The sequence below is a fragment of the Bos grunniens genome, chromosome 4, assembly GCF_055505025.1.
Source record: "Bos grunniens cultivar Pamir isolate PY7600 chromosome 4, Bosgru_T2T1.0, whole genome shotgun sequence".
Taxonomy (NCBI): domain Eukaryota; kingdom Metazoa; phylum Chordata; class Mammalia; order Artiodactyla; family Bovidae; genus Bos; species Bos grunniens.
In genome coordinates, this window is record NC_141168.1 from 85,444,530 (window position 1) to 85,516,618 (window position 72,089).

A 72,089-nucleotide genomic window follows, 5' to 3' on the forward strand; every position below is an offset into this window, starting at 1 on the left:
AAAAGATAAATGAAATTTAAGAAAAGAAATACAAAAAGATAATTCAAGACTTTAGTTTTCTGCTTTGCTAAAGTTCTGATGTTGCAAAGCCAAATTCTTGAAAAACATAGCCACTATATTTTTTTGTTTGAAGCTATTCTAATAATGGTATACTTCACAAAAGAGTGACTGACAAATAAAGGTACATTAGAAATAACTTCAACTTCAAATTGCACACGTAATATACTATAGTGAATTTCTTATTTTAAATGGGTAGGAATATGCTAAAAAACAATGAAAACAATATTTGTGAAGTATTCACTCAATATATCCAGGTACTTTATCAAAAACTATCACACTTCGGTTGAACATGCTGTGGATCTTTGGCTCAATTACTTTTACAAGTTTTGGGATGCAAATTTGAAAACTATAGGAAATGTGGGGAAAATGTATATAACTTATTTGTTAAAGTTTTCATCTGTCATCTTTGTAGCAGTAATGAAATAGCAAGTTCCTGGCCTACTGAAGGCATTTAAATATGTTAAATAATGCATTGTAATTACGCTAAGAAAAACTGGTCTAGTTAACTTTTACAGATAGAATTCAAAGAGTATTTTTTCACAATACAAAATTTTTATAAGGAAAAATTCCTCTTACTTTGTCTAAGTTGTGTGGTCTTTCAGTAAAAACAAAACTCTAACAAAAAAGAAGCAGCTGGAATTTCTCTAAAAGGTGAAATAGAAGTATTTTGACAAGATTGCAATGGATTAAGGTTAAGTATGCAGGGAAGGCCAGAAGTAGCTAACACAAAGAGATTAATATTTTGATAAAAAGAGAAAATGTCTTAAAGAAAGGAAAGGTTAAAGGTTAAATGGCCTAGTATTTGACTGTTGGCCAAACAATACTCTGTGGTTTACATCTTGGTTCAAGATTTGAGAGGTAAACCTTTGCTTTTGTACAAAAACATAATAACAAATAGGTTGTGCTAATATATATTTAAAGTGAGGAATCTGGAGGGGGATAGATTTGAATTTTTCAAAGGCAGAGAAACACTGGGACTTGGAATAGCTTTGGCTCTGATTTTAGCAAAGGTGACAACTTTAGGGAAATGTATATGAAAGTGTCTCTCTCAGAAAGCATTACTTTTTGAGTTTAATACTTGCCAAGCCATTAACATTTGAATTATTAGTCAGTATATCTTAAGAGATCATATTTATAAAATAAAATTATGGTAAGAATAAGAAGTTTGTAAGCAGTTTTTAAATTTTAGGAGAATAAATGTCTTATCAAAAACTTGAGTATAGTCCTAATTTAATTTAATCTTTCTTATATCTGATGTGAAAATGCACATTTGCAAAGCTGTGCCATTCAAATAATTTGATTGGAATATATCTGTAGGTATATTTTTTGTGATTTTTTTCCCCCAGAAAGCTGCGTGAGTTACATACAATTTTTGTATTTGCATTATGCCAAGTCAGAGGACCATCTCAGTATCCCTAGACTAGTTTTGATGCCCTACAAACAGTGCTTCCTTAGTGACAGTATTTTAAACATCTTAATACCTTTGAATAAACTCAGCAATAATTAAGTAATGAAATGATAGTTTTTAAATATGAAATTATGAATTAAATTGTGTTTGAACGTGTAGTGGTTCCTTCATTCCCATTTTTTTGAGGGGGTATGGTATCTGGTCTGACATCAGTAGTTCTCTGTAAGTCTTTCAAGGAAAGAGAACACTGTTGTTATACTAGCCACATCATTGAGGCTTATGGGCTTTCAATCAAACCCAGAAAATTGTTTTATGTAGAAGAAAGGATAGAATGAGATGTTTTTCCTGACAATGTTCTAGGCATAGGCATCATATCATGACCAAATAAGAAGGCAGAAAAAAGAGCCATGGTGAATTTTATATTTTCTCTCACTTCCATTGCTTTAAAAACATTCATGGACTTCAGTTAAGCTTCAAAAGAGGCATTTGCTGTTCACTGTTTAGTTGCTAAGTCGTGACCTACTACTCTTTGCGACCTCATAGACTGTAACACGCCAGTCTCCTGTGTCCATGGGATCTCCCTGGCAAGAATACTGAAGTGGGTTCCATTTCCTTCTCCAGAAAGAGACATTGCAGATATAAAATAATACTCTAGTATTGGACTACTTTGTCCTCAATTTATGCAAAGTAATTAAGAATCTTGAAATTTCCTCCTGTTTTTAAGAGAAATTTAATCTTTGACTAACTTGGGAATGCATTTTGTAAATGTGTTTTATCTTCTGATGACATGAAAAGTCTTTTTCCTGAAACAGATCTTCAGTGTTAACCTGTCCATATTTTCACATTTGAAGAGACTCAGACATAGAAATGGTAAGGCTACCTGACCTGGATCAGTGGTTATAAACCTGGCTGTGGAACCAGACTGCTGGGTTGGCATTCTGGATCTGCACTAAGGAACCATGTGGCACAAAGCCACACAGTGGAACTCCAGTTCTTGTTTTTCTTTTTTATAAAATGAGGTTATTAGGGAAGCCTAATCATAGCAGCTTTATATTAAATAAGTGAATGTGGGTCACTTAGAGCAATGCCTGACACAACGCGAGCACTCATTAAGAACAAAATATCTATTCTGGAAATTCCAAGTCCCACTGAAGACACTGTTCACATCCATTTTCTTAATTCACTGTAGCATACACTGTTTCAATGTTTAATGAAAACAGTGACGGTATTTTCAAAATAGTCACTTTGTGAGGAACCAAATTGTCTTTTATGACATGTTGCAGTAAACATTATACAGTGAAATGTATTTGAGAAAAATGGGGTAGACAATATGGTGAAAATACATAGATTAAAATTAATTTATATCATTGATCTAAATTATAAATTGTAAATAATACATTTTTAGTATCTTTGGTTTTTCATATTTAACTAGCTTTTATTACTTAGTCATTAGTATAAGAAAGAGTATTGAATCAGATACTGGTTTCCTTAGGGTAACAATTCTGATGAAAATTAAATGCTTAATTAGTTAATGAGATTAGGAAATAGTTGTTATTTCTTTCGAACTAATTTTTTTTCCAGTAATGCATAACTCAAATTAGGCACCCCTTTTTACTTATTATTAATGACATTTTGGAAGGTTTTGTCTGTTTAATATTTAAGAAATACTGTGCTTCTCTCATTATCTAAGAATGAGAAGAAAAGTGGACTTGCATATGATTAGATCCAGTGCTCTTGTTATCTGGCTAAAAGTCCTCTCATTACCTCAGATTACATTAATCTGTTTTATCTTGGGGAGGAGGTTAATTATATTTTAATAAGTAACTAGGATGAATTCAATTTTGTTAATCCATAAATCTATCATATATAAAAGGTGAAGTATGTGGTCAAAAATAACATAAATTGGAGTTATATCAAACCAAGTCACAATCATTTTTTAACCTAAAACCATGGCTATATAGGATTTTGATAAATAATGGGGCTTAGAGTTCATGTAATTTAATTATTTTGATAAATAATATTGAAGCTTAATATAATGTGATTGGTTCAGGAGCATGCAGTCAGTTAATAGACAAATGGTCTAGAAACAAGAATCTTGGCACCCAATCTAAACACCTTTGCTCAATAGAACGCTCAAGTCAAGCATTTCAGCTTAACTCATACAACCAAATAACCAGATAAACACAGACAAAACTAAACAAAATAAGCAGGATAAATGTCAATATGTAATTGAGGATTACATATAAACCTAATTTCTAGCTGGCAAGAATTTATGTGTCCACTTCTATTGCTTCCTTTTTTCTATGACAGGTCTCTGAATACTTTGGAAGAGCAGAGTCACATTAAAAGTCCCTCTAGATTGTGTTACCTTCACCAATATTCTGGAATACTGTGGGGCACTAGAAAACCTTGGAGCAAAGCAGAAAATAAAATCCTGTTTGGCACCTCAAAGATGGCAGATAAAGACATAAATTGAAAAGGTAAGCTTTGTAACATATTTGTTAACCTTGAACACTAATGTATTTGGGGTAAGGCTTAAGAACAAATTATTAAGGAGAAATTTATCAAAAATATAAAAAATTAAGGTATTGAGAAGAAATTAAAAAAAAAATAAAGTATGAAGAAGAAAATATTAAGAAGAAATGTGATGTAAGTCTTAAGAAGAAAGCCGAAGGAGAGGAATGCTGAAAGGATGAGAACCTGCCCAGGGAGGATAGACAGCACATTGCTTACTTGCAACGGTGAAGTCACTGAAATAGACCTGGCCTGAGTAGCACTCTCCATTCACAAGCCTAGACATCAGTGCACTCATCTGACTTTCATGTGCTGCCTGGTACGGCTAATCCAAAGTAAAACGCCCCACAAAGTGTTCACTAAAGTGGCTTATGATGTTTGTTAGTCTTATCTTTACCCTGTGCCCTATGCTCCACCCACCCGTCCCTGCTCGCACCCAGGGACATCACACCCCCCGCCCCCCCGCCACACACACACACACACGCACACAGGCTCCAGGCCATGCGACAGGCCATACTTGGGGTGGCCATGTGTATCTCCTCCAAGGCCTTTTGAGATTGTCATTCTGCAAGATCAGTAAGTCCTTCTGATTGACACACTCCTCAGTGTGTAGCAGGTGAGAGTGCAGACATCATTGAAACAGATCACTTTCTAGGGATCCAGTGATTATTGCCTAGTGATTACAGGAAAAGACATGGATGGAAGATGTGATGTTTGACATGTCAATAATTTTTAAAGATAAATTTAACCAGAAAATGAGTTATTTTTTAGATGCTTATTTTTATTATAGCTCTCACATTTACTATCATTGTTAACAAAATACAGTGATATTAACAACCGTTCAAAGAGTCCTTGGAAACGAACATTCATGGGGAACACTACAGAAAATGCAGGACCATGAGTGGTGATACAATCAATGTGAAATAAATGATATTCAGAAACTATAGAGGCAAGACTTCCCATATCGTTTCATGAGTAATAATAATGTTGCTACTGTTTTTTAGACTTTTAAAAATTAATAAATATTTTAATTGAGGTATAATTGACATTCAATCTTATGTTAGTCTTAAATGACAACATAATGATTTGATATTTGTATATATTGCAAAATAATCACTGCAGTAAGTCTAGTTAACATCTTCCACCATACATCATTATAGAATATTTTTATTGCATTGAGAACTTTTAAAATCTACTCTCCTAGCAACCTTCAAATACATGATACAGTATTACTACATCCCTACACAAGCTGGAATCAAGATGGCCGGGAGAAATATCAATAACCTCAGATATGCAGATGACACCACCCTTATGGCACAAAGTGAAGAGGAACTCAAAAGCCTCTTGATGAAAGTGAAAGTGGAGAGTGAAAAAGTTGGCTTAAAGCTCAACATTCAGAAAACGAAGATCATGGCATCCGGTCCCACCACTTCATGGGAAATAGATGGGGAAACAGTGGAAATAGTGTCAGACTTTATTTTTCTGGGCTCCAAAATCACTATAGATGGTGACTGCAGCCATGAAATTAAAAGACACTTACTCCTTGGAAGGAAAGTTATGACCAACCTAGATAGCATATTCAAAAGCAGAGACATTACTTTGCCAACAAAGGTCCGTCTAGTTAAGGCTATGGTTTTTCCAGTGGTCATGTATGGATGTGAGAGTTGGACTGTGAAGAAGGCTGAGCGCCGAAGAATTGATGCTTTTGAACTGTGGTGTTGGAGAAGACTCTTGAGAGTCCCTTGGACTGCAAGGAGATCCAACCAGTCCATTCTGAAGGAGATCAGCCCTGGGATTTCTTTGGAAGGAATGATGCTAAAGCTGAAACTCCAGTACTTTGGCCACCTCATGCGAAGAGTTGACTCATTGGAAAAGACTCTGATGCTGGGAGGGATTGGGGGCAGGAGGAGAAGGGGATGACAGAGGATGAGATGTCTGGATGGCATCACTGACTCGATGGATGTGAGTCCGGGTGAACTCCGGGAGATGGTGATAGACAGGGAGGCCCGGCATGCTGCGATTCATGGGGTCGCAGAGAGTTGGACACGACTGAGCGACTGATCTGATGGCTTATTAGTTTTAAAACTAGACGTTTTGTACCTTTTGCCCACCTTTACCCATTTTGCCCACTTTCTACCCTCTACCTTAGTCTTGGCGACCATCAATCTGCTCCCTATATCTATGACATTGGCTTGTTTGTTTTTTAGGTTCCACATATAAGTGAGGTCGTATTATGTCCTCTTCTCTTACTGGAAGATGTGTAATTAGCCAGGGTGGTGCTTTAACAATAACCATAAAGAGATAGTTCTAGAACATTAATATGAAGAAATAAAACCTGGACACTGAAAAAAGTGTGAAAATGAAAGTCACTCAGTCATGTCCGACTCTTTGCTACCCAACGGACTATACAGTCCATGGAATTCTCAGGCCAGAATACAGGAGTGGGTAGCCTTTCCCTTCTCCAGGGGATCTTCCCAACCCAGGGATTGAACCCAGGTCTCCCACAGTGAAGGCAAATTCTTTACCAGCTAAGCCACCAGGAAAGCCCAAAGAAACCAACAAAAAAACCTCATTGCACACTGATTGGACAATAAACTGAAATATAGAAAGTTCCCATATAGAAATATTTCTCCACCCATTATCTTGAATGTTCATTGGTACTTCTCTGTACTCAACATGGATTGTTAATTTTGTAACAAACTGTTCCTATAGACAAGTGTTGTGTCACTTACTCACGTCTGACTCTTTGTGACCCCATGGACTATAACCTACCAGACTCGTTGGTCCATGGGATTCTCCAGGCAAGAATACTGGAGTGGATTGCCATTTCCTTCTCCAGGTTATCTTCCCAACCCAGGGGTTGAACCCAGGTCTCCCACGTGGAAGGCAGATTCTTTATCTTCTGAGCCACCAGGGAAGCCCATATGGACATATTTTGTCCTATAGACAAAAGCCCTATCAAATATATTTCCCTGGAATCCAGCACAAACAGTAATATTAAGTTAAAGAGTAGAATCCCAGAATGAGTTCTCAGAAAGACAAGCTTCATCACTCCAGTGCCTTGATACCATTGCCACATCTCACATCTCAGTGCAATAAAGGCTGATTGGACTCAGCTGCTGGCTATTCCCAATCGCCTCGCTTACCCAGGGTTCTGTGCATAGGGCAGGAGGCCGGAAGGTTAATATGCTGAAACGATTTGGCAGTGAAACAAAAGCTTTAAAACAGTTTGGTAGTGGAATAACAGATTTCAAAACCTAATTCTATTTGAGACATAGCTATATGACAATGAGATCAACAGACTACAATCATACCACTCAAACTATGCACCAGTGTATTCTCTCAGGAGCTACAGCAAACACAGAGAGGAGCTGCATGACTTAAAACTTCAAGAAAAACATGGCAATACTCAGCAGCCTAAGACATAAAGTGAAAAATATTAACAATGTCAACATTGCATAGGACTACATTCCTTTTGATGACATCATGACTTGCTGAATGGTGTTTCCTGCAGTTGCATGATAAAAAAGTAAGTACCATATGAAAATCACTGTGAAACAGGAAATGAGTGTGTGAGTGTTTGATTTGATTTAAAAAGCTTACACAGCTAAACAGGTGCACACACCCAATTTGTAAGTAATTGTGGTTATTTAAGAATGAACTAAATTTTATTTTGTTCTCTTGATTTATGTGTATTTTTTTCTAAAAGCCTACTAAGTTGTTAGAACATAAATACTTGTTAGGCTGTTTGGAATTAGCTACTAAGTAATGGGAACTGTTAGGCATTTCTTTTGTCCTAGGATATGCAAAGAAAAAAATTACTAAGATACTGAGAGTATTATGAATTCAAATGTTTGTCAACCTCCCAAGCTTTGGTGGAAGAGGAACTGTTTTGGATAATATTTTAATATGATGACTTATATTTTCTTGAGCCATTACTTCCTGGGAGATCTGAATGTACAAGTGAAAATTTTAAGGTTAGTCTGTCCCATCTAAATCATATTGACATTTAAAAATGTAAATGTGTACTTAGACATCTATATAGTGATTACCATATGGCTAAGTTTTTATTACTTTAACCAAAATAGTTATTTGAGCAATCTGAAATAAATTTATATATAAATTTGATTCATTTTACATTGATATGTGTCCTAGATTTGAAATTGATATTATGAAATTTGTATCTTGGTAGTCCCTAAGAACTAAATGTCAATATGAAAAAAAAAAAAAGAAAGAAAGAAATGTGATGCAATTAAACTGCCTTTCTTAAGAAGGATAGTTTTGCTTCCATGTCCTGGCTATTATAAACAGTGCTGCGATGAACATTGGGGTACACGTGTCTCTTTCCCTTCTGGTTTCCTCAGTGTGTATGCCCAGCAGTGGGATTGCTGGATCATAAGGCAGTTCTATTTCCAGTTTTTTAAGGAATCTCCACACTGTTCTCCATAGTGGCTGTACTAGTTTGCATTCCCACCAACAGTGTAAGAGGGTTCCCTTTTCTCCACACCCTCTCCAGCATTTATTATTTGTAGACTTTTGGATCGCAGCCATTCTGACTGGTGTGAAATGGTACCTCATAGTGGTTTTGATTTGCATTTCTCTGATAATGAGTGATGTTGAGCATCTTTTCATGTGTTTGTTAGCCATCTGTATGTCTTCTTTGGAGAAATGTCTATTTAGATCTTTGGCCCATTTTTTGATTGGGTCATTTATTTTTCTGGAGTTGAGCTGTAGGAGTTGCTTGTATATTTTTGAGATTAGTTGTTTGTCGGTTGCTTCATTTGCTATTATTTTCTCCCATTCTGAAGGCTGTCTTTTCACCTTGCTAATAGTTTCCTTTGATGTGCAGAAGCTTTTAAGTTTAATTAGGTCCCATTTGTTTATTTTTGCTTTTATTTCCAATATTCTGGGAGGTGGGTCATAGAGGATCCTGCTGTGATGTATGTCAGAGAGTGTTTTGCCTATGTTCTCCTCTAGGATTTTTATAGTTTCTGGTCTTACGTTGAGATCTTTAATCCATTTTGAGTTTATTTTTGTATATGGTGTTAGAAAGTGTTCTAGTTTCATTCTTTTACAAGTGGTTGACCAGATTTCCCAGCACCAGATTTCCCAGCACCAGTCCATCAGCAAATGAATGGATAAGAAAGCTGTGGTACATATACACAATGGAGTATTACTCAGCCATTAAAAAGAATACATTTGAATCAGGTCTAATGAGGTGGATGAAACTGGAGCCTATTATACAGAGTGAAGTAAGCCAGAAGGAAAAACACCAATACAGTATACTAACGCATATATATGGAATTTAGAAAGATGGTAACGATAACCCTGTATACGAGACAGCAAAAGAAAAAAATAAAAATAAAAATGTTTTATGGATGCTTGAAAAGAAGAAGGCATATTCCCTGTTAGTGGGAGACATACTCACATGAATCCATATATTCAATATTTGTTTCAATCAGTACAGACTACCTTGAGAAATCAGGTATGTTATATGAATGTGCTGATCACCCAGATGTAACTCATTAGGTGCTGATGAGGTGGCAGGGAGAGCACTTACCAAGACATAAACTCAAATATTGAAAAGAAATTGTACTGTTACACTTCCTCAGCCTCAGCTTTGTTTACAGAATAAATTTAGCTTATGGCCTTTTCATTTGCATACTCTGGTATACCTTATTATATTGGATGAGGGGGTTTATTTAAAACAAAACAAAACAGTTATAATTACCTTTGCTTTCTGAGAGGAGACAAAAATGATGTGTATCTTTTTTTTGAAAAATAGTTTGGAGTGGGATGAAAAAGAAAAGACTGAACTTGCAAAGCTTCTGCTAATTTTTCAATGTTTAACTGAAATGGTTGCGTCATTTGCTTATCAGAGTGTATTGTCTAATCTCTGGGCTTTTGGAAAGCTAAATTACTGTGAAAATAAACAGTAGTGAGTCTTGGGGTTGGCAACTTGGGTGAGGGGAAGGAGAAGTTAGAGCAAGACCTTGTCTTTGTTGAGAAATAAAATGATGAGAAGTAATGTTTGTGACAATATGCATTTAAGTTTAAATAAAGTTTTAAAAATAAAAAAAAAATAAAATAAATAAAAAAAAAAAGAAGAAGAATAGTTTTAACCGAGTATGTAACAACCCTTAAAATATTACAACCTGTTTCTGCCAAATTCCCCATTCCCAAGTGGATCATCTTACTTTGACAAACCTGACTGGTAGTTTTCGTTTTGGCAACTTGCGGGTTTTGTTTTCATGTATTATATGTCACTCTGCTTATTAACTGGGGTGAATAAATTATTCTTTCAAAGAGGCATATGAACAGTACAACCAAAATGAACTATCAATGGATAAAAATAGAAAAGAAGCCCAGGAGGAAAATTTCTCTCTTGGCTGTGTTTGTCCCCTCAAGGATTGTGAGATAAATTAAACTGGCCACTCATATTTCTGAATATACTGAAGAACAATTTTGTTAATTAAACCATATTTCCTTGACTCTGATTACAAAATAACGTTTCACATATTGGTAACTAAACTTCACTTCTTTATTCTTTAAAGTTTTTGGTAACTATCCATAAAAGTGACATAAAAAGAATATAAAACCAATCTGCATTTCTTTTAAAATTGTTTTATTTTCTATTGGAGCATAGTTGATTTACAATGTGTTGGTTACAGGTATACTGGAAAAATGATTTATTTACACACACACACACACATATATAGTTATATATATATATATATATACATATATATATAATACATACATACTATATATATATTATATATATATAATTTTTCAGACTCTTTTCCTTTATATAGGTTATTACAGAGTACTGAGAAGAATTCTCTGTGCCATACAGTAGATCTATTTTTTTATATAGTAATGTATATATGTTAATCCCAGCTTACTGGCTGTACCAATTTACATTTCTACCAATAGTGTAGGAGGCTTCTCTTTTCTCCACACCCTCTCCAGCATTTATTGTTTATAGACATTTTAATAACAGCCATTGTAGCTGGTATGAACTTATACATCATTGCTTTCATTTGTATTTCTCTAAAAATTAGTGATGTTGAACATCTTCTAGTGCTTTTTGGACATCTGTATGTCTTCTGTGGAGAAATGTCTGTTTAGATCTTCTGTCCATTTTTCAGTTGAGTTGCTTTTTGTGTATTGAGGTTCATGAGCTGTTTGTATATTTTGGAGATTAACCCCTTGTCCATCCCATTGTTTGCAAATGCTTTCTCATTCTGTGGGTCGTCTTTCCTTTTTATTGATGGTTTCCTTTGCTATGCAAAATCTTTTACATTTAATTTGGTCTCATTTGTTTAGTTTTATTTTTATTCTTATTACTCTAGATGGTAAATCCAAAAGAAACATATTGTTGCAATTGATGTCAAAGTATGTTCTGCCTGTGTCTTCCTATAAAAGTTTTATAGTATCTGGTCTTATATTTAGGTCTTTAATCTATTGTCTGATTCGCAATGGAGGGTTCTATCATTACTGTAACACATTGATGAAAGATTAGAGAGAAGGATTAGATGGAAACATGACAAATAGTCACAAAGTTTCAATGAGGTCATGACTACAGTGTTGTTAACATTGTTAATATACATGATGCTTGGTGTAAAGTACATCTAAAAATATTTTAATCCTTCCTGACAGAGTGCAGTGGACCCTCTATGGTTTGAAAACTCTGATCAAAAATATTTGAAAAAAAGAAAAACTCCAGAAATTTTCCAAAAGGCAAAATTTGAATCTGCCAGTTCCACCAACTATTTACATGTACAGAGTATTAATATTTACATTGATTAGGTATTTTAAGTAACATGAAGATGATTTCAAGTACATTGAGAGATGAATGTTACATACAAATACTATGCCATCTTATCTATGGGATTTGACCATACACAGATTTTCATATCTTTGGAGGTCCTGGTACTAATCTTCTGTGGATACTGAGAGATGATTGTAGCTTTTTCTTCTTCTCCTCCTAACCCTCTTACTCCTTCTTCTGATAAATATACCTAATGAAAGAGATGGTGGTCTTTGGAGTCAGACCTGAGTGTAAATCAGAATCCCATGGTATGTTGTCTTGGGGAAGATATTTAACCTGATGATGATTTAAACATAACAATATGTGTATAAAATCATTCTCTGAGGATTTGCATGTAGATTAATTCAGTTACTATATATAGATTTCTAGTATGATGATTCTCTTTTACCTCCCATGCATTTATTTCCTAGCTCTATAATTCTGCCCAAGGTCTTGGTATTCTAATTTTGTCCAAGCCTCAGTGTCTTCAACTATTATACTGAGGCTAAAAACAATGCCTACTTATAAGGTTGTTTTAACAGTTAAATATAGCCCAGCTAAAATGCAAAGTGCAGTGCCTCTTCAGGGAAAGTAATATGTATTGATTACTGTTATTTTTATACTACTTGCTATTTTTAGTAGTAGTGGAACTCTACTTCTTCTACGTGACTCATATTTAGTGTAGAGTATACATGATCCTTCTTTTTGTGCTTGGCAAAATTAATTCATTATAAAATCAATTGCTTAGTGAATAGAAGAAAGGATCACCCATGGGACCATTAACATGTCTAAAAATTTCAAAAGAATGTTCATGAGATAAATTTCATTTTACTGCAAAGCCTGTGATTGGAATGTGTTTTCTCCAATGAATTGAATGTGTCACTGCAGCTGGTCTCCTACGTGAAAGTGGACGATCCCAGTGAGAACAAAGTAAGGGCAGGGCACTCTGTATGTCTACAAAGGCGGCCAGAGTAATTTAGGAATGGTTCTCTACCCACTGGGAGATTTCATACACTCATCACTTTCTTTTAGTCTGATATACAGGCAGTTCCTTCTACTACTCTTATTCTTGGCTCCTTTGAATGATTGCTTTGCCAGAAATAAGGCCATGACTCAGGCTTGCCAGATGGGCCATGCTTTGCAGGCACTCAGAAGAGGCCTGAAGCGTGTTTATGATACACGTCATGTCTGAGGTGAGTTAGAGATTTCCCTGGAATTTCACAGAAGAAACAAAGTCCTTAGTGGTATTTTGCAGTAGTTTGAAGTGAAAAATAAAGCTATGGCTTGCTTTTCATAATGTCAGAGATAGGACACAGTGCAATGCATGAAAATGTAGGACATTGAATGAAAGAATAAAAATGAATAATTTACTATGAAAACCATTATCTAATTCAAGAAAGCATATATTCAAAACTCTGAAGTTTAGCATTTAGAAAGGAGTTAGCTCTAAACTTTCGACCCTTCTGCTTTATTTATTTTATAATTAAAAACTTATTAACACAGTGAATCTTACAGTGATCAATGAATAATAGCTGATGCTTTGTCTGGGTTTTGTCTAGGCTTCTCTGGAACAGTAAGAATTAGAAAATGCAGTATAAAACTTCTGATGGTATTTTGACAGTTCTGTGTCAGACACATCATTGGTATAGCTTTCTGCATTTCAAAATCAATTCATTCAACAGAAGTTATGAGGTTTCCTATTAACATTTTCCCTGAAATTTTAAGACTGAAGAATACTTCCATAACCTACTTCTCTAAACCAGAATTTGAAATAAAGCAATTGTGATGCCTCTGGGCACTGGGAAAGTATTCCTGAGCTCAGCCTCTCAAACTTAATCAGTTGAAGGATAAGATGAACAGTTAGAAGGTAAATACATAAAACAGAATTTTTATATCTGAAATATAAAAAAGCATTTCAAAATACATTGTTGACACACTTGCTTCAGAAATATAGAAATGTAGCTGAGATCATGAAAGGTTTGTTTTGAAATTACTTCTCAGTGATGTATTTCATATGAGGATGGAAATTATTGCAGTTGTTTTGTTTGCGGGGTCTAGAGATTTCAACTTGATAATATGTGATAGTAAACTAGTATATTAAATGTGAGTTCCTTGAAGATAGAAACCATCTATTCCTCATATATGTACACATAGCACATAGCAAAATTGATAACAGACTCAAGATAAGTTTATTGAATTTGAGTCACACCACTTCAACACAAAGTAAAAAGAAAAGTAGGTTCGAAATCTAGGGCAATGACTCTTAAACTAGCGTCTGCTATGATTGTTAAACTAGTGTCTAAGAGAATCTTAAGAACTTGTCAAAATATAGTTCCCTCTCTCAATCTCTTTCTCTCCAAACTAAACACATATATACAGTTCTCATTAGAACCACAATAATAATGCAAAAGCAAAATTCAGAGAATTTTTCAGCAATAAAGATAAAAGAAGGGGGGAAAAAGAAATGGTAAATAAAACTGTAGGCACTGAGAAGAAAGTCGGTCATGTATTAAGGACAATAAAGTATTTTCATATCCAATTTATTTAGACTTGAATATAAGAAGTTGCTACTTTTTGTGCTGGATGTTTCACCCTCATTCAAAATATTGTTATAAAATAATTCCATTTTTCTGTTGCTGGAGAAATCAGTTCACATTTCAATTCCTTCTTAGAAGTCTTCTTTCTCAGTCATCAGATAGAGACAACCTTAGTGAATATTTTGAGCATGCAAAAGGTGAGGAGTTAACAGTGAAAGCTAGAGAGGCTCACAATACAACACCCACCTTCCTGGTACCTTCCAGGACCCACACATGGCACATGCATTTTTAAAATAAATTTCTATTCTGTATAGTTGATTTACAATGTGTTTTGTTAGTTTCAGGTGTTCAGCAAAGTGAATCAGTTATACACGTACATATATCCACTGTTTTTTAGATTCTTTCCCCATATAGTTCATATAGAATATTGAGTAGAGTTCCTTGTGCTATACAGTAGGTCCTTATTAGTTACTATATATTTTATATAGAGTAGTATGTATATGTCAATTCCAGTCTCTTAATATATCCCTTCTCCCTATCCCCTTTGGTAACCATAAATTTGTTTTCTATATCTGTGACTCTATTTCTACTTTATAAATAAGTTTACTTTTACCATTTTTTTAGATTCCATATATGTTATATCATATGATATTTATTTTTCTCATATGCATTTTTACACCTAAGAATATGACTTGGTCATGAGCTAATATTATTTTGCAGAAACTAAACTTTCCATGCTTTGTTTGGTTTGCCATTTATGTGATTGGCTACTTAGAACACATAATGTTTATTTTTCAGATTTTGTAACACTGTGTACCCTGTAGGGATTTGCACTTCATTCTGATGGCTGTGTGTTTTTAGAAATCCTTGTAAATCCTGTGCTTACCAAGTAAAACATCCCAGACCAGTCTGCTGTCGGCTGCTCCAAACTAGTCCTGAGGTGTAGTTACTGTTTAAAGAAACTCCTAATAGAACGTGAGTAAAAGTTGACTTTTGGTTATATGTTTCCTGTGATTTAACTATTAGTTCCAAACTCATCAAGTTAATAACTCATCTATATGCATGTGTATATTTATAATTGGCTGCATGATGGCACCCCACTCCAGTACTCTTGCTTGGAAAATCCCATGGATAGAGGAGCCTGGTAGGCTGCAATCCATGGGGTCGCTGAGAGTCAGACACGACTGAGCAACTTCACTTTCACTTTTCACTTTCATGCATTGAAGGAAATGGCAACCCACTCCACTGTTCTTGCCCGGAGAATCCCAGGGATGGGGGAGCCTGGTGGGCTTCCGTCTATGGGGTCGCACAGAGTTGGACATGACTGAAGCGACTTAGCAGTAGCAGCAGCAGCGTTTAATTAGCTACAATGTTTAATGGCACATTTCATTATCAAGAAATTCATTTTTTATTAAAAATTCTGTTAAACAAACAGGCATTCTCTACATCAGTATATACCAGTTATCTGTACCATAGTAGTTCATTTCAGCTGCTGTCCCTTCTTTCATAGCTGATGCTACTTCAGTATCAACCTCACCTGATAAAACCAATATGATTACACAGAGGATAGATATTAGACTAACAGGGAAGTGAAGTTAATGGAAAAAAATGCCATTGCAAAGAGAGGCATTTTGGGATGAACTTCTTCCTCAGTTAAGTTCAGTTCAGTCACTCAGTTGAGTTTGACTGTGACCCCATGGACGGTAGCACGCCAGGCATCCCTGTCCATCATGAACTCCCAGAGCTTGCTCAAACTCATGTCCATCGAGTCGGTGATGCCTTCCAACCATCTCATCCTCTGTCATCCCCTTCTCTTCCTGCCTTCAATCTTTGCCAGCATCGGGGTCTTTTCCAATGAGTCAGTTATTCACATCAGGTGAGCAAAGTATTGGAGTTTCAGTTCTTCCAATGAACATTCAGGACTGATTTGTTTAGGATTGAATGGTTTCATCTCCCTGTGGTCCAAGGGACTCTCAAGAGTCTTCTCCAACACCACAGTTCAGAAGCATCAATTCTTCATTGCTCAGCTTTCTTTATAATCCAACTCTCATATCCATACATGACTACTGGAAAAAACATAGCTTTGATTAGATGGACCTTTGTCAGTGAATAATGTCTCTGCTTTTTAATATACTGTCTAGGTTGGTCATAGCTTTTCTTCCAAGGAGTAAGCGTCTTTTAATTTCATGGCTGCAGTCACTGTCTGCAGTGATTTTGAGCCCAGAAATATAAACTCTCACTGTTTTCATTGTTTCCCTATCTCTTTGCCATGGAGTGATGGGACCGGATGCCATGATCTATCTTAGTTTTTTGAATGTTGAGTTTTAAGCCAGCTTTCTCACTCTCCTCTTTCACTTTCAAAAAGAGGCTCTTCAGTTCTTCTTTGCTTTCTGCGATAAGGGTGGTGTCATCTGCATATCTGAGGTTATTGATATTTCTCCCAGCAGTCTTGATTCCAGCCGTGCTTCATCCAGCCTGGCCCGTCATATGATGTACTCTGCGTATAAGTTAAATAAGCAGGGTGACAATATACAGCCTTGAGTAGTCCTTTCCCAGTTTGGAACCACTTCATTGTTCCATGTCTGACTTTTACTTCCTGACCTGCATACAGATTTCTCAGGAGGCTGGTAAGGTGGTCTAGTATTCCCATCTCTTGAAGAATTTTCCACAGTTTATTGTGATCCACACAGTCAAAAGCTTTGGTGTAGTCAATAAAGCAGAAGTAGATGTTTTTCTGGAACTCTTTTGATTTTTTGATGATCAAACAGATATTGGCCATTTGATCCTCTGCCTTTTCTAAATCCAACTTGAACATCTGGAAGTTTACAGTTCAAATACTGTTGATACCTAGCTTGGAGAATTTTGAACATTACTTTGCCAGCATGTGAGATAAGTGCAGTTGTGTGGTAGTTTGAGCATTCTTTGGCATTGTCTTTCTTTGGGATTGGAATGAAAACTGACCTTTTCCAGGCCTGTGGCCACTGCTGAGTTTCTAATTTTGCTGTCATATTGAGTGTAGCACTTTAATAGCATCATCTTTTAGGATCTGAAATAGCTGAACTGGAATTCTATTACCTTCACTAGCTTTGTTTGTAGTGATGCTTCCTAAGGTCCATTTGACTTTGCATTTCAGAATGTCTGGCTCTAAGGTGAGTGATCACACCATCGTGGTTATCTGGGTCATGAAGGTCTTTTTTTGTACAGTTTTCTGTGTATTCTTACAACCTCTTCTTAATATCTTCTGCTTCTGTTGCCGCTGCTGCTACTAAGTCGCTTCAATCATGTCCGACTCTGTGCGACCCTATAGACGGCAGCCCGCCAGGCTCAGCCATCCCTGGAATTCTCCAGGCAAGAACACTGGAGTGGATTGCCATTTCCTTCTCCAATGCATGAAAGTGAAAAGTGAAAGGGAAGTCGCTCAGTCGTGTCCGACTCCCAGCAACCCCATGGACTGCAGCCCACCAGGCTCCTCCGTCCATGGGATTTTCCAGGCAAGAGTACTGGAGTGGGTTGCCATTGCCTTCTCCGTATTAGGTCCATACAATTTCTGTCCTTCATTGTGCCCATCTTTGCATGAAATATTCCCTTGATATCTCTGATTTTCTTTAAGATATCTCTAGTTTTTCCCATTCTATTGTTTCCATTCAATTCTCTTCCTCAGTAGAGAAAAAATAATGACTTTAAATTAATTTGATATTTAACTAATCTCTGAGTGGAAGTTGTATTTAAAATCTAAACATAAACCATTAAAAATTTGAGCATCTATTTATATTCAATTTTAATAAAAGAAGTAGTATGTGGAAAGGATCATTCCAAAGTAGTTCAGAAATGCTGTGAGCTATTTGAGATGTGAGAGAAGAGGAGTCAGAGAGGATAAGGCAGATTATAGCTGCTTACTGCTGTGTAAAGAGTTCCCTAGTTCTGGATGAGGAAAAGATGAGTGAAATTTAACCACATAAACATAGCATATAGTATTTATTATGGTATACACCATTACTTTAATAACTTTAACTGTATAATATCTTACATAATTTTCTTGGTTTTTAATTTTATTTTTTATACCAAATTCTGGTAACTATGTACAGCAATTCAGATATTTTTGTAGCTTGATGTCTGGACCAATTGGACCACAACTCAATGTGGAAATTCAAGATTTTACTATGGAAATTAGGAAGATGAGACAAGCAGCATCCTTCACGGTGGGTTTGGCTCAGCTGATGTGTGCTCTGTGTTGAATAAGCGTTGAGAAAGTACTAGTCTGGGAGTCAGGCTGTCTGTCTTCACCTCTTAGTGCTGCTTGCAAGCATATCTGGATGATGTACACTGGGGTACAGAGACTAGGTGGATACATTTTCTTCTATTATTAAAGTCACTGACATTTTCCTCTGCTTTAACAGGTGGATTTAGGCAAATTATATACTTCAGGTTACCAGTTTCCTCATTTATAAAGTAAGTATAATAGTGGTACCTAATAGTGAGGAAAGATTAATTGAATTAGTACATGTAAAGAGTTGTGAATGGTTCTTGGCACATAATATACACATAAGAACCAGAGTAGGACAGAAAAACAGGGTCAGCAAGAGTATAAGTCTACTGGAATTTAACTGTGTGGGTTCAAATTCAAGATCTCCCACCTGCTAGTGGTGTGACCTGGCTTCTCAGAGCTTCAGTTTTATTACATGAAAAAGGAGACAGAAATAATATTCTCTTCAAGACATTTTGGGAGATTTATTGAGAATGTATACATGAAACAGTAGGACAGTTTTCAAAAATGTAGCTATTTTGTTTAATTATCATGAAATAATTATATTTCATGTTAACTAAGGAGGAAAATCATTAAAAAGGAGAATTGGGGTTCTTTACTTATTCAGAAGAGGGAAACTAAAGTCTTCAGAAAGTTTAAAGTATAAACAAAAGCAACTGCATAGCGTATTATTATGACTATGTCATGGTATTATGATGTTACACATTGTCTAAGAGTAAAACCTCCTTTAGGCTTCCCTGGTGGTTCAGATGGCAAAGCATCTGCCTGCAATGCAGGAGACCTGGGTTGGATCCCTGAGTTGGGAAGATCCCCTGGAGAAGGGAATGAATGGCAACCCACTCCAGTATTCTTGCCTGGAGAATTCCATGGAAAGAGGAGCCTGGTGGGCTACAGTGCATGGGGTCGCAAAGAGTTGGACACAATTGAGTGACTAACACACAAAACCTCCTTCTAGAAACAACATACAATGATATGCTTTAGGAAACATATCCTGATTTATGAAGGAAAGAGAATTCTGCTTTCCATGTAAGCATACAAAATATGTAAAAATTAAGGTGATTGCTCATTCTGAGAAATTTTCTTTCATATTGTTTACAACTCTGACATTACATATATTGTGAAATTGAAATACATAACTTCTCTAAAGGAAGGTGGTTACAAGCATGATTTCTGTGCTTCTAGACACTGAACAAAAACTAACCATTTGTTACTCATTATCCAGAGTGAAACATGAGGCTTCCCAGGTGATGCTAATGGAAAGAACCACCTGCCAATTCAGGAGACAAGAGATGTGGGTTTGATCCCTGAGCTGGGAGGATCCCCTGGAGGAGGGCATGACAACCCACTCCAGCATTCTTGCTGGAGAATCCCATGGACAGAGGAGCCTAACAAGCTACAGTCCATAGGGTTGCACAGAGTGGTACACAACTGAAGGGATTTAGCATGCATACACTGAGTGAAATATATTTTAAGAGTGTCCACATGATACAAAGTTGAAGAAAGAATCATGTAAATTCTGTCATGTTTCCCCACTTTTTCAACCTCCTTCTGTGATCTTAAGCCTGTGAATTAATTTTGGGCTTCTGGGCATTCTCCCCTAACTTCTCAGTATATTTTCCTCTTTCCAGTTCCTGCTGTCCCCAGTCCATTCTCAGCAACAGCCACTTACCATAAGAGTCCTTAATCCCATTTAGTTCCTAATGGCTATTTGGTAGCTTTATGCATATTTTATATATTTAGTTGGGCCTTTCCAATGCACTTTATATCTTAAAGAGGAAATATGTTCCATTGCTAAACTATAATAATGGTGTCAAATAACATTTTCCAATGGAGGAAGGGTGTATTCATGGAAACTTTTTTGGAAGGTTTTTATTTTCTGAAATTTGAAAATGTAAATCTCCTAACAATATATGCATGATAAATATCTAGCATGACTGTAAATAATAACAAATAATACTGTGTCCTATTCCCTGTAGTTTTCCTCACAATGCCCTATGTCTCTTGCCCATCTGTTCTCCATTTTATGACGCTGATCCAGATGGTTCTCAAATACATGGGAGTGCAGAAATTTATAGATGGAGGAGACTGTAAGGTAGCCCTGTTACATTAATCAGATTTTATGTTGGTTTCAAAATGAGAAGAGTATTTTGAAAAGCCAAGAAGAATCTCTCCCTATAAAAAGACCAAATGGCTATTGAAAACCTCTTAACCAGCTTTAAGCCCATTTTTCTGTGAGTAATTTCAGTTTGGGGAAAGTTTTTCCTAATGCAGTGTGTCTGTGATAAAGCAGTGGGTTTATGACAGAAGAAAATTGGGATGCAGGGTCTTGACAACTGATCCTCACTATGATATATAGTATTCAGCCTATAGTTAATTGAACATTTGAAATTAATGATAGCACACAAAAGTATATTCATTTGGCCCTATGTTTTGGCTTGTAGTTTTAAACACACATGACTGACTCGATGGACATGAATTTGAGCAAGCTCTAGGAGTTGGTGATGGACAGGGAGGCCTGACATGCTGCGGTTCATGGGGTTGCAAAGAGTCTGACACAACTGAGCGACTAAACTGAACTGAACTGAATATGTTAATGATGATGCCTTGTTGCAAATTACATACTAATGTCTTATTAGGAAATGCATGTAGAGTACATCATTTAACAAATGCACTCAGTTTGCTTTGGGAGAAGATATTTTTGCATGAGAAAGTTGCCCCAACACCTGAATTTTAATCCTGTTTGTAAAATTATATTACTTTGTGCAAACCATAAATTTTTATTGAGCCACTATTTTCTTCTGTGGTCAATACTTTGAATTTAATATATTTAAAATACCAGACCACCTGATCTGCCTCTTGAGAAATTTGTATGCAGGTCAGGAAGCAACAGTTAAAACTGGACATGGAACAACAGACTGGTTCCAAATAGGAAAAGGAGTACATCAAGGCTGTATATTGTCACCCTGCTTATTTAACTTATATGCAGAGTACATCATGAAAAACGCTGGACTGGAAGAAACACAAGCTGGAATCAGATTGCTGGGAGAAATATCAACAACCTCAGATATGCAGATGACACCACCCTTATGGCAGAAAGTCAAGAGGAAGTAAAAAACCTCTTGATGAAAGTAAAAGTGGAGAGTGAAAAAGTTGGCTTAAAGGTCAACATTCAGAAAACGAAGATCATGGCATCTGGTCCCATCACTTCATGGGAAATAGATGAGGAAACAGTGGAAACAGTGTCAGACTTCATTTTTTGGGGGCTCCAAAATCACTGCAGATGGTGACTGCAGCCATGAAATTAAAAGACACTTACTCCTTGGAAGGAAAGTTATGACCAACCTAGATAGCATATTCAAAAGCAGAGACATTACTTTGCCAACAAAGGTCCGTCTAGTCAAGGCTATGGTTTTTCCTGTGGTCATGTATGGATGTGAGAGTTGGACTGTGAAGAAGGCTGAGCGCTGAAGAATTGATGCTTTTGAACTGTGGTGTTGGAGAAGACTCTTAAGAGTCCCTTGGACTGCAAGGAGATCCAACCAGTCCATTCTGAAGGAGATCAGCCCTGGGATTTCTTTGGAAGGAATGATGCTAAAGCTGAAACTCCAGTACTTTGGCCACCTCATGCGAAGAGTTGACTCATTTGAAAAGACTCTGATGCTGGGAGGGATTGGGGGCAGGAGGAGGAGGGGACGACAGAGGATGAGATGGCTGGATGGAATCACTGACTCGATGGACGTGAGTCTGGGTGAACTCCGGGAGTTGGTGATGGACAGGGAGGCCTGGCGTGCTGCGATTCATGGGGTCACAAAGAGTTGGACACAACTGTGCGACTGAACTGAACTGAATATTAAATTATGTATCTTGAATGATTTATACCTAATCAAAATGATCTCAGGAACTATTGTTTGATAATAAATTTTAATAATTTATTTCTCCTATTTAGTAACACTTTGATATCACTGAAGTCATTTCTATTTTATATGTAGGAAAAAGTAACCCTAGCATGGAAAATTCTTTAATCATTCTTAAAGAGTCATAAATATTTTGTACATATAACCCAATGTGATTTTTTTTTAATAAAAAATTCATGGCCCTAAATTTTGGAGACCGAAGCACCTATTATAAGCATGAGACTTGTGTAAGTTATTAACATGTACATCCCTAAAAGAATGTCATTCAACCTCAGAATATATCTATGTTTTTCCATACAAAAAAATAAATAGCATTTAGATTTCTTGTCAATTAGCTGATACATTTGTCCCCAAAACTTCAAGTGAAATTGAAAGAAATGTGTACTTTAGTTATTTTATAAGAAAACATGTACTTTTTCTCGTGTTTATAATCAGTACTATCTTTTGCAGCAGTTAGTGCTGAATTAGTGCAGATTTTCAAAATATATTTACTTCTTACTTCCAAAATTTAGCCAGCATAAGATCAGAGTTTAAACTCTTCATCTCTTAACTTTCATGAGCTCCTTTCAGAACCCTGGCAGAAACCGTAGCAATGTATTCTGTTGGCCTTACATTTTAACTGAAATTTACCAGAATAAGTAATTTCAATTAAAGTCACTTGATATTATCATCTCTGTACTCGAACTTCTGTGTCATGTGTCTTCGAAGTATCCCTGGGCATTTTTATGGAGTCTGTCTAAGGGGAAGCTTGGGACATATTTTGTCTGGATTTTAGTAGGTTATCTGGTTGGCAATCACTTTGTGATTTGGCAATGACTTCTGTGCATAGTTAATATATTGCTCACTATCCCCTTGTAGGAGAGATTTCCAGAAGTTCTCTGCCAATTTGTAACATTGTAACATAAAGGTATGAAGACAAAGGCTGTGTTGCAGTATGAACATTCTGTCCCATGGCACCCTGATCTTGATGGATATGGGAAATGAGGTATGATGTGACAAATATATCAAGCCAGTTAATGATTTCTATAATTTTTTTTTATTTGACTGACACTCAGCTTAAAACAATGTCCTTTCCTTTGGGCATATATTTAACTGTGCCTTCAAATCTTAGAGCTAAATAAAAATAACCAATGTTTTTCTATCAGCTATGCTAAAAGACAATTTCAACTCTTTCTCTACAGAAAACGATTACAAAAACATTATTACATCAAAAGTTAGATATTTAAGCCAAAACTGTCTGGCAAAACATATCATAAAGCCGTGTCAATTAAGATAGCTAAGTTAAAAAGAAATTTACACTATTTTTCTGGATTTTCTGATGTGAGTGGTATAAGCTAGCCTTTGATAATTTAATTGTTGTTAACAATTAAATTATCAAAGGCTGGCATATATATATATATATTTTTTTAAATCCTCTAAGTTGTATAAGCCACAGATCTCGTAAGGCTATAAACTTAGTAATTAATTGATATCTCTCTTGGTTACTTTATGATTGAAAACATATATCAATATACATATTTTGTATATAAAAAGTAAAAGTTATATCTGTGATGTCACTAATAATTTATACCTGAAGAAAGTGTAGTTAATGAAACCTCACAACAATCACACAAGACAAAATCTAATTCTAGTAACAAGGACTATTTATCAGGTTCTTTTTCACAAGATTCTATAATGATATCATTTCTATTAAATTAATTAGAAAACTGACAACACAGAAAGGATCCCCATTCTTCACCATTGTACATACTACCTCTCACAGTACCTTCTTTCATCAAGTAGCAGATCCTCAGATTTTAGACATACTGAGAAGTATTTAACTGGCTTAGTATGTATTTTTTTCTTTTTCTCCAAGGTTTAATAAGGGGATCACATAAAGTAATTCAGAAACATCTAAGGGGCTTGGGCTGAGGTCTCCTTGCCATATGGGACTGGATGCAGGATTTTTACCCATATTTATATTTTGAAAATTTGCCCAAATGCTCCTGCTAGACCTTTAAGTGACAGTGGCTCAGACAGTAATGGATCCACCTGCAATGCAGGAAACACAGATTTGTTCCCTAGGTGAGGAAGATCCCCTGGAGAAGGAAATGGCAACACACTCCAGTACTCTTGCCTGGAGAATCCCATGGACAGAAGAGCCTGGCGGACTACAGTCCATGAAGCCACAAAGAGTCAGACGCAACTGAGTGACTAAGCACACGCACACACAGAGTACTAATATGATCACAAGAATTGACTATGAAAATGGAAAAGAATTAAAGATTCTTCTTACACTGAATCGGCCTTTTCTTTTCTGCCAATCCCTCACTTTGGTGCCCTACAAACTGACCTGTTCATAATAATTAGAAAGAGATGAACTTATACCTATCATTCTAGAGAAGATATTAACACCACTTTAAACATTCTTGATTAGATAGCAAGTACATAATTCAAATAGTACCTGCTCAGCCTTTGAAACATAGATCAGGTTTTAAGATTTATAACTTTAAAACAAGCAACACCATGGTGCATAGTACTTAGGTATATGTGTTTATTTTGAAAGAATTAAGAACTTGGAAGTAATCATGGAGTCCAGAGTGATAGTTATTTCTGTGACGGCTAGTGGGGAAGGATAGAAGAAAGAAAGAGAGAGAAGTAGGGAGATATGAACCACCAATAACACATATGCCAGTTTGCTTTAGTTTTAAGTTAAATGATAGGTTCCTGATTGTTCATTATTTCAGTACAAGCAAGTGAAATTGAAAGTTAAAGCAAAACCAAAGACAATCTTTTCTTTCTTTTTTTATTGAGATATGGTTGATTCACAGTGTTGAGCTAGTTTCAGGTATATAGCATTGAAGACGATATTAGATAGGCATATACATATGTGATATAAAGTTATTCTAAAGAGAACTATGCATAGATCCATGATGACAGTGACTTATGGACCTTGGGCTATTTTGGATACTTGATACACCTCTGATTTAGGCCAATCTGTGCCCCAGTATCTCGGAGAAGGCAATGGCACCCCACTCCATTACTCTTGCCTGGAAAATCCCATGGATGGAGGAGCCTGGCAGGCTGCAGTCCATGGGGTCGCTAAGAGTCGGACATGACTGAGCGACTTCACTTTCACTTTTCACTTTCCTGCATTGGAGAAGGAAATGGCAACCCACTCCAGTGTTCTTGCCTGGAGAATCCCAGGGACAGGGGAGCCTGGTGGGCTGCCGTTATGGGGTCACACAGAGTCGGACACGACTGAAGCGACTTAGCAGCAGCAGCAGCTGCCCCAGTATGGGTGAATATTGTCACTTAGTATTTATATCTATGGCTTCCCTGGTAGCTCAGAAGGTAAAGAATCTGCCTGCAATGCAGGAGACTAGGGTCTGATTCCTGAGTTGGGGGATTTATTTCCATGTTGTTTTTAATAGCCTTATTGAGATATCATTGACATATATAAACTGTACATATTTAAGTTATATAACTTGATGCTACTTTTAAATTGAAGCATAGTTGATTTACAATGTTGTGCCAGTTCCAGATGTACAGTATAGAGATACAGTTATATAAATAGATGTAAATATGTATTTATGTACTCACTTTCAAATTCTTTTCCCTTATAAGTTATTATAACATATTGAGTATAGTTCTCTGGGCTACATGGTAGGTCCTTGTTGGTTATCTATTTTATATATAGTAGTGTGTATATGTTAATCCCAAACTTAATTTATCCCCCACCCCATGCCTTTCCCTTTTGGTAACTATATTTTCTCTGTCTGTGGTTTTATTTCTGTTTTATAAATAAGTTCATTTGTATCTCTTTTTTTTTAAGATTCTACATATAAGCAATATAATATGATCCCCCTATGTTCTTAGTGCTAATCCAGCCCTTAGATTCTTTACTTGATTAACCCGCAGTTTAGGAGAGCTCCTTGAAAGAAAACATTTGTTTCTGTCTGCATCATTATGCCTCAGACAGTACATGGAAGAAAATAAGCAGGCAGTCCCTGTTTAATCAATGAGTGAATGCTGGCTATTGTGTTTGTTAGTAATACCATTTATTATTTAGTAACTCAAGTCTCTCTCAGGGTATATAATCACTGTAACATATTTACCATGGAGTAACATGTAGAGCTTGTAATAAATGTGGTCTGCTCTTTCAGTCTAAATTTTTTTTAAAATTTCCACTGTGCTATTAAAATTATGTAGAACTTAATAAACTCTTTAGTTATTTTTAGATCAAAGAGACATAGTTTAGTACAGAAATGACTACTGCAGAAATTAATAGCCACATGGTTAGGTAGGCCAATATGAAGAAAATCAGTTCATTGAATTTCCAAATCCTATTACTCTTTTCTCTTTTCCATTTTCCAGTTCTTTTGCTTTGAACAATACCTTTCTATTGTTAGTACATTTTGATAATACAAATCCTGGGTCTGTGTCAAAAACTTTGTGAGGACAGGGTAAAATTCTGTAACCCCATGAAAACAGTGTTTAGACTATTGGTTTTGGATACTCTCATTAAAATTCTATTTTAGGGTTATCAGATGAATAAGTATGTTGATATTAAGAATTTATGATTATAAGGTTTTCTTTGTACTGAAAGTTTTTGACTTCTGATCAACTTGGATATGCTTCAGTAATTTTCTCTTGTACGATTTAGTATCAACTTTCTTTTGCACATTTAATTAAAACTTTGGCATTCTTCTTTAACATTCAACTTCCCTTCTGTAATCAGAAAAATGGTAATTATTGGAAAGTCTATCAAGGCTACCCTTAGGCACATATGGAGGCCACAATTTTCTTTAATCATCATTTATTAATACCCTGAATCTAAATATTATCAAGTAAGCATATGTGTGCATATAAATCAACATCTCAGTCAAAACCTTTGAAATTTTGCAAGACTCCATATTACATAGAGGGTATGCCCTAGGCAAAATGTGTTTTCCATTTCTTCCCAATCCTTGACTTTCTTCTGCATATTCAGTCTTTCAGAACTCTTTCCACTTGTTCCTTGATCCAGTGCCTCAGGGGCCCACTGTTGTTGGCTAATCATAATTTTCCTTTTGTGTTAATATTTTATAGGTGGTTAACTCTCAAAATTTTGCACCCTTCCAGCTAACGAATTTCAAAAGTTATTTTTTTTCTCCTGTAAGTCAAAGAAAAAATTAATGTACTTTCAAGCATTCTTAGAAAATAATTCTCTGGTCAAAAGTTCCTTGGCATTTAAGAAAATTAATTCTGTATGGTTATATGATGAGGAAGGAGAAAGAGGATAATGGGGCTATTCTGAGAGTGAATTTCTCTTCGTCAAAATATATGTTTTGGTGTGATGTATGAAAGGTTATGGTAATAGATCCTAGCTCTCATGGTCCTTAACTCAGGTCTGTATGGTAGGCAAAGTACAGGAAGTGCTAAAATACAGACCAGTCTATATTCCCCACTGAATTAAGCTGGTTTAGAGATACAGAAACAAAAAAGGAAAAGTCAGAGGTTAAATATACAAATGCTGAGACTTTCAGACTGTAAAAGTGAAAGCAATTGTGGCAAGACCACCATTTGAATCATTTAACAGAAGGAAGCATTTGGCAGTATTCTTAAGGGAGTTATACTTCATGTGCAGAAGCACTGGGGGGGGAAATGGGCCAGTGGGCACTTTGCAGTTTTAGGTTCTGTAATACCACGGTTCATTTCTAGCTTCTTTTAGAAATAAAAATGGTTTATTTCAGGGCCCACAGAGCTTTATCCTAGAGTTGAGTTTCGTGCTTCTCAATGTTTTCAGACAGTGACTGTCTGGTACATAATACTCTTAAGTGAAATAACAGAATGACTATAGTTTTGTGACCTCATTAAGTCAGGAGGTCAATCAAAAATTCTTTTCCCTTAGGTTATTTGATACCTGTATAACCAAGCTCGCCATTGTCTATTATTTGAATTTCTAGATCTGCTTTTATGGATTAATTCCTTAAATGTATTTTAAAAAGATGTTATCATTAGAGATGTACTGGAATGGGGTAGAAACAAAGTAGTATTATTCTTTCTCATCACATCATATGTTAGAAGACAGTTTAACAAAATAATACTCTTTAAAGAAGGTCTACCATCCACTCAGCTCATATATAGACTTTATTTATTATTTAAAACCTCACATTTAGCACTTTGCAGTACAATTCACTCATATTTCATGAAGCCTTGACATGAGGGTCCTAATTTACTAGATGAGATCATTGTATCACATGTAAAGCCTGCACATCTGATAAAGAGACGCTTTAGGCATTTGAAGTTAAAGTATTAATAGAAAGGCAGAAAAAGAATATAAGTAAAAGATGGGGTTGCAATATGTATATACACAGAAAGGACACAGAACTATTTCTGTCCACCAGAGAATTGGAAACATGGTATAATCATGGTGTGAATATAAATCTGAGAATAGGAATATATTACACAGTATTATGTGTAATGTCCATACCTGGAAATCTGTTTCTTTCTTTAGTTTCAGTAATATTTTAGTCTCATAATTTCATCAAATATACTTTTGAACACTTTTTGTCTTTCTTCTCCCTCTGGGATCCATATCATATAAATATTAATATGCCTTATATTGTCTCATTAAACTATCCTCATTAAAAAATATATATTTCTTTTTGCTGTTCAATTGGGTGATTTCCATTACTCTGTCTTCCAGATCACGTATGTGTTCTGTATTATTTAGTCTGCTGTTAAGCCCTTCTCAGAGAAGGTGATGGCACCCACTCCAGTACTCTTGCCTGGAAAATCCCATGGACAGAGGAGCCTGGTGGGCTGCAGTCCATGGGGTCGCTAAGAGTTGGACACAACTGAGCGACTTCACTTTCACTTTTCACTTTCCTGCATTGGAGAAGGAAATGGCAACCCACTCCAGTGTTCTTGCCTGGAGAATCCCAGGGATGGGGGCGCCTGGTGGGCTGCCATCTATGGGGTCACACAGAGTCGGACACGACTGAAGTGACTTAGCAGCAGCAGCAGCAGTAAGCCCTTCTAGTTTGTTTTTCATTTCAGTTATTGCATTCTGCTCTGAATGGTTCTTTTTTTTTTTTTTTTAATATTTTCTGATCCTTTGTTGGGTTTCCCAGGTGGCTCAGTGGTGAAGAATCCACCTGCAAGACAGTAGACACAGGTTCAACCCTTGGGTCAAGAAGATGCCTTGGAGTAGGAAATGGCACCCCACTCCAGTATTCTTGTCGGGAAATTCCATGGGCAGAGGAGCCTGGTGGGCTATAGTCCATAGGGCTGCAAAGAGTCAGACATGACTCACTGAACACAATTCCTTGTTAAAATTCAGTTTATCTAAGTTTTCTCCAGTTCTATTAGCATTCTTATTCTTAAAGAGTTCAATCTTTTAACTGGTAAACTATTTATCTCTGTTTCATTAGGGATTTTTCACGGTGTTTCTCCTCTTTGATTTGAAACACATTCCTCTGTCTTCTCATTCTGTTTATCTTCCTCTGTCTGTCTGACAGTAGGTGAAAAGTTCTGTGTCCAAGTCTTGAAGGGGTGTCTTGTGCAGGAGTGTCCCTATGCATTCTGCATGTGTCCAGTGGGTTCGGTGGGAGAGTTGTATCTGCTGAGAGCATGGGTCTTCCTGGAGGTGTCCCTTAGGTCCTGGCAAATGGTTCAGAGCCCAAGGCTGTTTTCAGTCTGCCACCTCTGCAGAACGCTAATAATAGTCTTCACCCTGGTCAGAGGCAGAGTCAGGTCTGAGCTGTTCTCTCTGTGTCTGCACTCTTCTTGGCAAAGCTCCTCCCCCTAGTGGAGAGATGCATCAGAACAAGAATGGCTGGAGCAGAGGACGATGCAGTCTGGGGTGGTGGTGGAAAATGGCCAGAGCCCCAGGCAGGCTCAATCTGCTGCCTTCACCATGTTCCCAGTTATTAGCAAGTGCGCTGTTCATGAGTGGAGCTTAAGTTTCTTACAGCCCACCTTTAGTCCCGCTGGTTTTCAAACCTGCACAGTGGACTCATCTCATGTCAAACTTGCGAGCTGGGGTGCCCATTGTATGACTCAGACCCCTCATTCCACAAGGAGGATCCCCGAGCTCATGATAACACCTTCCTATGTCCCTTGCTAGGGACCTGAGTCCTGACCGAATTGCTCCTCCTCCCTTTCTACCAAACTCAACATCGATCTTTCTTTATAGCCTTGTCTGTAAAGGACCTTCTTGCAAATCTCCAGTCTATTTTCAGCAAGAGTTGCTCAACATGTAGAATTAGTTTTCATGTGTTCCTGCAGGAAGGTAAGCTCAGCATCCTTCTATTTAACCATCTTGATTTCCAGTTTACATTAATTTTTCCATTTGTTTATTATTATAAATAAAATATTATATTTATTTATTCTATTCTCAATTTTTCTTGAGCTATAGTTGACATGTAAATATATTAGTTTCAATTGTGAAACGTAATGGTTTGATGATGTACATATTGGGAAATGATCAGCACGCTATCTGGTTAACATGCATTGATATACATAGAGCTATTTTTTTTCTTGTGATGAGAACTTTTAAGATCTACTCTCTTAGCGACTTTTGAATATATGATACAGTATAATGAACTATAGTTACTCTGATGTACATGATATCCATAGGACCTATTCATCTTATAACTGGAGGTTATCACCTTTTGACTACCATCTGTTTCACCCATCCTACCCTGAAATCCCTACCTTGGTCTCTGCTAATCTGTTCTCTCTGAGATCAATTTTTTTTTTTTTTTAGATTTTAAATGTAAGTAAGATTGTATGGTATATGTTTTGTCTGACTTGTATCACCTATCATCATGCCTTGTAGATCAATCTGTGTTGTCACAAATAGCAGAATTTTATTTTTTTCATGGCTGAATAATATGGAATATTATTTTTTAATAAATATTATATTACTATTATTATAAATATTGGACTATATCATATCTAATATATAATATTACATGTAATATAATATAGCATATATTAATTTGGTCATGTTGTTCAGTCGCTAAGTCGTGTTGGACTATTTGTGACCCAGTGAACAGAAGCATGCCAGGCTTCCATGTCCTTCACCATCTCCAAGAGCTTGTTCAAACACAAGAAATTCAGTCATTGATGCCATCCAACCATCTCATCCTCTGTCGTCTCCTTCTCTTCCTGCCTACAGTCTTTCCCAGCATCAGGGTCTTTTCCAATAAGTCAGCTCATCACATCAGGTAGTTAAGTTGGAGCTTCAGCTCAGCATCAGTCCTTCCAATGAATGTTTGGGACTGATTTCCTTTAGGATTGACTGGTTTGATCTCCTTACAGTTCAAGGAACTCTCAAGAGTCTTCTCCAGAACTGCAGATCAAAAGCATCATTCTTTGGCACTCAGCCCTCCTTATGGTCCAACTCTCACATCCACACATGACTACTGGAAAAACCATAGCTTTGACCATACAGACCTTTGTCAGCAGAGTGATATCTCTGCTTTTTAATATGCTATCTAGGTTGGTCATAGCTTTTCTTCTAAGGAGCAAGTGTCTTTTAATTTCATGGTTGCATTTGCAGTCTGTAGTGATTTTGGAGCCAAACGAAATGAAGTCTGTCACTGTTTCCATTTTTTCCTCATCTATTTCTCATAAAGTGATGGGACTGGAGGCCATGATCTTCATTTTTTGAATGTTGAGTTTTAAGCCAGCTTTTTCACTCTCCTCTTTCACACTCATCAAGAAGTTCTTTAGTTCATTTTCACTTTCTGCCATTAGGGAAGTATCATCTAAGGTTGTTGATATTTCTACTGGCAATCTTGATTCTACCTTGTGATTCATCCAGCCCATTATGTGTCATAATGTACTCTGGATATAAGCTAAGTAAGCAGGGTGATAGTATATTGCCTTGATGTACTCCTTTCCCAATTAGGAGCCAGTCTATTGTTCCATGTCTGGTTCTAACTGTTGCTTCTCGACTTTCACATAGGTTTCCCAGGATGCAGGTAAGGGGGTCAGGTATCCCCATCTCTTTAAGAATTTTCCAGTTTGTTGTGATCCACCTAGTCAAAGGCTCTAGCATAGTCAATGAAGCAGAAGTAGATGTTTTTCTGGAATTCTCTTGCTTTTTCTGTGATCCAATGGATGTTGGCAATTTGATCTCTGGTTCCTCTGCCCTTTCTAAATCCAGGTTGAACACCTGCAAGTTTTTGGTTCACATACTGTTGAAGCATAGCTTGAAGGATTTTGAGCATTACCTTGCTAGAATGTGAAATGAGTGCAATTGAACGGTATTTTAAACATTGTTTGGCATTGCCCTTCTTTGGGGATGGAAATGAAAACTGACCTTTTCTAGTCCTGTGGCCACTGCTGAGGGTTCTAAAATTACTGGCATATTGTGTGTAGCACTTTAACAGCATCATCTTTTAGGATCTGAAATAGATCAGCTGGAATTGTATCACCTCCACTAACTTTGTTCATAGTGATGCTTCCCAAGACCCACTTGACTTCACACTCCAGGATGCCTGGCTCTAGGTGAGTGATCACAGCACTGTGGTTATCTGGGTCATCAAGAACTTTTTTTATACTATTCTTCTGGGTATTCTTGCCACATCTTTTTAATCTCTTCACTTCTGTTAGGTCCTTACTGTTCCTATCCTTTATTGTGCCCATCTTTGCATGAGACATTCCTTTGATCTTGACGAGATCTCTCATCTTTCCCACTCTATTGTTTTCCTCTATTTCTTTGCATTGTTCATGTAAGAAGTTTTTCTTATCTCCACCTGCTGTTCTTTGGAAATACGCATTCAGTTAAATATATGTTTCCCTTTCTCTTCTCTTCTTTTTCAGCTACTTGTGAGTCCTCCTCAGACAACTGTTTTGTGTTCTTGCATTTTTGTTTCTTGGGGATGATACTGGTTACAGTGTTAGCAACCTCCATCCATTGTTCTTGAGTCACTTTGTCTATGAGATCTAATCTCTCGAATCTATTTGTCACTTCCACTATACAATCATAAGGGATTTAGGTCATACCTGAATGGCCTAGTGGTTTTCCCTACTTTCTTCTATTGAAGCCAGTTTAACAACATAATATAAGCAATATACTAAGCACACACATAATATAATTATATATAAAATAATAGCAGAATTGGTAGCCATTCCCTTCTTCAGGGGATCTTCTTGACCCAGTGCTTGAACCAAGGTTTCCTGCATGGCAGGCAATTCTTTACCATCTGAGCCACCTGGGAAGTACCAATATTATTAGTATAATATAATTATATGTAATATATAATTATATAATACTTATTATAATATATAATAGTGTATATATGAAATGTTATATATATTACATGTATTAATGGGCTTTTCTTGTGGCTCAGATGGTAAAGAATCTGCCTGTAATGTGGGAGACCTGGGTTTGATTACTGGATTTGGAAGATCCCCTGGGGAAGCAAATGGCTTACCACTCCAGTATTCTGGCCTGGAGAATTCCATTGTCAGAGGAACCTGGCAGGCTATAGATGGCATCACAAAGAGTTAGATACAACTGAATGACTAACAATTTCACTTTTTCATACTAATAATATTATATTATTATATTAAATATAATTATATTAAAACATATTATTAATAATATTATACTGTTTATATTATATTATTAATATGACTTAAATTGAAGAAAGTTGGGAAAACCACTAGACCATTCAAGTATGACCTAAATCAAATCCGTTATGATTATACAGTGGAAGTGACAAATAGATTGAAGGGTTCTTGAATAACAATGGATTGAGGTTGCTAATACTGTGAGCAATACCATCCCCAAGAGAAAGAAATGCAAAGACGCAAATGGTTGTCTATATTATATACTTTGTTGTCTATAATATATATACATATATATGTTACATTTTCATTATCCATTCATTTGATGATAGACAATTAGGCTGTTTCCATGTCTTGTCCATTTTAAACAATGCAGCAGCAAACATGAAAATGAAGATATATTTTTAAATTACTAGTGTCCTTTTTCATTTTGTTTGTTTTTGGATGACTACTAGAAGTGGAACTGCTGGATCAGATTTTAGTTCTATTTTTTAAATTTTTGATGTAACTCATACTGTTTCCCGTAGTAACTGTCCCAATTTGCTTTCTACCAGCAGTGCACAAAGGTTCCATTTTGTCCACTTCCTCACAAGCATTTGCCATATCTTATCTTTTTGATGATAGCCATTCTAGCAGGTGTGAAGTTTATATCACTATGATTTTGATTTCCATTTTCCTGATAATTCCTGGAGCAGGAAATGGCAACATACACCAGTATGTTTCGGTGGAGAATACCATGGACAGAGGAGCTTGGAGGGCTACAGTCCTTAGGGTCACAAAGAGTCAGACACAAGTGAAGCTACTTAGTACACACACATACTACGATTAGTGATACTGAACACATTTTTATGTCCCTGTTAATCATTTGTATGTTTCCTTTGGAAAACTGTCTATCCATATCCTCTGCACATCTTAAAATCAGACTATTTGACTTTTGCTATTGAGTTGTTTAAATTCTTTTGAATATATTTTGCAGATTAATGCCTTAATAGATATATGATTTTGCAAGTATTTTCTCCCATTTGATAGGTGATATTTTTATTTTGTTGATGGTTTCTTTTGCTGTTCAGCAGCTTTTAGTTTGATTTACTCCCACTTGGTTTTTTATTTTGTTGCCTTTGCTTTTGCTCTTAAATCTAAAAAATAATTGCCAATACTGATGTCAAGGAAATTACTGCCTATTTTCTTCTAGGAAATTTATGGTTTCAGGTCTTTATGTTCAAGTCTTCAATTTATTTTGACTTATTTTTTTGTGCATGTTGTAAGATAGTACTCCAGGTTTATTCTTTTACCTGTGGCTATCCTGTTTTCTGAGCTCCATTTATTGTCCTTTCCCCTCTGTATATTCTTGGCTCTTTTGTCATAATACGTTATTTATTTTTTATTTACTTTTGTGTTTTTGTTCATTTGTCCTCATTTATATCTTATATCATTTATTTTCTAGTCTTTTATCTTAAAACATTTAAAAATGTTTAATTTTGAGGTCCCCAAAGTGGAGAGATAGCATAGTAAAAACAAAAAAAAGTAAAAATGAGAGCAAATACTTTAAAAATGCCTACTACTTATTATAACCTATTTTAAGCATAGTTAACAGAGAGTTAATGTGCAATCAGTCCTTTGAAGTAGGTGTTATTATTTTCTTTCATATGAAAACATTGTTATTGAGAGGTTCAATAACTTGTGCAAGTCACATAGGTTTTTTGTGGCTGAAGCTTAACGCAAGCCCAGAATCCTTCTACACCTACTCTTTTGGTGTTTTCTAATAATATATTCTGTGGTTCTCTGCTGCTGCTGCTGCTAAGTTGCCTCAGTCGTGTCCGACTCTGTGCGACCCCATAGACGGCAGCCCACCAGGCTCCCCCATCCCTGGGATTCTCCAGGCAAGAACACTGGAGTGGGTTGCCATTTCCTTCTCCAATAGACAGTTCTAAAAAATTACCATAAGAATTTCTGGAGACCCACATGTTGATTCTTATCAGAATAATAAATACTCACTGTACATTTATTGTGCTTGAGTTATTGGACTAGAACTAAATCTTTGGATCTCATATCATCTTGCCCTTATAGGAAGGAACTTATGTCTTAAGTTTCTGGCATATATAGTTTGTAAGGTTTTGGGTAAAAAACAAAAACAGAAATAAATTAGAGATAGTAGACAGGAGACCAGTTTAAGGGAAGGTCTTCTAGGCAATGCCATTTCCCTAACTTTGGTTAGAAATGAGGAATTGTGAACATTTTAAGAATCAAAGAATTCAGTAGAAAGATTATGGTCCCTGCCTCTGACATCACAAATATGCAAGCCTACTATTAAAATAATTAATTATCATTTCTCTCCTCTACTAAAATTCTTATCAGTCTTATGTGAATATTCTGACTTTTATGTGAAATCCCTCAACATTTTCCTCTTTGTGTGTAATCAGAAGCTATTCTGAGACGTTATCCCTAAAAGGCTGCTTGTTCATCTTTTTTTCTTTAAATGAGAAATCAGCAGTGAACTTTATTTATGTTGCAACCCATTTTAGTTCAATCTGGGGCTCTATTAACTGTGAGTCCACAGAATTTGATAGGCACAACTATTCATTGTTAATACTTGTGATTCTCCTCTGAAAACATGGTGATTGAACTTTTCTAATATGCCAGATGTTTGCAAGTGAATTTCTTTAGGCATAAAATATAAGTGACTTTTAGATGTATTATATAATACAATATTCCTAAGATTTAGATAATACTATTATCCTCATTTAGAGATTTAAAAACAATCCTGAAGTTAAAAAAAAAAAAAAAAAAACTGCCCTAAAATCATAGAGCCAGGAACATTTCATGTAAAGATGGGAAAAATAAAGGACAGAAATGGTATGGACCTAACAGAAGCAGGTGTTAAGAGGGGGCAAGAATACACAGAAGTATACAAAAAAGATCTTAATGATCCAGATAACCACAATGGTGTGATCAATCACTTAGAGCCACACATCCTGGAGTGCAAAGTCAAGTCAAGTGGGCCTTAGGCAGCATCACTAAGAACAAAGATAGTGGAGGTGATGGAATTCCAGCTGAGCTATTTCAGATCCTAAAAGATGATGCTGTTAAAGTGCTGCACTCAATATGCCAGCAAATTTGGAAAACTCAGCAGTGGCCATAGGACTGGAAAAGGTCAGTTTTCATTCCAATCCCAAAGAAAGGCAATGCCAATAAATGTTCAAACTACTACACAATTGCACTCATCTCATACACTAGCAAAGTAATGCTGAAAATTCTCCAAGTGAGGCTTCAACAGTATGTGAACCAAGAACATTCAGATATTCAAGCTGGATTTAGAAAAGGCAGAGGAACCAGAGATCAAATTGCCAACAAACACTGGATCATAGGAAAAGCAAGAGAATTCCAGAAAAACATCTGCTTCATTGACTATGATAAAGCCTTTACCTGTGCAAATCATAACAAACTGTGGAAAATTTTTCAAGAGATGGGAACACTAGGCCACTTTACCTGCCTCCTGAGAAATCTGTATGCAGGTCAAGAAGAAAAAGTTAGAACCGGACATGGAACAAATGTGTGGTTCCAAATTGGGAAAGGAGTACGTCAAGGCTGTATATTGTCACCCTGCTTATTTAACTTATATGCAGAGTACATCATGAGAAACGCTGGACTGGAAGAAACACAAGCTGAAATCAAAATTCTGGGATAAATATCAATAACCTCAGATATGCAGATGACACAACCTTATAGCAGGAAGCAAAGAGGCATTAAAGATACTCTTGATGAGAATGGAAGAGTAGAATGAAACATCTGGCTTAAAATTCAACACTCAAGAAAAGAAGATCATGGCATCTGGTCCTATAACTTGATGGCAAATAGATGGGGAAACAATGGAAACAGTGATGAACTTTTCATGGGCTCCAAAATCACTGCAGGTGGTGACTGCAGCCATGAAATTAAAAGATGCTTGCTCCTTGGAAAAAAGCTATGACCAACCTAGAGAGCATATTAAAAAGCACAGACATTACTTTGCCAACAAAGGTAGGTATAGTCAAAGCTATGGTTTTTCCAGTAGTCATGTAGGGATGTGAGAGTTGGACTACAAAGAAAGCTGAGTGCTAAAGAATTGATGCTTTTGAACTGTGGTGTTGGAGAAGACTCTTGAGAGTCCCTTGGACTATAAGGAGCTCAAACAAATCAATCCTAAAGAAAATCAGTCCTGAATAATCATTGGAAGGACTGATGCTGTGCTGAAGTCCAATACTTTGGCCACTTGATGAGAAAAACTGATTCATTGGAAAAGACCCTGAGGCTAAGAAAGATTGAAGGCAGGAGGAGAAGGGGATGACAGAGGATGAGATGGTTTGTTGGCATCAGTGACTTGATGGACATGAGTTTGAGCAGCTCTGAGAGGAGTTGGTGATGGACAGGGAAGCCTGGCATGCTGCAGTCCATGGGGTTGCAGTCAGTCAGTCATGACTGAGCAACTGAACTGAAAGAAGTAAAAGCCCATTCAAATCTGTATCTGTTTGAATTTGGACATCAAGATGTTAAGCATACTTACACATGTGATTAATTTACTATCTCCAGATACATATTTGAGTCAGTTGTGGAACCTAAATAAAGAATTCTCTATGACAAGAACTGCTTTCTTACTTTTGAGTCATAGAGATGATAATCTGCCTTAGTTGGTTTTGCTTGATTTTTGAATCCAGATTATGTCTCAGTATACTTTATCCAATTTGGATAACCTCAACCCAAAGACTAGCTGTAATTTATATTAAGCTATTAGAGAGAAAATGAATACCTATGCCAGAGGAGTTTGTTTTATGTAAAAGAAGTTATGACGTGAATTGAGGCCAATTTTTACTTTTTAAAAAGTAACTCAATTAATTTTTTATTCTTAGTTTCAACATTTTTTTCTTTTTTAATAATTTCCTTATTGACTTAATGAATCATGTCCATCATAGTGAATAAACACAAATACTTTTTTGAGCATGGTGTAGTAAAAGTATATGTATAATTACTTGTTATTTCAGTGCTTGTATCAGGTCCATTATTAAATAGACATTAAATACATATGTGAGTCTGTATTTTACTCTTTTAAATAAAGTAGAATTCAAATATATTACTTTCTATCTATAAATGATTATAAATGTGATGCTCTTGAAAGTTAAATTTTAAATAGCAATCAACTTTTTAATGTACTTATTTAAATAATTTTAAAAAGAACGTATAAAATAACTCATGTTTAAAATGACTTTTTAAATAATTCCCTTTGAAGTACAAGGAACCAAGGATATAAAGAACTCATTAATGTTTCCCAAAATGTAGAATTCAAAAACACACAACTATAAAAGTTAAAATAGAATATGATAGGCAAGGAAAAAAATTAGCTGAAATCCAATCCAAGAATTATTGTCATTGTAGAGTAGGGAACAAGAAATGGGAGCTGGAACAATAGTCAAAGCAGTATTTATAGAAACTTTTCTGAGTTGAAATGCATGTTAGTATACCGTATGGAGCATTCATTTAATTTGATTCAAAGAAAAAAAAATTGCACCTGTGAGCATCTTGGGAAATGATTTAATTACAAATTTTTAAATAAAAATGTTCAAATATACATGAAACTTGCAAGAATAGTAAAATGAAACCTGTAGACATATTATCTAGATTCCAGAATTATAATTAGTTTACCATAATTGGTTTTTATATGTATGAGAGTGTTTGTGTGTTAATGTGTGTGTGTGTGTGCACTTATCTGCACAAGAATTCAGCTGGAAAATATTTTATTACAAAGGAACAAAACACTAGTTGACTTTGGAATTTTCCTTTGTAAATCAAATTGCCATAAGAAAAAAGAACAGTCTACAGTGTTTAAGAGCAAAAGGACATGATGCAATTATTTTATGCCCAACTGAGTTCTTTTTAAAGTGAAAAGTGAAAAAGAGAAAGACATTTTTATGTATATCAGAAAATATAGCATTTGTGTGCCTATTAAAAAAGCAATGTTTCTTCAAAAATATGTTAACATACATTTTAAGAGTTCAATAGTATTAAAAATCTAAAAGTAAAACTTAAAAGAAAAAATGGACTGAGATAAGCATGGGAATCACACATATGTAAAGTTAATGCTCATGTAAATCTGTCAAAACTATTCTTTAAAGAGAATGTAGGTTCCAAAAATATTGTATTTTGGAGGTAAGGATTTATAATATATGAAAACTTATTAGCAAAGAGATTAAATAAAAAGTATGAGAGAGGTCAAGCAGGCTACAGTATTGTATTAAAAAGAATAACAAGCTACAACTTAATTTTCGTATAATTAAAAATAGAAGTTGATGAATTCATAGAGAGTAACTAAAAACATAAACAACAAAGACCATTCAAAAGTAACAGAAAACACAAAATAGTCAAATGTGAATCTCTAGAATATTGAGTCAGCATTAAGAAGAAAAGATAGAAGTGCCTGAATGGGAGGAGCTACGGAGAAAGACTGGCTAAAGAGGCCTTCTGATCGCCAGCCACAAGAGGCTTGAAAAAAGACTGATAGGCCCATAACTCCTATGGCAGAGGCAGTCTGTGTCCCTGCACATTTGGTGCCCCTTGGGTCCCTGCAACCCAAGCAGCTGTGCCACCTTCACGCTCAACTCACTGGGGCAGAGCTGCCACAGGCCCCAAAAGTCCTGTGTCTATGTGTGTAGGGATGCTTCAGTCGTATCTGACTCTTTACAACCCTGTAGACTGTGGTCTGCCAGGCTTCTTTGTCAGGGAAGGGGTTCTACAGGCAAGAATACTGGAGCATATTGGCCAATAGTGGTTGCCATAGTCTTCTAGAGCACAGTAATTCCTTCTGCCCTAGCCGCCAGCTCCCCTGAGTACCTGGTTCTGCCAGAAGCCCTGTGACTCAAGCAGCTGCACCACTTCCACAGCTGGCCCTCACAGGGGCAAACCCAAGCCCTCCAGGCCAGCCTACCAGTTTGTTCCACTGGGAACAAACCCCAGTGGACGATCCACAAATAGAGGTAGAAATAAAACACAATTGAAACCCATGGGCAGTGTGGCTAAGCAAGAAAACCCAGAACCTTCCCACCAGCTCTACAAGCTGCAGATTAAATCCACATGATCAACTAGGCAGACTCTGTCTATGGAATATATAAAAGGTCACTGAGAACTGCCACAAAAGAAAGCACACTAGTTCTGATAGCTGTGGACATTGGAGGCAAGAACACACAGGAGAAGGACCAGATTTAGAATCTGAGCTGCCCCCACAGCAGGTCCAGAGATCAGTACAGTGTTGGAGGGCATCCTAGGGAGGTAAGGTGGACTGTGACTCCCAGTGAGGGACCCTGACACAGTGACTCAAGAAAAACGTTTATTGTTCTTATTTTTTAATTTGTTCTGTAGATTCTTTTGGATTTTTTTTTCTTTTTCCTTCCCCCCACCCCTCTGTTGCAGTTGTTGATTTTATTGGCACTACGAAATCCAATTAAGTTTTTGAGCTTTTTTTTTCTCTCAGTCATATTTTTTATTGTTGTTATAAACCTCTGCCTCTACATTGGGCTTTTGCAGTTCTGTGGAGTTTTCCTTTTTTTCCTCTCTCTCTCTTTTTTTTTTTTTTAATTTGAATTTTTAATTTTTAAAACCTATTATTATTTTTTCTTAATTTATTCCTTTCCTTGCTTTTCCTACTGTTCTTTCCCCTTGCAGTTAGTCTTTAATATATATAAATCTTCTTTATCTACCTCTATTTAACTTTGCATATCTATTCTTTCTTTCTTTTTTTTTTAAATTTTATTTTATTTTTAAACTTTACAATATTGTATTAGTTTTGCCAAACATCAAAATGAATCTGCCACAGGTATACCCGTGCTCCCCATCCTGAACCCTCCTCCCTCCTCCCTCCCCATACCATCCCTCTGGGTCGTCCCAGTGCACCAGCCCCAAGCATCCAGTATCATGCATCGAACCTGGACTGATGGCTCATTTCATACATGATATTATACATGTTTCAATGCCATTCTCCCAAATCTCCCCACCCTCTCCCTCTCCCACAGAGTCCATAAGACTGATCTATACATCAGTGTCTCTTTTGCTGTCTCGTACACAGGGTTATTGTTACCATCTTTCTAAATTCCATATATATGTGTTAGTATACTGTATTGGTGTTTTTCTGTCTGGCTTACTTCACTCTGTATAATAGGCTCCAGTTTCATCCACCTCATTAGAACTGATTCAAATGTATTCTTTTTAATGGCTGAGTAATACTCCATTGTGTATATGTACCACTACTTTCTTATCCATTCATCTGCTGATGGACATCTAGGTTGCTTCCATGTCCTGGCTATTATAAACAGTGCTGCAATGAACATTGGGGTACACGTGTCTCTTTCCCTTCTGGTTTCCTCAGTGTGTATGCCCAGCAGTGGGATTGCTGGATCATAAGGCAGTTCTATTTCCAGTTTTTTAAGGAATCTCCACACTGTTCTCCATAGTGGCTGTACTAGTTTGCATTCCCACCAACAGTGTAAGAGAGTTCCCTTTTCTCCACACCCTCTCCAGCATTTATTGCTTGTAGACTTTTGGATCGCAGCCATTCTGACTGGCGTGAAATGGCACCTCATAGTGGTTTTGATTTGCATTTCTCTGATAATGAGTGATGTTGAGCATCTTTTCATGTGTTTGTTAGCCATCTGTATGTCTTCTTTGGAGAAATGTCTATTTAGTTCTTTGGCCCATTTTATGATTGGGTCATTTATTTTTCTGGAGTTGAGCTGTAGGAGTTGCTTGTATATTTTTGAGATTAGTTGTTTGTCAGTTGCTTCATTTCTATTATTTTCTCCCCTTCTGAAGGCTGCCTTTTCACCTTGCTAATAGTTTCCTTTGTTGTGCAGAAGCTTTTAAGTTTAATTAGGTCCCATTTGTTTATTTTTGCTTTTATTTCCAGTATTCTGGGAGGTGGGTCATAGAGGATCCTGCTGTGATATATGTCAGAGAGTGTTTTGCCTATGTTCTCCTCTAGGAGTAAATAGAAGAAATATTCTTTCTTTCTTTCTTTCCTTTCTCTCCTTTCCTCTCAAGACATTCATTAGTTTTATTTTCATTGCTTTATTCCCGAGTTGGCACCTTGCTTTACTTTTGTGTTCCAGTTTGTGCTTTAGTTAGTATTGTTCTGGTAGATATAATTTTTTGTTTCTTTTGTTTACCGGGTCAACCTATTGGACTTTATTTTTGTTGGACTGTTTTGATTTTGCTTATGGGTGTATATGTGTATGTGTATATTCTGTCATACTTTTTATTGTTATAAAACTCTGCTTCTACATGGGCTTTTGCAGTTCTTTAGAGTTTTCCTTTTTTATTTTCCTTTTTTTGTTTTCTTCCTTTTTTTCTCTTTTTATAATTTTAATTTTTAAAACTTGTTATAGTTTTTCTACATTTATTCCTTTGTTTGCTTTTCCTACTGTTCTTTTCCCCTTGTAGTTAATCTTTAATATATATAACTCCTCATCTGCCTCTATTTAACTTTGCATATCTATTCTTTCTTTCTTTCTTTCCTTTCCTCTCAAAATATTTGTTAATTTTGTTTTCATTGCTTCATTCCCCACTTGGCACCTTGCTTTAGTTTTGTTTTCTAGTTTGTGCTTTAATTAGTTTTGTTCTTAACTGATAAATATAATTGTTGATTTCCTTTGTTCACAGGGTTAATCTACTGTACTTTATTTTGTTGGACTGTTTTGACTTTGTTCATGGGTGTATATGCATATGTGTCTATTTCATTATTTAATCATTATTTGCCTGATTTTGTGGTTACCCCATTTGTCTGGGATTCATGATTGGTTTCTCATTTTTGGATATTTGTTTTAATCTTACTTAATGCCATAACAAACCACTTGTGAAATCTTCATTCCTGACCAGAGATCAAACCCTGAGCCTTTGGAGTGTGAGAACTGACTCCAAGACCCTAGACTACCAGAGAACTAACCCAAGAGAGTATCAGATAGTGAGAACTCACACAAAGGAAATCACTTGAATACAAGACCTGGCATCACTCAACCACCACAGCACCATGTGAAGGACACCTCATCTAAACAACAAACAAAACAAAAATACAAACCCAGTCATCAGCAGACAGGATTACCACCTCACTCAGGCTTTCTATCAGAGGGAAAACAAACAAACAAACGCTCAACACAAATCTCACCCTATATGCAGCTTACACAAACCACTGGACCAACCTTGGGGGGGCAGAAACCAAAAGGAAGAAAGAATTCAACCTTCTTCAAGGAAAGAATTCAACTTCCCTTGAAGCCTGGGAAAAGGAGACCTCAAACACAATAAGTTTAAAAAAAAAAAAAAAAGAAACAGCCGAGAAATACTGCACAATGAAGGAACAAATCAGAAACACAGAAGTCCAAATAAATGAAGAGGAAATGGGCAAACTACCTGAATGAGTATTCAGAATAATGATAGTAAAGATGGCAAAAGGCTTGAAAACAAAATGGAGAAAATGCAAGAATCAATTAACAAAGACCTAGAAGAATTAAAGAATAAACACAGAGAGACAAACAACACAATTATTGAAATTAAAATACCCTAGAAAGAATCAATAGCAGAATATCTGAAGCAGAAGAACGAATAAGGGAGCCAGAAGATAAAATGGTGGAAACAACTTCTGAAAAGCAGAATAAAGTAAAAAAGAATGAAAAGAACTGAAGATAGTCTCAGAGACCTCTAGAATAATAGCAAACCCACCAACATTCAAATTATAGGGGTCCCAGAAGAAGGAGAAAAAAAGAAAGGGTATGAGAAAAATTTTGAAGAGATTATAGTTAAAAATTTCCACAACATGGAAAAGGAAGTAGTCAATCAAGTGCAAGAGGCACAAAGAATCCCATACAGAATAAACCCAAGGAGAAACATGTCAAGACATATACTAATCAAAATAAAAAAGACTAAACACAAAGAATATTAAAAGCAGCAAGGGAGAAGCAACAAGTAACATACAAGGGAAATCCCATATGTTTAACAGCTGATCTTTCAGCATAAACTCTGCAGGCCAGAAAGAAATGGCAGGATATATTTAAAGTACTGAAAGGGAAAAATCTACAACCAAGATTACTGTACCTGGTAAGGATCTCACTCAAAATTGATGGAGAAATCAAAAGCTTTTCAGACAAGAAAAAGTTAAGAGAATTTAGTACTACCAAGCCAGCTTTACAATGTTACAGCTTTAAAAATGTTAAAGGGACTTATATAGTTAAGAAATACAAGAGAAGAAAAAAGATCTACAAAATCAACCCCAAACAATTAAGAAAATGGCAATAGAAACATATATATCAATAATAACTTTAATATAAATGGATTAAATGCTCCAATTCAAAGACACAGATTGGCTGAAAGGACACAAAACAAGACCCATAAATATGCTGTCTACAGGAAACTCACTTCAGACCTAAAGACACATATAGATGAAAGGAGACGATGGAAAAATATATTCTAGGCAAATGGAAAGCAAAAGAAAGCTGGAGTAGCAATCTTTATATAAGACAAAATAGACCTTAAAATAAAGAAGATTACAAGAGATAAGGAAGGACACTACCTGATGATCAAGGGATCAATCCAAGAGGAAGACATAACAATTATAAATAACTATGTACCCAACATAGGAGCACCTCAATATATAAGACAAACACTAATAGACATACAAAGAGAAATTGACAGTAACACAATAATAGGAGGAGACTTTATCACCCCACTCACACCAATGGGCACCATCATCAACTCAGAAAATTAATAAGGAAACATAAGTCTTAAATGGTGCATTAGATGTGATGGATTTATTGATACCTTTAGGACATTCCAGGCTTCCCTGGTGGCTCAGAGGGTAAAGTGTCTGCCTGCAATGTGGGAGACCCGAGTTTGATCCTTGGGTTGGGAAGATCTCCTGGAGAAGGAAATGGCAACCCACTCTGGTATTCTTGCCTGCAAAGTCCCATGGATGGAGCAGCCTGGTAAGCTACAGTCCGTGGGGTCACAAAGAGTCAGACACGACTGAGCAACTTCACTCACTTTTGGGACATTCCATACAAATGCAGAAGGATATACCTTCTTCTTAATTGCATAAGTAATATTCTTCAGGATAGAACACATCTTGGGTCACAAATGAAACCTCAGTAAATTTAAGAAAATTGAAATCATATCAAGCATCTTCTCTGACCACAACACTATGAGATTAAATATCACATACAAGAAAAAAACTGTAAGAAACACAAACACATGGAGATTAAACAACACACTTCTAAATAACCAACAGGTTACTGAAGAAATCAAAAGGGAAATAAAAAAAATTCTAGAAACAAATTACAATGACAACTCAAAACCTATGGGATGCAGCAAAAGCAGTTCTATGAGGGAAACTGATAGCAATACAATCCTCAAGAAACAATAAAAACATCAAATAGATAATCTAACTTTATACCTAAAACAACTGGAGAAAGAAGAACAAAAAAATTCTAAAATTAGTAAAAGGAAAAAAAAAATCATAGAGATCCGAGCAGAAATAAAATGAAAAAGAAATGAAAGAAACAACAGTAAAGATTAATAAAACTAAAAGCTGGTTCTTTGAAAAGATAAATAAAATTGACAAATCTTTAGCCAGATTTATAAAGAACAAAAGAGAGAAGAATCAAATCAACAAAATTAGAAATGAAAAAGGAGAGGTTACAACAGACAATGCAGAAATAAAAGGATTATAGGAAACTATTATGAACAATGATATGGCAATAAAATAGATAACCTCGAAGAAATGGACAGATTCTTAGAAAAGTTCAATCTTCCAAAACTGAACCAGGAACAAATAGAAATTATGAACAACCCAATTACAAGCACTGAAATTGAAGCTGTGATCAAAAATCTCAGAGAAAAAAAAGCCTAGGACCAGATGTCTTCACAGGAGAATGCTATCAAACATTTAGAGAAGAGCTAATGCCCATCCTTCAAAAACTCTTTAAATAAATCGCAGAAGAAGGAACACTTCCGAACTCATTCTATGAGGTCACCATCATCCTGATACCAAAACCAGACACAGACAACACCAAAAAAGGAAACAACAGGACAATATCACTGATGAACATAGATGCAAAAATCCTCAACAAAATATTAGCAAACAGAATTTGGCAACAGATCAAAAAGCTCATACACTATGATCAAGTTGGGTTTATTCCAAGATGCAAGGATTCTTCAATATATGCAAATCAATTTATGTGATGTACCATATTAACAAATGGAAAGATAAAACCCACATGATAATCTCAATAGATGCAGAAAAAGCCTTTGACAAAATTCAGCACCCATTTATGATTAAAACTCTTCAAAAAATAGGCATAAAAGGAACCTACCTCAACATAGTAAAGGCCATATATGATAAACCTACAACAGAGATTATTCTTAATGGCAAAAAACTGATAGCATTCTCCCTAATATCAGGAACAAGACAAGGATGCCCACTTTTGCTACTATTATTCAACATAGTTCTGGAAGTTCTACCTACAGCAATCAGTGAAGAAAAAGAAATAAAAGGAATCCAGATCAGAAAAGAGAAATTGTCTCACTGTCTGCAGATGACATGATACTGTACATAACCCTAAAGATAGTAGCAGAAAATTACTAGAGCTAATCAGTGAATTTAGCAAAGTTGCAGGATACAGAATCAATACACAGAAATCACTTGCATTTCTACATACTAACAATGAAGATTCAGAAAGAGAAATTAAGGAATCAATCCCATTCACAATTGCAACAAAAAGATTAAATATCTAGGAATAAACTTACCTGAGACAAAAGAACTATACACAGAAAATTATAGACACTAATGAAAGAAATCAAAGATGGCATGAACATGGAGAGATATTCCATGACCCTGTGTAGGAAGAATCAATACTGTGAAAATTATTATAGTACCAAATGCAATCTACAGATTCAATGCAATCCCTATCAAATTACGAATGCATTTTTCACAGAACTAGAAAAAAAATTCACAATTCATATGGAAACACAAAAGATTTGAATAGCTAAAACACTCTTGAGAAAGAAGAATGGAGCTGGAGGAATCAACCTTCCTGACTTCAGATTATACTACAAAGCTCTAGTCATCAAGACAGTATGACTGGCACAAAAACAGAAATATAGACCAATGTATTCAGTACTCTTGCCTGGAGAATCCTATGGGTGGAGGAGCCTGGAAGGCTGCAGTCCATGGGGTCGCGAAGAGTCGGACACGACTGAAGCGACTTCACTTTTCACTTTCATGCATTGGAGAAGGAAATGGCAACCCACTCCAGTGTTCTTGCCTGGAGAATCCCGGGGACAGGGGAGCCTGATTGGCTGCCGTCTATGGGGGTCGCAAAGAGTCGGACACAACTGAAGCGACTTATAATAATAATAGGAATTAATAATAATAATATAGGAAGCCCAGAAATAAACCCATGTATCTACCTTATTTTTGACAAAGGAGGCAAGAATATACAATGGGACAAAGACAGCCTCTTCAATAAATGGTGCTGGGAAAACTAGACAGCTACATGTAAAAGAATGAAATTAAAACCCCTCCTAACACCATACACAAAGATAAACTCAAAATGGATTAAAGACCTAAATGTAATACCAGAAACTATAAAACTTAGAGGAAAACATAGGCAGAACACTCGATGACATATATCAAAGCAAGATCCTCTATGACCCACCTCCTAGAGTAACAGAAATAAAAATAAAACTGAACAAGTGGGACCTGATTAAACTTAAAAGCTTTTGAACAGCAAAGGAAACTATAAAAAAGGTGAAAAGACAGCTTCAGAATGGAAGAAAATAATAGCAAATGAAACAACTGACAAAGGATTAATTTCAAAAATATACAAGCAGCTCATATAACTCAATACCAGAAAAACAAACAACCCAATCAAAAAGTGGGGAAAAGACCTAAACAGACATTTCTCCAAAGACATACAGATGGCTAACAAACACATGAAGAGATGCTCAACATCGCTCATTATTAGAGAAATGTGTATCAAAACTACAATGAGATATTACCTCACACCACTCAGAATGGCCCTCATCAAGAAATCTATAAACAATTAGTGCTGGAAATGATGTGGAGGAAAGGGAACACTCTTGCACTGCTGGTGGGATTGTAAATTTATACAGCCACTGTGGAAGATAGTGTGGAGATTCCTTAAAAAACTAGGAATAAAACCACCATATGATCCAGCAATCCCACTCCTAGGCATATACCCCGAGGAAACCAAAATTGAAAGAGATACATGTATCCCATTGTTCATTGCAACACTATTTACAATAGCTAGAACATGGAAGCAATCTAGATGTCCATTGACAGATGAATGGATAAAGAAATTGTGGTACATATACACAATGAAATATTCATTTCAGTTCAGTTCAGTTGCTCAGTCGTGTCCAACTCTTTGTGACCCCATGAATCACAGCACACCAGGCCTCCCTGCTCATCACCATCTCCTGGAGTTCACTCAAACTCATGTCCATCGAGTCGGTGATGCCATCCAGCCATCTCATCCTCTGTCATCCCCTTTTCCTCCTGCCCCCCAATCCCTCCCAGCATCAGAGTCTTTTCTAATGAGTCAACTCTTCTCATGAGGTGGCCAAAGTATTGGAGTTTCAGCTTTAGCATCATTCCTTCCAAAGAACACCCAGGGCTGATCTCCTTCAGAATGGACTGGTTGGATCTCCTTGCAGTCCAAGGAACTCCCAAGAGTCTTTTTCAGCACCACAGTTCAAAAACATCAATTCTTCGGCACTCAGCTTTCTTCACAGTCCAACTCTCACATCCATACATGACCACAGGAAAAACCATAGCCTTGGTTAAACAGACCTTTGTTGGCAAAGTAATGTCTCTGCTTTTGAATATGCTATCTAGGTTGGTCATAACTTTCCTTCCAAGGAGTAAGTGTCTTTTAATTTCATGGCTGCAATCACCACCTGCAGTGATTTTGGAGCCCAAAAAGATAAAGTCTGACACTGTTTCCACTGTTTCCCCATTTATTTCCCATGAAGTGATGGGACCAGATGCCATGATCTTCATTTTCTGAATGTTGAGCTTTAAGCCAACTTTTTCACTCTCCACTTTCACTTTCATCAAGAGGCTTTTTAGTTCCTCTTCACTTTCTGCCATGAAATATTACCCAGCCATAAAAAGGAATGCATTTGAGTCAGTTCTAATTAGGTGGATGACCCTAGAACCTATTATACAGAATGAAGTAAGTCAGAAAGAGAACAATAAATATCTTATTCTAACACATATATACATAATCTAGAAAAATGGTACTGAAGAATTTATTTACAGGGCAACAGTGGAGAAACAGACATAGAGAATAGGCTTATGGACATGAGGAGAGGGGAGGAGAGGGTGAGATATATGGAAAGAGTAACGTGGAAAGTTACATTACCATATATAAAATAGATAGCCCACAGGAATTTGCTGTATGGCTCAGGAAACGCAAACAGGTGCTCTGTATCAACCTAGAGGGGTGGGATGGGGAGGGAGATGAGAGGGAGGTTCAAGGGGAGGGGATATATGTATACCTATGGCTGATTCATGTTGAGGTTTGACAGAAAACAGCAAAATTCTGTAAAGCAATTATCTTTCAGTGAAAAATAAATACATTAAAAAAAGAAGAAAAGTTTGTGAAATAATTATATCAAAATTGATAACTGCTATCTTATATGCTCATAATTGTTAAAAAATATGATTAAAAAATAAGTTCTACTCATAGTAGACATTAACACAGAGAATTATTAAGGAAAGACTCCAGGATATAATACAAAGGTCTAACAAGAGCATAAATCTTCTAGAAATGTAATTAGTTATAGGAAGAAGTAGAGTTGTGAAAGAGTTTATAATTAGATAAAAAAAAAGAGATTGAAGTCATACTCTATAGTGCGATGAATCATATAAAAGGGAAAGCACAGGGCACTAAATGAGCATATATCCTTGCACAATGAGAAGGAGACAATTGATAGTTGGTGAACGTTAACTAAGTAGAGACGATCTAACAGTTAAAAGCACAGAGGCAAGACAAGGGAAAGCAATTTGACATACTGACAAACTACAATGTGGCTGGCCATTGTCCTCATACTTTGTCATCAGGAATTAATTTATGAAATGTGGCGTATGGCCCACCACCCTTAAGTAAATATTTTCCACTGTCAAAAACTAAATACTAAAAGTATTTTAATATAATTTTCTTGTTTTGTACTCTATGAGTAATGCTTATTAAAAATACTATCTTTTATCTATTGAATATTCTTCTTCCTTTGTCGAAGATTAATTGACCATGGATGTGTGGGGTTTTTTTGTTTTGTTTTTTTCTGGGCTCTCTATCTTTTCCATTGATCAACATGTCTTTTTCTATGCCAGTACCACCCTGTATTGATTACTGTAGTTTTATAAAATTGTCTGAAGTCTGGGCAGGTTATGCCTCCTGCTTTGTTCTTTTTACTTGGGATTGCTTTGGAAATTCTGGGTCTTTTTTGGTTCCACATAAATTTAAATATTATTTGTTCTAGTTCTGTGAAAATGTCATGGGTGACTTCATAGGGATCACATCAAATCTGTAGATTGCTTTGGGTAGTTCAGTTCAGTTCAGTTCAGTGGCTCAGTCGTGTCCAACTCTTTGCAACTCCATGAATTGCAGCACATCAGGCCTCCTTGTCTATCACCAACTACCGGAGTTCACTCAAACTCACATCTATCAAGTCCATGATACCATCCAGATATCTCATCCTCTGTCGTCCCCTTCTCTTCCTGCCCCTAATCCCTCCCAGCATCAAAATCTTTTCCAATGAGTCAACTCTTCACATCAGTGGCCAAAGTATTGGAGTTTCAGCTTTAGCATCATTCCTTCCAAAGAACACCCAGGGTTGATCTCCTTTAGAATGGACTGGTTGGATCTCCTTGCAGTCCAAGGGACTCTCAAGAGTCTGCTCTAACACCGCAGTTCAAAAGCATCAATTCTTCGACTCTCAGCTTTCTTCACAGTCCAACTCTCACATCCCTACATGACAACTGGAAAAACCATAGCCTTGACTAGATAGACCTTTGTTGGCAAAGTAATGTCTCTGCTTTTGAATATGCTATCTAGGTTGGTCATAACCTTCCTTCCAAAGAGTAAGTGTCTTTTAATTTCATGGCTGCAATCACCATCTGCAGTGATTTTGGAGCCCCCCAAATTAAAGTCTGACACTGTTTCCACTGTTTCCCCATCTATTTCCCATGAAGTGATGGGACCAGATGCCTGAATATTCCCTGGAAGGACTGATGCTGAAGCTGAAACTCCAATACTTTGGCCACCTGATGTGAAGAAATGACTTATTTGAAAAGACCCTGATGCTAGGAAAGATTGAAGGCAGGAGAAGAAGGGGACAACAGAGAATGAGATGGTTGGATGGGGTCACTGACTCAATGGACACGAGTTTGAGGAAACTCCGGGAGTTGGTAATGGATAGGGAGGCCTGGCATGCTGCAGTCAGTGGGGTTGCAAAGAGTTGGACGTGACTGAGTGAACTAAAAGAATTACTATTGAATGTTCATATCAGCTTTGCCCCTGATAACCAAAACCTAAAAGCAATGCAAATGTCCCTCAATTGGGGAGAGGATAAAAAAATTGTTATATATCCCCTACAATGGAATAGTACTCAGGAATTGAAAGAATAAATTGGTATTAGCATAAATAAATTTCAATATAATTGCATTAAAGTGAAAAAAGCCAGACAAAAATGGCTATATTCTATATTCCATTTGTAAGAAATTCTACAAAAGGCAAAACTATAGTGTTATTTTAAGAAGCAGATGGATATTCGCCTGAGAATAGGAAAACGGTGGTGACTGAAAAGAGCCATGAGGAGACTTTGTTGGGATGAAAGAAATTTCCATGTCATGATCGTGTTTAGTATTTTTTTAATACCTTTTTCAAAATTCATAGATTCATCACTTAAAATGGTGATTTAAAAAAACCATTTTATTGAACCAAAGTTGATTTGCAATATTGTGTTAATTAATGCTGTATAGCAAAGTAATTTAGTTATGCATATATATTCATCCTTTTTTTGTTTTATTTTACTTATGGTTATCACAGGATATTAAATATAGCACCCTGTACTCCACAGTAGAACCTTGTTTATCCATCATATGTATAATGGTTTGCATCTGCTAATCCCAACCTCCTCACCATCCACTCCCATCTCACTCCCTTAGACAACCAGTCTGTTCTCTATATTCTGTGAGACTGTATCTGTTTTGTAGATAAGTGAATTGGAATTGTATTTTAGATTTCACATATAAGTGATATCATATGGTATTAGCCTTTCTTTTTCTGACTTCATTTAGTATGATCCATCTGTGTTGCTGCACATGGTATTATCTCATTGTTTTTGATGTCTGAGTAATATTCCATTGTGTATGTGCATCACATCTTTATCCATTCGTCTGTCGATGGACATTTAGATTGTTTCCATGTCTTGGCTATTGTGATAGTGCTGCTATGAACATAAGGGTGCATATCTTTTTGAATTATAGTTTTGTCTGCATTTGTGTACAATGATTATTTTTATATGTGAATTATACCTTAATGAAGCTGATAAATATAAACAAAATTCATATTAAATGTTTAATATTCAATGGCAAACATCTAACTGCTTTCTCCCATGGCTTTTCATTTGATTCCTTTAATAACATGTTTATATCTCACTTTCATCTTATTAAACTTTAGGGCATCTACAATTTTATTTATCATTTTTCTAATAAGGAAAAGAAGTTATCTAAATATATAGCCTTATAACTTGGTTACTGCCACCAGATTTATACCCATTTTAATAAGTATTTCAAGTAACAAGTCAGTTCAATTTCACTATTTATTTCAATTATATTACCTTATTATTCAAGAAAAACGGCCTGTATAATATATATAAACCACAATTTAAAAATATTTTATTTGAAATATAATTTCATTTTATTGATCACCTCATCATAATATTGGCTAATTCATTTACAAATTATGAAAGCATGTTCAAAAGATATGCTCTTTAAACCAGAATTTAGAGACACAATGAATCTTTGAATCTGTTCCTTCTTTTCAGCTGTTTTCTATTGCTCTTTTACTCAATGTACTTTTTGCCTTAGTCAATAGAGCTACCTTAAAAAATTAATGGACTTTTCCAAAAAGCCATCTTGAAACCATAAGAAACCATGTTCTTTGGATCAGTTTTTATTATTTCACATTTTATACATATATTTTCAAAACCACAGATTATAGGCATATTTCCCTTTCTGAAACATAACAGTTTGTGCAAATCCAGTGTTACTGGTAGGTAGCACCACTAGTAGATGAGTCGTTAGAATATGAGCATAGCTCAAGTTTGCTTTAGAAACCACTGATCTGGCTTGGATTGGAAATAACAGAATCAGCCTGCTGTGTTCTGTTAAGCTGGTCCAATTTCTTCATTTTCTGCAGAATTCAGAATTCCATAGTGTTATTCATCGTGATCTAGAATTATCTGTAAACTTTAGTCAATTTATTGGACATATTTTCACAGGATAACTACTTCACATGTTAATATTAATTTTATTTGTCAGGAAATTATAACTGAGAGAGGCTGAATGGTTTGCCAGAGGTCATTAGGAGAGAGAGAGAAAGAAAGAAAAGAGATATTAAAATCATGTGTTTTAGAATCAGTGAAAGTGACCTTTATTATTACCATTATAAATAAATATTTCTCAATATGAATAGGGATTCCCAGGTGGCTCAGCGGTAAAAAATCCACCCACAATGCAGGAGATAAGAGTTTGATCCCTGGGTTGGGAAGATCCCCTGGAGAAGGAAATGGCAACCCACTCCAGTATTCTTGCCTGGGAAATCCCATGGACAGAGGAGCCTGGTGGACTATAGTTCTTGGGGTTGCAAGAGTCAGAGACAACTTAGCAACAAAACCACCATCACAATATGGATAATCATGTAGCATTTCCTTCATTTCCTATAGCTACTTTTGTGATGAATATCCTTTTTTGTCTTGAGTGATATACATTAATAAAAATTCACTCCTTAGTTCCAAGTGTTTACTTATACATCTGGTTGCACATAAGAAGAAGAACAATTTAATTATACATGTGTTTAGTTGGTAAATCCTGTCCGACTCTTTGTGATACCATGGACTGCAGTCAGCCAGTCTCCTCTGAGAATAGGATTTCCCAGGCAAAAATTCTGAAGTGGGTTGCCATTTCCTTCTCCAGGGGGGACCTTCCCAATCCAAGTATTGAACTCATGTCTTCTGCATTGGGATGCAGATTCTTTACCACTGAGCTGCCTGGGAAGCCCATGTTGTATCTAGTTTAGTGCAAATGCCCTTGAGAAAGAAAAAATAAAGCTCTGAAAGTATAACTGACAATTTTATGAAGTACTTTTATAATTTTCAGATTTGTTAACTGACTTCCACCAGAGTTTTAGGGGTAAATGGGTGTTTTTGTCATCTTTTGGTAGATGAGGAAATTGCAAGCAACTTCTTAAGGTCACACAGAAAAACAACCCATGCCAGGTATATGCAGTCCAAGATTTTGACCATTTGAGAAGGCTGCTTTATATTAGCTTTGCAAAAACTTATTTTTAAAAGGTAATTAGTTACAGAAAACTAGGTGGAGACAACTTCAAGAATCTTACCAGTAACATGGACATTTTTATTCTTTTTGCTTTTAAGGCCTTCAGGAAATTAAGAATGTTAGTTCTGGATAAGTTTTCCGGACTTTGAGTTTCTTGGCTTTTACTCATTTGTAAAATGTCATACTGATTATTTAAACTCAGTGGGTATATTTTTGACAGCTGTGCTATGTCAACCCTCTTGGGAAAAATCTTTAGTAATATTAACAAGTTCTGGACAACCAGGATGACGTTATTGCTACTGCTGCTAAGTCGCTTCAGTCGTGTCCGACTCTGTGCGACCCCATAGACGGCAGCCCACCAGGCTCCCTCATCCCTGGGATTCTCCAGGCAAGAACACTGGAGTAGGTTGTCATTTCCTTCTCCAATGCATGAAAGGGAAAAATGAAAGTGAAGTCACTTAGTCATGTCCGACTCTTCATGACCCCATGGACTGCAGCCTACCAGGCTTCTCTGCCCATGGGATTTTCCAGGCAAGAGTACTGGAGTGGGTTGCCATTGCCTTCTCCAGGATGACGTTAAAACCTTGTAATTAGTGAAATTCCCACCAGAAAGCATCTATTCAACTGGCATATAGCTTAATAAAGTACGTTGTATGTGTGGACTTGGGAAATGTTAGGTTTGGTAGAAGCTAATTCACCTTTTTATTAACAAGGTTTTATTTTCTCTCATTTGTTTTTCCTTTCTGTCAATCATCTCAAATATTGCAATGGAGAATCTTTCATAAGACTTTATAGAAAATCTTGGTTTTTTTTTTTTTTTTAATTCCTCTCTATGCTCTGATTAATCCTCTTCCCTCTCTTTATAAATTTTCAGGAAATAAAGATATTTTCTTTTCTAGCTCATTTTCAGATATATGTGGAAACAGTTCTGCAGCAAAAGGATTCTATTGCTGAGATTGGACAATAGTCAAACAGGACATGGTTGTCATTCTTTCAGAGTTTCTTTGGAAATATCAAATCTTCTTAAAGCATTTGTATGCTTCCTCTCAGTGCAATACTACTGAAAACTCTGCTATTTAGGTTTAAGAACAAATGATACTTTCTAATCGTTTGTCTAGTTCCTCAATTTCCAACCCTTGATATAGCTATCATTCAATTAAAGAAACAAAGGAAAACATGCATATTGAGAACTTACTATGTTCACAATGTCATGAGAAGTCTTTTTTTCTAGGCTTTGGGTAGCCTCTGAGTTTTGACCTCTTTGCTAAAAATTGAAAACTCAATATGTCATACTTTTATTTTGCTTCCAAATCTTTTCTATGTAACTTCTCGGTTAATGGTGTGTTTATCTGTACAGATGCTAGAAATTAGGAGCTAAACCCTAACCCTCCCTTCACTAATCCTCCTATTTATAATCAATTACCTAACCCCTTCAAATTGCCTTGTTAATCATCATTAGATTAAAACTTTTTTACTTCTGTGTCTCTGCTTTTGTTCAGTGTCTTATTTTTTCCCCAGACTAATGTAAAAGATTTTTTAACTTATCTGTCAAACTACTTTTATAATATTCTCCATTCTGCCACCGGATTAACCTTTTTAAGAAACACAAACCAGGCCATGGTTTTGATTCCCTTTAAAAATCAGTGCCTAATTTTTGACCATAAGATTTTTAAGTTTCTTTTTAATGACGTAGAGAATCTTGCTTATCTCTCCTATCCTATCAATTTATGACTATCTCATTTTAGAGTATTATAGAATGTTTCAGAACTGCATGTCTTCATATACGTATATACTCTCTTCTATGACTATGCTACTTGATGTTACAGTCTATGACTCACCTGTCAAGAATCTTAGACAATTTTTTATTCTCAGTTCCAAGCTGTAATATTTCACTAAGTTGACCTAATTATTCTTCTCTGATATAGCCAAGATAGGAAATGTTAGCTGCCACAGCAGACACATGAAAGCCTCAGTGGCTCGACAAGACAGAGTTTATTTCTCAATCCTGCCAAGACCTCTTCTTCAAGTAGACTCAGAGTTCCAGGCTGCCTCTGTCCTGTGGTTTTGCAATCTCCACAAGGCCTTCCTGGCCATTACCAGTGGGAAAGAGAGAGGGAAGGAGAAACTGTCTTTTAAGTAGCATACAGTCTTAAGCAGGCATGGTCTGTTTGAAGGCACATGGACTGTTTTCTGCCATCCCTGCTGACTTGCCTCAATAAGACTTACAACCCTACATGTCTGTGTTTCTTCACCTTGCCTGTGCTTGTAGAGTCGTGTGTGTTGTTGCATTGTAGAGGTGTCCTTACATTTCTCTCTCTCCCTTCCACTTGAATATGAGCTTCCTAACAGCAGAGGGAGTTCCTATGTACTGTTGTCTCTACAGATTAACTTAATGATGATAACAGGTGATTATGTTTTCAGAGTGAACTAATACGTGCTGATTTGATGTTTGGGTATAAACAGGACCAAATGCACTGATGTATTGAATGTGTGGGAAACAATTTGTCGAATATAAGGATAATGACTGGATGCAAGTATTACGGAGGCTTTTTATTTCTCATATATGAAATATAACTTGAAATTTTTGGTCTATTCCTGTGGGAAAATCCCATTGACAGAGGAGCCTGGTGGGCTGCAGTTCATGGGGTCGCTAAGAGTCGGACATGACTGAGCGACTTCACTTTCACTTTTCACTTTCATGCATTGGAGAAGGAAATGGCAACCCACTTCAGTGTTCTTGCCTGGAGAATCCCAGGGACGGGGGAGCTGAATGGGCTGCCGTCTATGGGGTTACACAGAGTTGGACGTGACGGAAGTGACTTAGCAGCAGCAGCAGCAGCAGCAATGTGCCTTACTGCAAGCTTACCAGTGAAAATATAGTCAACATATGAATGCAACAGTAACAGATGTAGTAAGTCTGTATCCAAGGGAGAATAATATCTCTTCTTCATTGTATTTTTTGCATTCATGCTGTTTGTGTGCATCTCTACTATAGTTTTAAGCTTAGTCATTTGCCATTTGTGATACTATCTTACATGTCAAGAGAGGCCTCCTTTTTTAAATAAAAGCACAGATCATCAAATAATCCCTACTAGAGCTACTGACCTTTCTTAGGGCATGTGGAACTAGTGAATGGTTGGCTTCATGACCTTCTCTTTAGAAGGCTACGGGGCAGTAGCTCTATATCTCCAGACTGCACCACATATGGAACTTCCCAGGCTGCACTAGTGGTAAAGAACCTGCCTGCCAATGCAGGAAATACAAGAGATGTGAATTTGATTCCTGGGATGGGAAGATCCCCTGGAAAAGGGCATGGCAATCCACTCCAGTATTCTTGCCTGGAGAATGCCATGGAGAGAGGAGCTGGTGGGCTACAGTCCACAGGGTCTCAAAGAGTCAGACACAACTGAAGAGCCAGCACAGCCCATGCAACGTGTGACAGTAGGTTTTTCTCTTTGAGGGTTGAAGGACTTCATGCTTCTGGTTCTTCTAATGTCATCATAGAGACAAAGCAGTGATCACTGCTGCCAGTATACTGGAAGTGAAATGGACTCTGTATCATTAAACCTTTAGGGTAAATTGCTGTTGACCTATATATTATTAAGTTGCAAGTACTTCTTCATAAACACTTTAATCCTGCATTCTAGAATGCTATTGTTCATATACCAGGATGACAGAAACCACTGAAATCTTTTAACCAGGGCATGATGAATCTGTTAGAATTATTCAATGCTGAGAAGACACTGTAGGTAGGAGACCAATATAAGACCTCGGCTGTGGTTTGAAAGAAGTCACACGGACTATAATTAGGCTGTCAGCAATATAAGTATTTCACTGAAGCATTTGATTCCTTCATAGACAAGAATTCTAAGGAGAGAACTTGGGAGAAAATAATTTTCCTGATTCTCCAAATAAAGAAACCAATCATGAAACCAATAGGAAGTGATCCACAACTTAGGGTCTAAATACTGTCGTGAGAAACCTGGCTCCAGTAACAACTAGCTAGGTTAATAGAAAGCTAATCTCTCTATTAAACACACATACATAATTTCTCTATCTTCACCAAAAAGCCCAATATATGGGAGCCCTTGTACATCAACACCTTAGTGGTAGAAATGGATCTCATATCGTTCAATTGACCTTAGCCATTGTACTTGGAGCATATGTGCCACGTTAGAGTGTCTGTTGGACTCGAGGTACAGGCAGTTAGTCTCAACATCATTGCTTAATAATGGCCCTTCTCATTCTGAATTCTATATCTAGAATTTTTATCCCATCACAGTGAGTTCCATTTGTTTAGGAGTGTGCTTCTTGATATTCTTTCCTTTTCCTACCAATAGATACTGGTTGGGGATATATAAATCCATGAAGTAGGTTAGCCATCAATCCTCTTCTTAGAATGCTTTTGACCTTTCAGCTCATTTACCTCCAACTTAAAAGCACTTGTATGTCCCTAATGATGGATTTGGGAGCTGGGTTGGCCATCTAAAATGTTCTGTTACTTTTTTTCATAGGACAAGGAGTATAGTTTAATTTACAGGTGTATAACTAAGAGTGATCATTCTGATGATTTTTCCTTAATGAATGTCTGCTAAAAGTAGCTTGCTTTTTCAGTATAGAAGAGAGATCTCTAAAAGGTGCAGTGTCAGGACAGAAAATAGATATCTTTCTATTTATTTCAAACAACAACAAAATGATTGTAGAGAATTAAACCTTCCCTTACCACATCATGGAATGACTGGAGGGCTAGAGTCAGGAGACTGCCATCACAATAGTCAGTTCATAATCCCCATCCAGGGTTTATCAAGCTCCTGGTGCTAACATGTAGGCAACGACAGCAATCCCTGACCTGGAAAGCTGGGTCAAGCCATGTAACCACTACTAAGCACTTACATCCCCAAGGACACGACTAGAAACAGAAATACCTCACCTCTTCCTTCCAAAACGAATCTGAGTTTATTAGATACATCCAGAATTTTGATGCTGAAGATCTATGGGAAAGTTGATTTGAGCTTCCCAGCTTCCTTACTTGTAAGAAAGTATAGGAAGGTAAATTTAAAAAATTTTTCAACTGATAAAGTTAAAAAAAAAAAGAGAGAAGAAAAGCACCATGCCTAGTTCTGAGTACAGAAATGAAAAGAATCAAGTACAAGAATGGTGAGAAATGTATTAAAGTATATTGTACCTAAAGAAGAATTGATTTTAAAAAATATGTAAAAGCACCCATTTTAAAGTATATATTAAATATTTAAAAAATAACTAGATCTGGCTCAGGGGTTTTTGTTTCTTTGCCTACAACTTAGGTGTATTTATAATGGATAAACAGAGAAATACTTATTACTGACAATCATTTTCATGATTGAGATGTTTATTGCTGATGTGGATCTAAATGGAAATATATACCTTTTCCCTCATTTTGCTTTATTTAACAGTGTATATTATTTTCTATAAAATTATTGTGATGCTTTCAGGATTTGCCTTGTCATGAAATTTAAACAAACATTAATTAAACCTTTCCTCTACCTGATTTTTTCTCAATTACAAATGTATATCACATTACATAATTAGTTTTATTCATGTAAAAAGTAATATCTGAAAATTGAGGACACACAAAATGGCAGCACAAGTTCAACAAGTTTTAATATAGACTAGTGTGAGATGTTGGACCTAACTCAAGTGTGTGACAAGATGATCTTTCTACTTCCCTGGTGTTGTTTGAATAGGCTTTGGAGATTGTCAGGTTCTGGCATGGTGGCTGTGTCATGGAGTTTCAGCAAAAACGTGACTCGTATCATGAATGTAATTAGAACCAGTAACCAAACAGCACACGCTTTGAAAGGATATTCCATTGCAGAATTTCTGAACCATTTCAGTCCTCCACGGATTTTATTAATGGGATTTATTTGTTTCTGACTGTACTTTTTAATAATAACAAATGTAATATCAATCAATTTCTTTCAAACAGATAAAGTCTTTCAGGCTTGTTGAAACACCTGAAATTTTTAGTTTTGTACTGGATCTTGGATCTTGAGCCAAACACAGACTTTTTGGCGGTCATCTCTGTACTCATCTCACCTACAAAGATTTGAAACAGATATTAGATATCAGATTTTTTTATCGGGAAATGTATGCTGACTTTGCCTTTTCAGATGTATGACATTGAATCTACCCTTCCTTTCACTTAGTGCAATAAAAGATTAGGAAAGACTTAAGCAAAGAAATGTAATGTAACTTAAGATCCATGATTGTAGGATCATTAAATATTTGAAAAGACCTCAAAAAATATGCACGTCAATTAATCTGTCCATTCATGTATATATTCTTCATCATATCCTATTGGGGGCAAAATCTGAGTCCCTCTATGGGCAAGGTCTTTTATAGGACTAAACAACTGTATAGTTTAAAATCCAAATTGGCATGTTTTTTGAGAGTGGAATGAAATTCAATTTGTACTTATGCCAGGATAATAGACCTGACCTGGATCTGTTCCTAGCAAACTTAGAGGTAAGCCTTTCCACGTATCATCCATGTTAGGATAATGAAAAGATTCATGCTTCCTTCCAAGCTGACCTTAAAATAATCTTATTTTTATCCAGTATTATAGAGGTTGTGTCCTTTACTTGAATAGATTTTTCAACTGCCAAGAGAGGAAAATATCATTGGGGAAGTTAAAGCGCTTTTTGTTTCTTATGCTGAAATATAAGTGAAATCATTAGCTCCTATCCTGAGAGCATCTCTTGAGAGGATATCTAAAGGTTGAGTAAGCAAGAGAGGTAAACATAGAGAAAGTAGGGGCTAGTGAACTAAAAATAAGTTTTATTTCTTCAATATATCTGAGTTTACTATATCGGAGAACTCTGACAACTAAAATGCAGATGAAAACCACAGGTCATGTAAAGGACTGGAAAACACACTGTGAATGGATTGAGTCAACTCTATTACCACTACCACGAAAACAAATGAATACCCTTGTATGTTTAATGGTGTATCAAAAAATCAACTTTACATGCCTAAGATGGCATCATGATGCTATTGATTTTATATCTATGTTAGGTCCCATTACTGGCAAATTGGCCAGTATCATTGTGAGTCATAACAATTCTAATATAACAACAAAATAGAATAGCTCAAATTAAGTTAAAAGCTTAGAGATATTACAGCACTTAACACTAATATAAAATTCTATGTTTTTTGTGAGAAACAAGGTCATGTTTTCAAACTGCACAAAAAGCCAAACAGTAATGTGGTCCATCTGGATTTCTTGAAACTCTGCAAGTGTAAACTCCTAGGCATTTTACTGATAGAAAATGGACTGCAGGGTGTTAGTTAAAATGTAGTTAAATGTTCATAAAGCCTTTTTAATCCTATATTTATAGTACCCAAACATAAAGTGACATGAACAGTATTTCAGCTGTTCACAGGACCTTCTGTTAATGGATTTCTAAATGATTAGTGACAAAAGCAGATCCCATAATTGATTTATAATTACTCTCACAAATATACTGTGCTTTAGAAATATTCATCTAACCCTCTTATCAAAGCAATTATTACACTAGTGTTCATAACTCTGTTTAACACAATGTAATTGAATACCTGAGAACCATAGTAAGATACAATTTTCCTATCTGAAACATGATAAATGACATTATAAACAAACCTAAGAAAACTTCAGTTATAAGTCCTTATTTCTTGAAAAAAGTTAGTAATTTTTCAAGTCTAACAGGAGTTTGTAGAATTATGTTATGATAGAGAACTATGACCTATACTACCCACTACCATTGAAATGTTAAAATATTTCCACCTTTATTGAGTCTCTGGCTAATTAGATGCTATTCACATCTAGAATAAAGCAAATTGCTTATCACTACTTTTAACAAAAGTATTTTAGTATTATAAAGAAAAAACTTATTTCCAATCTACTTATTGCATCTATATTCTATCTCTGGCTTCCCTGTTGGCTCAGAGGTTAAAGCATCTGCCTCCAATGCGAGAGACCCGGGTTCAATCCCTGGGTCGGGAAGATCCCCTGGAGAAGGAAATGGTAACCCACTCCAGTATTCTTGCCTGGAGAATCCCATGGACGGAGAAGCCTGGTATGCTACAGTCCATGGGGTTGCAAAGAGTTGGACACGACTGAGCAACTTCACTCACTCACTCACTCTATCTCTGTATCTAAACTTTTGTTATAAAGAGAAATATTTGTCTACATATATTTTTTTCAAGATTATCCTTAAAATAAGCAATATTGACCTATAGATAGTATACATTTTTGTTTCACACTAAAAATTTGGATAACATAATGAAGTATTTTCTGAACCACTAAGTATTCTTCATGTTGACCAAGTAGAGTTCATTTCTTCCTTCCTTTGGCCCCCTATCTGCTTTCTGTACATATCCATGTGAAAGAGTGTCCTACTCTTTTGCAGTCAGAACTACTAACCTAATTAGATGTGAACCTGCAGAAGGCAGCAGCTGTCTTGACTTTTCTTTCCTGGCTACTCCTCCCACAATATATGCCTGCTCATGCTTGCTCAGTCACTTCAGTCATGTGTGACTCTATGATGCTATGAACTGTAGCCTGCTAGGCTCCTCTGTTCATGGGATTCTCTAGGCAAGAATATCGGAGTGGGTTGCCATGCCCTCCTCCTGGGGATCTTTTCCACCCAGGGATTGGACCCATGTCTCCTGCATTGCTGGCAGATTCTTTACCACTGAACCACTGGAGAAGCACCATAGCACATGCTAGGTACTCAATAGAGCATTTTTTTTTAAATTTAAAAAACCCTTCAAAATAGGCATAAAAATTGAAAAGATGATCCAAGGAGTTTCTGTACATATTCTGTTGCAGGAAGGGGGACCCCTTCCAGGGCCCAAAAATGGACTTTGGTCTAACACTCAGAAATGAATTGTCTGAGAAGACACATGTACTGACAAAAGAAGAGATTTTATTGGGAAAGGGTGCTCAGGCAGAAAGCAGGAGAGCAATAGGGTAAGGGAACCCAGAAGAACTGCTCTGCCATGTGGCTCCCAGGATTTATGGTGATGGGATTAGTTTCCAAGTTGTCTTTAGCCAATCATTCTGACTCAGAGTCCTGTCTGGTGGTGCACACCTTGTTCATCCAAGATGGATGCCAGCGAGAAGGATTCTGGGAGGTGGTCAGACATGTGGTGTCTCCTTTTGACCTTTCCTGATCTCTTCCTGTTGGTAGCAGTTTATTAGTTTTGTGTTCCTTACCAGTACCTCCTGTCCTAAAGCAACTCATGCAAATGATTACCGTAGTGCCTGGCCAGGGGGGACGGTTTCAGTCAATGTGCTTCCCCGAACACTTCCACATGATTTTCCCTAATGCTAATAGATGCCATGGAGCTTTGGTCAATACTAAACCACTAGCCTTGGTAATATATTAATTAAACTAAAGACTTTATTTGGAATTTATGTTTTCCCTATACTGTCTTTTTTGGTTGTTATTGTTGTTCCAAGATCTAATTCAGGATACCACATGACATTTAGTCATGTCTCCTAAATATCCTCTGATCTATGTCAGTTTCTCAGTCTTTTCTTGTTTTTCATGACCTTGATGAAAAATAAAGAATTTTGCTTCACTAGGTGAATGAATTACTTTGTTGAAAACCAATCAGTCTACTTTATTATGTGTTTGTATTAGAGAGAATTGTGTGGATGTAAAATATGTGCTTATTCTGTGGTTGCATTTTAATTGTTTACTCAAAACTTCTGAAGTATATCATGTAATGCAGCTTAAGTATTGATATAAAGGCAAAGTTTAAATAGTTATTTTTCTTCTGATTTTAAATTTCAAATGTGAAAATTAATTTCAAATGTGAAAATTATTTTCAAAGATGAATGATCATAAGCCTCTTCAAGTAATAAGAATTAAGAACTAATAAACATATAATGCCAGTGAGACAGAAAAAGCAGGATGGATTAGGGTTAAGAATATCTACTTTGGATTCAGAAATGCTTGTATCTTGTTAATGACTTGGCCATTTGCTCACTATGTGGTCTTTGGTGAGTTATCTTAACTTTGTCTTTCGTTAAAGAAAGATAATATTATTCATGGGCTATTGTGAAGATAAAAATGATTAAGTTAATGTACTTTATTAAATTAAAATTAGCTCTTAAGAAATATAATTAATGAACCAAAAGAAAAAAAAAGCAGGAAAGGAGATTAAAAGAAATAATCATTCAACAATATAAAAAGTCATACTAAAATTGAACAAGCTAAAAGAAATCTAATTAATAGATAACTAATGCAAAGTTATGTGTACTTGCCCAAGAGGAAACCCAAGACCATTAATTCACTTGTTATCTATTGACATTTGATGTCTCAGACTGTAAAGAATCTGACTGCAATGTGGGAGACCCTACTTTTATCCCTGGGTCCATAAGATCCCCTGGAGAAGTGAATGGTTACCCACTACAGTGTTCTTGTCTGAAGAATTCCATATATAGAGGAGCCTGGTGGGCTACAGTACAGTCAACGGGGTCTCAAAGAGTCAGACACAACTGAAAGACTATTATGTTCACTAAAACTGAACAAACTAGATGAAATCTAATTAATAGAAAAGTTATGTGTACTCTCCCAAGAAGAAACTCAGACAATTAATTCACTTGTTATCTGCTGACGTTTTTATTTAATATTTATCAGAAAGTTGGAGAAGAAAAGGGCACCCCACTCCAGTGTTCTTGCCTGGAGCATCCCAGGGACAGGGGAGCCTGGTGGGCTTCCGTCTATGGGGTCGCACAGTCAGACACGACTGAAGTGACTTAGCGGCAGTATATAGTTGAAATCTTCTATAAATTTTAGAGTTTCTTTATAAATTAATGTATCTTAGTAAGAACTGTATTGTTAATGCATCACACACTAATGGACACTCCCACATGTTTTAACAGTCTTCTCTGACACTGAGGAGCTCAGTAAGAAATAAGACTTCCCACAACTGCAACCATTGGCTCATGTATTCTAGACACATGCTTCAGCAAATTTACTGATTGTAGAAAAGTCATGTTTTATGGTCCATAAATTAAAAAGTATAATATATTAGAGAGATTTTATGGAAAACTGTCTTTTTCAGAAAGTAAAAGAGTATTTTTTTAAATAGAAAAGTAATCTTTTTTTACATATGTCCCTTTTTATATATTTTTAATTTTTTATTGGAGCATAGTTGACTTACAGTGTCATGTTAGTTTCAGGAGTACAGCAAAGGGATTCACTTATACACATGCATTTATCCATTTCCTTTCAAATTGCTTTCCCGTGTAACTTATTACAGAATATTAACCAGAACTCCCTGTGCTATACAGTAGATCATTATTAGTTCCCATCACTTCATGGGAAATAGATGGGAAAACAGTGAAAATAGTGTCAGACTATATTTTGGGGGACTCCAAAATCACTGCAGATGGTGATTGCAGCCATGAAATTAAAAGACGCTTACTCCTTGGAAGGAAAGTTATGACCAACCTAGATAGCATATTCAAAAGCAGACACATTACTTTACCAACAAAGGACCATCTAGTCAAGGCTATGGTTTTTCCAGTGGTCATGTATTTATGTGAGAGTTGGACTGTGAAGAAAGCTGAGCACTGAAGAATTGATGCTTTTGAACTGTGGTGTTGGAGAAGACTCTTGAGAGTCCGTTGGACTGCAAGAAGATCCAACCAGTCCATCCTAAGGAGATCAGTCCTGGGTGTTCATTGGAAGAACTGATGCTGAAGCTGAAACTCCAATACTTTGGCCACCTGATGTGAAGAGTTGACTCACTGGAAAAAACCCTGATGTTGGGAGGGATTAGGGGCAGGAGGAGAAGGGAATGACAGAGAATGAGATGGCTGGATGGCATCACTGACTCGATGGACATGGGTTTGTGTAGACTCTGGGAGTTAGTGATGGACAGGGTGGCCTGACGTGCTGTGATTCATGGGGTCGCAAAGAGTCGGACACGACTGAGTGACTGAACTGAACTGACTCTAAATGTAACAGTGTGTGTATGTTAACCCCAATCTCTAGTTTTTCACTTCCCCCCAAGTTTCCCCTCTAGTAATCATAAGTTTGATTTTCAGATCTGTCAGTCAGTTTCTGTTCTGTAAATCAGCTCATTTGTATCATTTTACACACTTTATATATCTGGGAGTTGAGCAAGTTGTGGAATCACTCCAAGCCTTGATTTATTTTCTGCTTAAAAATGTAGAATTGTGCTGGATCAGTGGTTCTCATGCTTTTGTGTTTTTCATTAAGAAGTAAATTAAAAATGGAAATCAGCAATTCTCACTTTGGCAGCACATATAACTAAAAATGGATATCAACATAGGGCCACTCTTCATTCTGTCACATAAAGCAAATTTTTAAAACTCAAAAATATTTTAAAACATGTTTTAAAGTTATTTAAATTTTACAAACCATGCTGGTTATTTAGACGGAGTCTCATATTCATTGCTTCTGCCTATAAGTATTTTCAGCAAAAGTTGTCTCAATCTCATGTACAATTTTTCTGTTGAAAGAGTTTTTTTCTACCGAATTTTAAAATAATCTTAACAAGTCTGATTGATAGCAAAAACAATTGAAGTGAAGATAGAAAAAGCAAGCTGAAAGTAGTTATATACTAGCACTTTAATATGCTTATGTTTAATTTTTTAAATTTCTCATTCTATTTTCAGCTAAACTGTGAAATAAATCAGGAGGATAAGACTGAAATAAAGATGTAATAGGAAAGCTGAGCACAAACCTATTAATTTATTTGTTTGTTATCCAAAGACTTCCTGAAAAAGTTGGTACTAAGCTCTGGTTCTCCTGAGTCATGATCTTCTCATCTCTTAGACCACATAAAAATGTCTTTTAGCTAAAATGAATCATCTGAAAAGGTAAAATTTCACTCTATTTGAATACACACAGAGGTCTCACCAAAAACCTTTTTCAGGCAAAACTAATTCTCAGAAACAATGAAGTATATATAAAATTGAAAATGAAAGGTCCTTCAAATTACTAGCATTACCAACAGTATAACAAATTCAGTCATATTTAAATTTAAGAACATATGCAAAAAGACAAAGCTGGAGTTTTAACTGTAGATTTTTAAAATTGCACAGATATAATCCCATTCAAAAATGAATTAAGTAAGCAATCAAGTACTTCTTAAAACTACAGTGATAATACAGAAAACTAATAAATACCTAGACTGCTACTAAATGCCATAAAGCATACAAAAAAAGCATGGCCATGATCTTTTTTTTCTAGAGCATAGTAAGCTACTTGAAGATACAAACTAATACATATTCAAAACTATTGTTGAATAGAAAAAAATAGTATATTCATATGGCTGTTCGTATGTCCACACACAGCAATCAGGGAAGGGTTCTTGTTGGAAATTTGAAGTAAGCTGGGTCTTGGAAAGTAATCAAGATTTGAAAAGACAAGGAAAGGGAGGGTATTCTATAGCTAATGAACAAACACAAGTCTAAAAATATGGTGAAATTGGGAGATATCAATGTTTAGGAATAAGTTAAAAGGATCTTAGAATCTTAGAGCTTGAAGAGGCTTCAAACATCACATAGCTCAATCCCCTGCTTTCTCAATTTGGGATCCTAAGAATGAAAAAAACAGAGGAGACTGGCCACAGACACACAGCTTGTTAATGGTTCAGTTGGTACATGAATCTAGGTCTCTTCATTTTCACAGTCCAATGCTGTTTTAAATAAACAAGTTATCTTTTACTGGTTCACATTTAATTCAATATGAATGGAGCAATTAAAATTACAGACTGGAAACAGGAGATTGCCAAAGAGAGGGCTTGAAAAATATGCTGTTGTAATTATTGTTAACCTGTGAGAGTTTCATCATGTTCGCTTATCTTCCTGTTTCTGGCAAGAGGTAGTATGTCCTTCTGAAATCTGATGTGGCCTCTTGCAGGTTTTTGGCATGAAATTACCTAAATAGAGCCAGAAATATCATGAGTGAGACTGTGCAGTGAAGTTTCTACCCCATTTTCAGTGTTAAGACTCAAACACAGTTTGGTTGAAGCTTCTGATGTAAGTACCAGACTTGGGAGATGTAACGACACATATTAGATGGTGCTTGTGGCAGAAGGGCAGGCACAGGTTACAATCTGATGAAGCAGATCTGACTCTTCATTTTGGTGACTTAAATGTATAATTGAGGTATAAACTTAAATTCAGAAAATAGTTTATACACCAATGTAATTCAAAGAATTATATCATAGAAGCTAATAGAAAGGCGAATAATAATTTTCATGATTAGATACTTTAAGTACTAATTCGAGTTAAATAATTCTAATTAAATAAACTAATTAAAGGAATTAAATAAAATTTTATGAGTTCAATAATTATTTATTTAGTGAGAATTTCTAGGCTTTTAAAAAAATTTTGGTGATTATGATACATCAGTGAATAAACAACAAAAGCCTTGCCTCATGAAATTTATTGGCCGATGGAAATTTACATTCCAGTTTGTCTTCTAAGTGCTAGAAAGAGTATCTAGTACAGACTGTGAAAAGATGAAACAAAGTGACTGGTCTATTTACAAGTCCATTATTTTAAAAGAAAAAACAGACATGAATAATAATTAGGAGATAGTAAGATATCATCTCCAATTGAAAAATGTATTGTGTCAAATACAGCACAAAGAAATAAGTGAATAACTCCATAAATAGCAGACAGGAATGGTTTTGCTAAGAAATAGGCTCTAAATGGGTTGTATTAAGAATGCAAAAGTGAAGCTGGCTAAAATAAAATATAATACTTTATAGATATGGATATGTATAGATATGTATACAATATGGTAATTTTGAAGTTGAGAAAAAGTGACTGAAGTAACAAGCCAAATTTCTTATTAATAGATACACACTTCTTGCTTCTTGTAAAATGGAATCTGAATATTTTTTCCGCCTATGTACATCTAACAGTTAACTGAAATGGAAACATTTACAAGAACTATTGACTAACCAGATTTAATAAATATAAATTAAGGATATTTTTGCTTTTATGTGGTGAAATATAGTTTATTAAATACTATGTTCATATAATAGTTCAGTCTGAACTATTATATATTAAAAATTTGAGTCTTTGTTGATTACTGTTCTACTGCTCTACTGCTCTACTTTAAACTTAAGGCATCTGGTCCCATCACTTCATGGCAAATAGATAGAGAAACAGTGGAAACAGTGTCAGACTTTATTTTGGGGGGCTCCCAAATCACTGCAGTTGGTGATTGCAGCCATGAAATTGAAAGACGCTTACTCCTTGGAAGGAAAGTTATGACCACACTAGATAGCATATTTAAAAGCAGAGACGTTATTTTGCCAACAAAGGTCCGTCTAGTCAAGGCTATGGTTTTTCCAGTGGTCATGTATGGAAGTGAGAGTTGGACAGTGAAGAAAGCTGAGCATGGAAGAATTGACGCTTTTGAACTGTGGTGTTAGAGAAGACTCTTGAGAGTCCCTTGGACTGCAAGGAGATCCAACCAGTCCATTCTAAAGGAGACCAGTCTTGGGTGTTCATTGGAAGGACTGATGCTAAAGCTGAAACTCCAGTACTTTGGCCACCTCATGCGAAGAGTTGACTCATTGGAAAAGATCCTGATGCTGGGAGGAATTGGGGGCAGGAGGAGAAGGGGACGATGGAGGCTGAGATGGCTGGATGGCATCACTGACTCGATGGACATGGGTTCGGGTAATCTCCGGAGTTGGTGATGGACAGGGTAGCCTGGTGTGCTCTAATTCACTGGATCACAAGGAGTTGGACACGACTGAGCAACTGAACTGAACTGAAACTTAAGTTATTGAATAAACTTACTATAGTAATACTAAGTTGAGTTAGAATCAGTTCTCAATTAACTTATTAATTCTCTCTAATCATTTAATATGCTGACTGGCAATTTTATCCAGCCAGAGTGCAAAATAGCCAAAGTAACACAATGTTCAAAAATTGCTAAAATGAACATGAGAATCATATCATCTATTTTAAAAAGTTGAATCAAATAATTGGAAATTTTCTTGCACTAAAAATGCTAGCTGATAAATTATATCAATTTTGGCAGCTAAATATGACTTTAAAATAATTTTGGAACTTTACAAGCCCACCCAGTATTTTGATTTATTTTCAGTGGAAAACTTTCTTTTTTTTCCCCCTAATGAAAGATCCAAGATATTTAAATAAAAGTAAAAGATATCCAGTGACCTTAGGAAAACCCCTTAAATAAAAATAAATGTATCAAATGACCTTAGACATTCCCCTTAAAGATGGGGAAGAATGCCTAATGAAAGGGAAAATAAAGAGAATAAACTTCTAATATCAACTATTGGGGAAGTCTGTTTAAAATTGTGCTAGTCTGTAAAATCAACATTGTA

The 72,089-nt window shown here is 36.1% G+C and overlaps 1 long non-coding RNA gene across 5 annotated transcripts; it reads left to right on the forward strand.

Moving 5' to 3' along the window:
• The first annotated feature begins 7,128 nt into the window (after positions 1-7,128).
• LOC147374458 (uncharacterized) lies at positions 7,129-45,526 on the forward strand. 5 transcript variants are annotated; one of them, XR_015162788.1, is made up of 5 exons: positions 7,129-7,511; positions 15,131-15,307; positions 18,730-18,781; positions 23,369-23,495; positions 24,553-24,792. It is a non-coding gene; the product is annotated as an uncharacterized LOC147374458 (long non-coding RNA). The 5 variants fall into 5 exon arrangements; XR_015162789.1 differs by lacking the exon at positions 18,730-18,781; XR_015162790.1 differs by lacking the exons at positions 15,131-15,307; positions 18,730-18,781; positions 24,553-24,792 and adding an exon at positions 43,952-45,526.
• Positions 45,527-72,089: the final 26,563 nt, after the last annotated feature.